Genomic DNA, 72089 nt, shown 5'->3' on the forward strand with positions numbered 1-72089 from the left:
ACACAGTACTTACTGATTAGTATTTGTTCCTTTAGTGTTTCTTAGTGTTTAGTAGACGCGGTGTGCCGGTGTTCCCGGCGGTGTTGCGGTTTAGTGTTACTTTAGTGTTTAATAATAAATAATAATAAACATTTATTTAGCGCTTTTCTCAGTACTCAAAGTGCTAAAATAGTGAGTGATACTTAGCTGATAGCAGTGTAGAAGCAGCACAGCACAACGCAGCCGGTAGGACAGGCGCGTGTGGTAGCGTCGGTAAACGGCGATAGCAAGCAGCAGAAAGCACAGCAGCAGGAGGAGGAAGCAGGATTTGGATGTTCCAATACACAGCCATAAACAGTAAACGCTTGGTAATTTCAGGTGTGATCGCCCTGAAGCCATAAGCCAGGTTAGTATGAACATCAGATCAGTTCCCGGTCGTAGAGTACTGTAAGATGAAACGGGAGCAGATTAGCATAGCGAATACCATCACGGAGACAGATCATCCCGAGGTGCTAGATCGCCAGGTACAAAGAAATGTTCGTAGGTCTCGTCCTGTGATCCACAGACTCAGCTGTTCCCAGTAAAGTGGAGTCCATAAAATCTGTAAATATTAAGCCAAATCCAAGCAATTCGAGTCAGCTGTATCCACGAACTATACGTACAATAAACGAAATAAAACAAGCATAAGAAAGTGCAGAATTAAGGCGAATTTTGCGAAACGTGTTGTTAACAGGGAGGAGCGGCGACAACAAGCGTGCGCCAGCATCCCCTCACCTGCTACAATAAAGCAGTTATAATAAAGAAGTTTAGTAGACTTTTACTTTATCTCATTTAGTGTTCTTCCCGGCGGTGTTGCCGTTTTTTAGTGTTAGTGTCTACTTAGTGTTTGTGTTTAGTGTTATGGAAGGAGTGATCTTACCACTGTCAGATTTTGCAATGAATGAGTTGGTAAATAATGATTATTTATCAACGGATCACATGAGCAAATTCAACGAAATTTTAGCTGCGCATACAATTTCCAACCTCAAAAGGTTTTGCTAATGTGGACTCCTGACATACCTATAATGCCCATTCCACAAAATGCAAAACATATTCAAATATTACCTTCTGCAGCTACTGAACGAGTGACTCACTGGGTGTGTACCTATTATGATGGTGCTGTAATTCATGTCTATGGCAGTTTAAACGCTGATAAAAAATTCAACCTCACCGAAGAGCAGCTTCGTTTCCTTCATGCTTTGTTTCCTTACAAACCTCCCATAGTTTATGAAGACGCACAGCAACAATTAAATCATACAGATTCTGGTGTATTCTCAATTGCATTTGCTGTGTGTATTTCTTTAGGTATTGACCCAAGTGATATATATAAAAAATGTAAATGTTCGTTTGTTCAAAACTTTAAATCTCTGAAAGTTCTTCACCAATTGCTTTGAAATTTTGACACAACGTTGCATTCGAATACACGCGTGTTTTTATATACATATTATATAGATGTCACACGCTTTTTTTGAAAACACAGCGCCATCTGTTGGACGTTAAAGCAACACACGCTATACTAAATATTTTACAATTCTGTTTCAATGTTTCGATCAAATACATTTGTAAGTACGTGAATAAAGGCAGCAACATGGCAGTTTTTGGCGTGCAACCAGAAAAGAAGTGATAGGAATAGGGTCATACATATCGATGAAATCGCACAGTATTAGGCTGGAAGATACATAAGCAGCAATGAAACTGTATGGCGAAGTCTTTCATTTCCCATACATGAACGAAGTCCAGATGCTGTTCACTTAGCAGTACATCTAGAAAATGGACAACGCGTTTATTTCACAGCTGCAAATGCGCAACAAATAGCCCTGAATCCACCGACTACAACGTTAACTGCTTTCTTTACGTTATGTCAAAATGACGTGTTTGCGAAAACACTGCTGTATTCGGAAGTGCCTACGTATTACACATGGAATGCGAGTAGAAAATCATTTGAACAACGCAAGCGAGGAGAGCGAGTCAACGGACAACCTGGCATATTCAAAGAAACTACGATAGGCAGACTGTACACCGTGCATCCCAATCAAGATGAATGCTTCTTTGTTCACATGCTGTTGGTAAATGTGCCCCTGTCCAACGTCTTTCCAGCAATTGAGAATTGTCAACGGCGTTACACATGCCACTTTCCGAAGTACATGCCAAGCTTTGAATTTATTGGAGAACGACCGACACTGGGATGTATACATTAATGACGCGTGCAACACGTCACATCCAAATCAAATTCGTGCATTGTTTGCAATCATATTGACCGCCTGCTCTCCTTCATCTCCAACACAGTTATGGGAGAAATATAAATCACAAAATTCAAATATAAACATGGATTTCACAGCAGAAATCTACAACTAAGCGTTGATAATGATTGAAGATTTGTGCTTAGAAATCGCGAACAAAGTTCTCAATCAATTGGGAATGCCATCACCGACTCGATCTGCTGCTGCTTCGTTCGATGTAGAATTGCGTCGTGAGCAAAATTACAACACGGGTGATCTTTTGTCGTATGTGCAATCAAATATTCCTAAGCTAATGCTTCAGCAAAAAGGCATTTACGATCAAATTATGCAAACTGTCAATAATGGGGTTGGAGAAATCTGGAAATTGGGAACGGAAAGGTGCCGGTTGATCCGACCTCAGGACGAATTTCATTGCCTCATAACTTCTGCAATTTAGTGACATCAAAAGAAGAATTGGTTGAAAAAGTATTTCCCAATATTCAAACCAATTATAAGAATCACGATTGGCTGAGTGAACAAGCTATTCTTGCGGCCAAAAACAAAGACGTCTACGAACTTAACAATATTATTCAGTCTAACATTCTGCACAGACAATGGAACAACAAAAAATATTGTATACCCACAAGCATTGTGAAATTAAGCATATTAGAAACGTGCGCTTTCTCTTTTCTTTCTTTTCCATTTAACCAGACTGAGCCACAGCAAAGCTATCTCTCTCTCTCTCTCTCTCTCTCTATATATATATATATATATATATAGATATATATATATATATATATATACACATTTACAAGCCCTCACTGACTCACTCATCACTAACTCTCCAACTTCCCGTGTAGGTAGAAGGCTGACATTTGGCAGGCTTATTACTTACAGCTTACTTACAAAAGTTAAGCGGGTTGCATTTCGAAATTCTACACATAACGGTCGACAGCGTCCGCCACGTTAAACTTTCTTATTTATGGCCCCATCTTCACGAAATTTGGTAGGCAGCTTCCCTGCGCTAACCAAAACCGATGTACATACTTATTTCGGTGGTATGATACCACTGTCGGCCACCATATTGAACTTTCCAACGGTCTTTGTTACTTAATGGGCCCATCTTCAAGAAATTTGGTACCCGGGTTCCCAACGCTAACTGAATCCTACTTACGTACATATATACGTACATAGCCTGCAGCTCGGTCCACACTCTGAATCTTCCAGGCACTCCTGAGCATAATCTAATTTTCAAGGTTGGGGCTGAGAAACTTACAGCCACCGAAACTTTGTAATGGCATGAGACTTCAGGTCACATGTCTGCAAAAGAACCTAATTGAGGCAACTATTTTTACTGGCGGAGGCTCAGGGGAGAGAGTTTTTATTCCTCGCATCTCCGTTATACCCTCTGATCTTACATTTCAATTCAAACGCCTCCAATTTCTAGTAAGGCTCTGCTTCGCAATGACAATTGATAAGTCTCAGGGACAGACCCTACAAAAGGTTGTCATTGATTTGAGGCAAGATTGCTTTTCACATGGCCAACTATACATTGCATGCTCAACAGTAAGCTCAGCACACAGCTTGGTTATATTACAACCAGAGGGGCGATACAAAAGAGATCCTTAACAAATAATTATTGGTACATTTTCCCTCAGTTTATTACTTCAAATTTTAAAGCAGTACTTCGCCGCGGCGAAGCGCGGGTATTTTGCTAGTTTATATATACCGGTATATATATATATTTTTTTTTTTCTCAAAATCAATAGCCAAAATGTTATGAAGTAAAATGTTTAGTTAATACACGCTTGTCATAGACAACTTTTTGTGTTTTTTTTATTTTTCTGGTTTCTATATACCAGCTGCGTTTCACCCGGACAATACCAAAATCTTCAATTTTAATATTTTTATGTTGTGAACAAACATTTATATTTTCAGCATAGTCAAAGACCATTTCTTTTAGGCTTTTCACAGTTCTTAACATTTAATGCTATACCTTTAACTTTTAGACAGGTTTCACCGTTGGTTAACTTGTAAGCATAACTTTTAGGACCACTGCTTACAAATTCAGTGATATATTCATGTGTTGGAATCTCGCTCGTCAATTCTCCTAAATAGCAACCGGTTTCTGGGTCTTATTCATTTGCTCTGGAAATATAAAGAATTGAATCCGTGTCATAGTATAGTATTTTTTCGTTCAGTTTGTTTAAAAGATTATACAACTCTAATCTTGCATAAACTGTTGTAAAACTCGCAATAAATATGTTTACATTGGACGGTGTGCTGTATCGACCTTTATTGTATGTCCAAGTCACACACACACATTCATCATCAATAAAATCACAAGTAGACACCTCATAGTTTGGGGCAAATAATAATTCAAACAGTTTTTCTGGATCCATAACTAAAGATGTCCATGGCAAATTAGGTATTTGTGCAAAGTTACCCCATAAGGAATTTAAAAAAAGTTTTGCAATTTGTCTTTTGGCCGGATTTTTTTTAATCAAGTCCTTGCTTAATTGTACACCTTCCTTTTCATAAAACATGGATACATACTGTTTACACTGTTCTGTGTTTAGACAGCTCTCAGGATAACCCAAAGATTCTTGCTTAGCTTTTAAATGGGCATTAATATACTCTGAAAACAGTTTGGTAGAGCTTTGTTCAAAATGCCATATCTCATAAATGCTTACAATTTTGTAACCCTGCTGAATGGCTGTAAACAATTCCAGGTGTTGTCCAGCAACCGGTAAGCGCTCTTTCCTCATGAGAGTGTGTGCAGGGGCTCTGCTGCTGTGTTACAGCACAAATGTGACAAAGCGTAAAGTATAATTTGTTGTTTATTTTGCATGGCAAAACAGGGAATAGAAGATTTCTGGGTGGATACACCCTCACCCAGGCTAATCTGAAATACGCTTCTAATGGTCCAAAGTCCTTATAAATAATTTTTGGATGACCGATTGGATATCTTTTGGTTTTATTCACAGAAGGATATAAACTCATAAAATCATAGTAATGGATTTTTTCACCAGCGCACACCTTGTAATATAAACGTGCTGCATTTGTTCGACTGCCAAAGAGAGAATCCCTAAGATTCAATGCCTCACGTATGCAAGCAGTTTTCAGGATGGGACCAAGAAACCGGTTGCTATTTAGGAGAATTGACGAGTGAGATTCCAACACATGAATGCATCACTGAATTTGTAAGCAGTGGTCCTAAAAGATATGCTTACAAGTTAACCAATTGTGAAACCTGTCTAAAAGTTAAAGGTATAACATTAAATGTTAAGAACTGTGAAAAGGTGAATTTTGAAAGCTTAAAAGAACTGGTCTTTGACTATGCTGAAAATATAAATGTTTGTTTACAACATAAAAATAATAAAATTAAAGATTTTGGTATTGTCCGGGTGAAACACAGCTGGCATATAGAAACCAGAAAAATAAAAAAAACACAAAAAGTCTATGACAAGCGTGTATTAACTAAACATTTTACGTCGTTACCTTTTGGCTATTGATTCTGAGAAGAAAAAAAAAAAATATATATATATATAAATAATATATATATATAAATAATAATGGACGTTCGTTTACAACACCCGTTTTCCTGTATCTTAAGCGGGCCGTGCAAGAAACAGGTGAAGAAACAGATATGACAACGCTTGACCATGAAATGAGGAGTATTTTACAAAATAGCACCCTATCACTGCATGAAAAAATGGAGCTGTATTTTCATAGTTTGCAGCGATATATGAGCCTATTGAGACAACGGGAATCACAGAAGTCTACATTGACTCTCAGCCTACCAGAAACTGAAGCGCCATCCCAGACCACATCGTTGCTCCCGACCACTGACCGCAGTGATATTGTCATGAGAGACGTTTTGGAATCCGTCTCTCAGAGACACTGGAAAAATACTGAAATGCTAATTCGGAAAATGACACAAAACCCGTCCACAACGTCCTGGAATGAAAGAGGAGAATTTTTATATAAAGGCACAGCTGTTATATATGGTTGATCTGATCAAGTTCGCTACGCAAACACAAACATTAAACAAGAGTGGAAAACCAAAAGGTTGGGATTTATTCTTTAACGCTATGGCCGAAATTAACCTGCCCGGGTCCATTTTTCTGAACATGGGTGTTCAGGCTTTATTTCAAGAGATTAAAAATGATCCCGTGGGCGGCACGGTGGCGTAGTGGGTAGCACTGCTGCCTCGCAGTTGGGAGACCTGGGGACCCGGATTCGCTTCCCGGGTCCTCCCTGCATGGAGTTTGCATGTTCTCCCCGTGTCTGCGTGGGTTTCCTCCGGGCGCTCCGGTTTCCTCCCACAGTCCAAAGACATGCAGGTTAGGTGGATTGGCGATTCTAAATTGGCCCTAGTGTGTGCTTGGTGTGTGGGTGTGTTTGTGTGTGTCCTGCGGTGGGTTGGCACCCTGCCCGGGATTGTTTCCTGCCTTGTGCCCTGTGTTGGCTGGGATTGGCTTCAGCAGACCCCCGTGACCCTGTGTTCGGATTCAGCGGGTTGGAAAATGGATGGATGGATGGAAAAATGATCCCAATGTGATTCAAACCCACCGTAAACAGTTTCGCCCTCCTGTATCACGTGATTTTCCAACAATGCTCGACCAGGCCTATGGCTCTGTAGCTGAAACGCCCAGGCTAGTTAGACAGATCAGAAAACGCCCAGTCTTTAGAAAAAGTCAACTATTAAAAAAACACACATGGCTCACAGTATGAATAAAAGTGTTTTAAAAATAAATGTAGATAATATAGTGTTTTAATATGGCTGTTTATTAGTATGTATTATTGCTGTTATTGTTATTATCATTTAGATCATTTCATTTGTTTGATTGTATCATGAAGCTGTGAAAATACTTTTACACCCTGTATTAAGGCTTAGAAAAATAAGGAAGAAACTTCTTTCATATGCAGTGTTTTATTAGATAGATAGATAGATAGATAGATAGATAGATAGATAGATAGATAGATAGATAGTGTGTATTATCACTATTATTATTTTCATTTAGATGATTTTGTTTGTTTGATTGTATCATGATTATGTTAACTGTGTGAAAAATGCTTTTACACCATGTGTTATTGCCGTGTGAACATTTAAAAATAAAAAAAATAAAAAATATATATATATACATACAGACCCTATTAATTTTTATCTGTCTGATTATTGGATTATTTACTATAATAACCACAGACACATTTTATGTTGATTAATATCTCATTTATTTATTTTCAAACAAAGGGGCTATGGATAGTTGCAACATCTTTTTTTTTTTTTCTGCATATAACATTCAGCAAAAGCAAACACACGACTGCCTTATTTCTGATTTCTGGGTAAACATATCCAGTTTCATATTTTCAGTTTGTCCCCTTTTTATTTGATGAAAGTATCTAACGACCATCTGGTCATTTAGATGAATATCTCCTGGGTACAAGTCCAATATCTGGTTCATGGTAAGTCCTTTGCTTTTTTGATTCAGGTAGAAAATACAATGGTGACCACAGCTAGTTGATAAAAACTCCTGTAACTGAATACTGTTATAAGTGATGCAGTTAACATTAATCTTAAAAAATTTCATAATAACTTCGGGAAATATTTCAGAATCTGGGGGAATTCCATACGAGTCAAAAAATTCAGCTTTTCCATGATTTGCAAGGTAAATGGCAATCCAGTGCTTTCCGGGTTTATCATGGGAGTCTGTGTTTACGATCATAAACAGAGGTCTGGCAACCAACTTCTCCTTGGGCATTTGATCTGAAGGGAATACATCCAGAAAATGGATGCGTGTCAGTGGCCCAGATGCAAGGGTGGTCCTGAGCTGCACAGTGTCCAGAGGCTGTATGTCTGAACATGTCTATGGCTTAGCTGTAGTCGTAAATAACTTGCCGATGCATGTTAATTTCAATGATGTTGTCAAAAACTGCATACACAATCATATTCACTGTATCTTGCAGCGGTTGAGCCAATCTTATTTCAGCCCTGAGGTTGCCTGTTTTGATGAGTGAATAGTGTTCTGTTGATTCCATGTCAGGGCTTAGGTTGAATGCAAAAAGTGAATAGCCTTTAGCAAACTTTTCACGATCAACTAACAGGGCCTTATCTTTCATCCTCTTGTCTGCGGTCTCCACCAGTTGAAAATATTCTCTGACACAGTGACCATTAGCAAAATCAGGCTGCAGAGGCTTGCTGGGTATCTGCTATCCATCCAGGTAAAGAGCCATGAAGTTAATGTTGTTATGTTTAAAACTAAAGGGCTTGTGTATAAAGTTGCCACTGAAAGCTGCATTGTCAACAAATCACAAAACAACCAATTTTGGCAGCTGTCCCAGAAACAGGTTTTCCTGGTTGCAGACACGACTACCGGTAGGTATGCTGAACACTTTCATTTGAACCCGGTCGATTGGGTATTTTGTGTTGCTGGTCACCAAGGCCTCAGCATGACCCAGTCTGACTGCAGGGTTGACTTGAACTCTTTTCACAAACAATGATGCTGATAATATGTTGATCTTAAATTGATCACCATTGCTCATCAGACAAAAGTCATCTTTATTTCGTACCAATTTTATTTTTACATCAACCCCATTAATAATAATAATAATTCATTACATTTATATAGCGCTTTTCTCCGTACTTAATAATTTCTCTTAAAAGATCAGATATGCATGGATGAGACCCAATAAATCAACCCTGTGGCTTCTGGACGTGTAAGCAGCCCTTTTATTGAAGCCCAAATTTGCTCCATCCAGAGCAGTGGCTTTGTGTTGACCGGGTGTGTCTTTATAGAAAAGGCCAGCTGAAAATTGTGTTTTCAGAGTGTCATCTCCATAATTTAGTATGGTTTCAATAAATGCTCGATATGGGTAACAGTTATTGCTCTGGCTGATCAATCTGTCCCCGACGGTGATATCCACCTGACTGAACAGAGAAGCAATCGGGTAGTTTACAAGGGCGACACGTGAATCTGCGGCCAGATTTGTTCCATCATTTTTATTTATTTTACAGCTTAAGTAGAGGAGTGTGTTGTTGAGGTCCAGGTATCGATCATTTCCGGCAATCGAAAACTCAAGTGGAGCATTTTCTGACAATGCGGTGAGAGGCGGCACTTCGACGTAGTAGCTTTTTTCAATGCTGGTTTGTGTTGGTGACAGTTGAAATACGTCCAGTTCCGATTTTGCACATTCATCTGACGCACAGTGTACAAAAGCCATGCATGTTTAGAATATATCACCAGAATTTTGCTTAGTCCTGGATCTTCTCTTGCTTGACTTTCTTTTTCTTTTAGCAGAGTGTCGAGCTTTTTTCCCTCTTTGCTCTCTTCCTGGGCTGTGCAGGTGACCTGAGCAGTGCTAGATGGGGTGTGCGTCTTTTTCTTTTAACACCCCTCTTTATAACAATCATACCCGAACCTTCTTGTTGGGGTGTTGCAACTTTATTCATCACAGCACCTGCCACGTGACCCATGGCATCATTAGCAATGCTTTTCACTGCAGACTTGACATGAGGTTTAGCAATTTCTAGCCCACGCCTAAACAGAGGTACTGCTTTTCTGAAGAGTGCTTTAAAAATACCACTGATACCACCACCGTACTGGACCGGGAGACCATGAAACACTGATAGTCCATTGCCCGCTTGTGTCTTGTAATAAGATGCGTAGGTGCGTGGATCTCCATAGTTTTTTGTTACAAGCATGTTTAAAAATTGATAGATCTTGCTGGACGAAAAGGCAACTTGATCATTACCTCACTATACTGGAACGGAACTGGTTTATTCTGGTCTGTCTTAATTTCAATCCTTATAGTATTGAAGCTTTGCATGGTGAGAGGTATGTAGTGTGGCTTTTCAAAAAATATGGTGACATTTGCACCGTCTTCACCTTTTATGTTTACACATCTCAGTAGTGGCGCATGCGCATCTCCAAAAAGTTGTGGTTCAATAATATCTGTATACACGTACATGGTGGAAAAACCACCTGTGATATCAGCCGGGTGAAGTGACTTGTTAGATGGCTTCTCTGGCTCAAATCCGAGAATGTAAGCCAGCTCCCCGCTCACTTGGAGCAAAATGTTTTTATCACCCATCAGGCGAACGGATCTACTGGCAGGATTGTATCTAAGCGTTGACTTAGGTGATGTTGGGTTGATATTAATGACATGATTCATTTCAAATAACAATGCTTCTATATTCCTGAAATAGCCTTTGTCTAAAGTGTATGTCCAATTTTTTGATCTTGTTTCCTCATTCATGTAAATTGTGCATCCTGAGTGACGGAATTGAGCGTTTTTGGGTAAGTCAGTTCCACCAATGCCACATCCCAGTCTCTGGACAGTTCTATTGTCTTGGCTAGCTGAACGGTGAATGATGCTATCGTGTTGTTGGGAAAAGTCCTGGCCGATGAATTACTTGGCAGTGTTACATAAAATCCATTTCTGCCTGTAGACATTTTTTATTTATTTATTTTTATTATTTTTTTCCTTGCTTTCTCAGCTCCTTATGTCTTTCACTTCTGAAGCCTTGACCCAACTGTTAAATTTCTTGTCCCAGCCAAGCCATTTTACCAATACATGCTTGTTTCTACCACGCCCACGAGTGGCTAGAATTTTCTGAATGCGGTACACTGGTTAGCATCGGGGTTTATTATTTTGTAACTCTTCTACATAAAACGTCCCTTGAATTTCATCACCTGCATAATCTTTTAGTTTATAGACAGGTTTGACCCGTTTAAAACAGTCTACGATAATAAATATTTCATCTGTATAGACAGCTCATAGCCTTTTTTGAATACACCTTTTAATTTTGATACTCTGACATGATCACCTATTTTCAAAGTGCACAGAGTAGATTTTCTTTGCCCGGCCCTACCATAGACTGTTTTCCAAACACTCAGAGCATTTTCAGGAGTCACAACTACAGGTCTTGTTTTAATCGTGGTGTGAAAACTGTGGTTATAACTCTGCATAAAGTCTGACAGGACATCTATATAACGAAAAGTATTGGCATATGTAAAATATTTCCACATTTTGGACTTTAAGGTTCTATTGAACCGTTCTGCTATGCTGGCCTTTACATCACTGTTCGTGACAAAATGTACAATATTGTTCTGTTTTAGTAGTTTTTGTACCAATGTGTTATGAAATTCTTTGCCTTGGTCTGTCTGTAGCTTCTTAGGAACTCGACCCTGTCTAAAGATCAAACTAAAACCCCGAGAAACTTCTTACCCTGTCTTGGCCTTTAATGGCACAGCCCAAGCATATTTTGACAGCACATCGATACACATGAGGATAAATTTATATCCATCATTGAATTCTGAGTAATAAGACATCTCTACCAAATCTGCTTGCTACTGGTCATCGACCGTTGAAACAATTGTTCTGTTTCTCTTGAACCTCAGCCGTGCTGGTTTGTGCACGCTGTAAGTGTATTGTCCAGTCATCCATTCCAACACATTTTTTCGCTTAATATTTTTCCGACGACTTGATACATTTGTCAAGAAGCTGTTAATACCAGCAAAACTGCCAGGCTCCTTGGGTATGTAATAGAGTCTCTGTAAAGCCTTCTTGTACATCCTCTCTCTGGTCTGTCACTCAAGATCTCTGTGCTCTCTGTACACACTCCCCCAGCGCTGTACGCAGCCAGAAGCAGGATGTCTGCTCCGCCCCAATTGATGACTTACCTTTTTGTCACCTTACAGCTTCCCGAAGGTCTGTCTCGGATCACAAAGATGAACAGACCCCAGTTTTTATGATCAAGGCGAAGATCGGCCGACCATTTTCCTTACGCACGACTGACAAAAGGGCAGATGCCGGTCAAACAACGCACCCGACAACGGGTAGAGACCAGTGCGTTTTGGGGAACGTACCAGTAACCAGGTGGTATACTCTGGGTACCAGAAATGCCAGGGGAGCAGGACATGCACCTGTCAAACTTTCATGATGTATAATAGTGACTCTCCTTTACTACTCATTAGGACTAAAACATAAGTAACATGATAGTTAGAATTTGTTACTAACCCACATCTATTCTGTTTCTATTCTTGGTACTCAAATGTGGCACTTGGTGCCACGGCCCACCTGCCAAGTTGTTTTGCCTGCCTAAGGTAAAAGTCATCCCTGATGGAGGATTGCAGGCATCGTCAGGTAGAGGGGTCCTTTCATCGGATTGGCTGTCCAAGTGCTGTCTCAGCTGTGGAATGGCCATTAGGGTGGAGGCAGCTTGATGGCTGAGGTCTCCAGGACTCTAAACAAATCCAATATGATATGTGATATCATTTACTGTTGAATTCTGCTCTGTACCTGTAATATTTTTTATTTTTATACTGTATTTAGGATTACAGTACTTGTGTTCTCTTCTGTGTATTATGTTGTATTGACCGCCTTCTTTTTGACACTCACTGCACACCCAACCTACCTGGAAAGGGGTCTCTCTTTGAAGATAGATAGATAGATAGATAGATAGATAGATAGATAGATAGATAGATAGATAGATAGATAGATAGATAGATACTTTATTAATCCCAAGGGGAAATTCACATACTCCAGCAGCAGCATACTGATACAAAAAACATTAAATTAAAAGAGTGATAAAAATGTAGGTAAAAACAGACAATAACTTTGAATAATGTTAACGTTTACCCCCCTGGGTGGAATTGAAGAGTTGCATAGTTTGGGGGAGGAACGATCTCCTCAGTCTGTCAGTGGAGCAGGACAGTGACAGCAGTCTGTCGCTGAAGCTGCTCTTCTGTCTGGAGATGATACTGTTTAGTGGATGCAGTGGATTTTTCCAAAATTGATAAGAGCCTGCTGAGCACCCGTCGCTCTGCCATAGATGTCAAGCTGTCCAGCTCCATGCCAACAATAGAGCCTGCCTTCCTCACCAGTTTGTCCAGGCGTAAGGCGTCCTTCTTCTTAATGCTGCCTCCCCAGCACACCACCGCGTAGAAGAGGGTGCTCGCCACAACCGTCTGATAGAACATCTGCAGCATCTTATTGCAGATGTTGAAGGACGCCAGCCTTCTAAGGAAGTATAACCGGCTCTGTCCTTTCTTACACAGAGCATCAGTATTGGCAGTCCAGTCTAATTTATCATCCAGCTGCACTCCCAGGTATTTATAGGTCTGCACCCTCTGCACACAGACACCTCTGATGATCACGGGGTCCATGAGGGGTCTGGGCCTCCTAAAATCCACCACCAGCTCCTTGGTTTTGCTGGTGTTCAGGTGTAGGTGGTTTCAGTTGCACCATTTAACAAAGTCCTTGATGAAGTTTCTATACTCCTCCTCCTGCCCACTCCTGATGCAGCCCACGATAGCAGTGTCATCAGCGAACTTTTGCATGTGGCAGGACTCCGAGTTGTATTGGAAGTCCGATGTATATAGGCTGAACAGGACCGGAGAAAGTACAGTCCCCTGTGGCGCTCCTGTGTTGCTGACCACAATGTCAGACGTGCAGTTCCCGAGACGCACATACTGAGGTCTGTCTTTAAGATAGTCCACGATCCATGCCACCAGGTGTGAATCTAATCCCATCTCTGTCAGCTTGTCCCTAAGGAGCAGAGGTTGGATGGTGTTGAAGGCGCTAGAGAAGTATAGAAACATAATTCTTACAGCACAACTGCCTCTGTCCAAGTGGGAGAGGGATCGGTGTAGCATATAGATGATGGCATCCTCAGCTTCCACCTTCTCCTGATATGCGAACTGAAGAGGGTCGAGGGCGTGTTGAACCTGTGGCCTCAGGTGGTGAAGCAGCAGCCTCTCCATGGTCTTCATCACATGTGACGTCAGAGCAACAGGCCGGAAGTCATTCAGCTCACTACGACGTGATACCTTTGGGACTGGGGTGATGCAAGATGTTTTCCAAAGCCTCGGGACTCTCCCCTGTTCCAGGCTCAGGTTGAAGATGCACTGTAGAAGACCCCCCAGCTCCGATGCACAGACCTTCAGCAGTCATGACGATACTACATCTGGACCCACTCTCTGCTCACCTGCGCTGTTGTAATTGTGGGTGGGGATGTCTCTCCTATGCTGGTATCAGTAGAAGGATGTGTGGAGGGTGCAGTACTCTGAGGTGAGAGTGAGAGTGGGTTAGGGTGGTCAAACCTGTTAAAGAAGTTGTTCATTTGGTTTGCTCTCTTCACGTCTCTCTCGATGGTGGCACCCCGCTTTGAGCTGCAGCCAGTGATGATTTTCATCCCATCCCACACTTCCTTCATGCTGTTATTCTGCAACTTCTGCTCCAGCTTTCTCCTGTACTGCTCCTTCGCTGCCCTGAGCTGGACTCTAAGTTCCTTCTGCACGCGCTTGAGCTCATGCTGATTGCTGCCTTTAAAAGCCCTTTTCTTCTGGTTCAAAAGGCCCTTGATGTCACTTGTAATCCATGGCTTGTTGTTAGCATAGCAGCGTACAGTTCTTACTGTCCATACAGAAGTTGATGTAGTTAGTAGTGCAGTCAACAACCTTCTCAATGTTCTCACTATGTGATCCCTGCAGGATATCCCAGTCTGTAGTTCCAAAGCATTCTCTCAGAGCCTTCTCTGCCTCAAGGGACCACTTCCTAAATGAGTGTGTGGTTGTAGGTAGGACCCTCACTTTTGGTTTGTAGTGAGGCTGAAGCAGAACCAGGTTATGATCTGCTTTCCCAAGCGCAGGCAGCGGGGTGGCGCTGTATGCGTCTTTTAACGTTTGCATACAGTAAGTCAATAGTCTTATTTCCCCAGGTGTTACAGTCCACATACTGGGAGAAGGCAGGTAATGTTTTGTCCAGCGTCACATGGTTAAAGTCTCCAGCGATTAGCACAAGTGCCTCAGGGTGCTGCGTTTGTAACTTAGCAACAGCAGAATGGATGATGTCACTCGTTGTCTCCATGTCCGCCCGAGGAGGGATGTAAACAATAACAACAATGACGTGTCCAAACTCTCTGGGCAAGTAATAGGGATGCAAACTTACGGCCAACAGTTCGATGTTCCTGTAGCAAGTGGAGACTGTGACGTTAACATGTCCAGAGTTACACCACCGTGTATTGACATAGAGAGCTAGACCTCCACCTTTGTGCTTCCCACATGTACTTGCATCTCTGTCCACTCTAACTGTGCTAAACCCGGGTAGCTCCACGTTAACATCTGGGATGGTGGTAGTTAGCCATGTTTCACAAAAGCACAACAAACTGCATTCTCTGTAGGTTCTGACATTTTCACACATTTTTGAACTGCCTTTCCCAAGGTTTCTTCCATTTTTTCCACCGTACAAGTGTTTTTTTGGGAGTTTTTCCTTGTCTTCTTAGAGAGTCAAGGCTGGGGGGCTGTCAAGAGGCAGGGCCTGGTTAAAGGCCATTGCGGCACTTCTTGTGTGATGTTGGGCTATACAAAAATAAATTGTTTTGTATCGGAGGCAAATACTGTATGCAAAATTGTAAAAATAAGTAAACCAGGAATAAAAAAGTAATATCTGATTGGTCCCCAGATAGGGGAAGATGTATTAAATAGATTTTTGGAACAAGGAGCTGGTATTGCAGTACCTTCAGGAAAGGTGCACTTCATTTATCGGATCTGGGGACCCGGGTTCGCTTCCCGGGTCCTCCCTGCGTGGAGTTTGCATGTTCTCCCCGTGTTTGCGTGGGTTTCCTCCGGGCGCTCCGGTTTCCTCCCACAGTCCAAAGACATGCAGGTTAGGTGGATTGGTGATTCTAAATTGCCCCTAGTGTGTGCTTGGTGTGTGGGTGTGTTTGTGTGTGTCCTGCGGTGGGTTGGCACCCTGCCCAGGATTGTTTCCTGCCTTGTGCCCTGTGTTGGCTGGGATTGGCTCCAGCAGACCCCCGTGACCCTGTGTTTGGATTCAGCGGGTTGGAAAATGGATGGATGGATGGATATATATATATATATATATATATATGTATATATAAATTGTCTGGAATTCTTCAAAATGGCTTCTAGCAGCTTGTAGTGTTTCCTGCATTCCAACAGATATCAGGCAAGCCTCAGAATTAAAAAGCTGATGGTATGAAGTGAGTGCAGTAGTGTCGGACGTCCAAGCCTATACCGCTAGCAAGAAGCCTTATTAAGCTCCCAGAAACCACGAAACAGTCCTGCAGGCTGTCTGCTGTTGCTGCAGCACCCCCTGTCTTTGAGGCCTTGTTCACACAGCCAGGCCAGGATGTGCCTTCTCCTTTTCACCTTCCATCTCTAAGAGGTGTGAACGTGGTGTCTCAGGATATCTAGCACTGTCACTGATGTCTCATTCCATTTGGGGACATCTGGGGGCGGGGATGGAGGAATTTACGTGCAGGTGGTGATGGTTGTTTTAAGCCGTCCTCTTTAATGCCTGGCCCCTCCCCCCTGCCCTCCCACCCCGGGACAGCCTGTCTGTTTCCCTCCCCCACGCCTACTCTCATCTGTATTCTCAACCTTGTTTCTGCACAAGTCCAAAAGTTTTTTCACTTTTATGGCAACCCTGGGGCTTTGTATTAGGCCTGCCAAGGCTGGTGCCCAGCTAGGCCCCAGCTGGCCCGCTTTTGTCTTGAGGACGTGGAATGTCACATGGGTTCATGTCTTGGTGCTTGTGATAGGGCATATGATTACTCCTGCCAGGTTGATGCTTACCATACAGACACGTGGGCAAGATAGTGGGGCTGGCTGGTCTGGGCAATATTGTAGCATCGCTTCTTGGCCTTTTTGCTAAAATGAACTCTGTAAAAATACTCCAGATATTTTTTTTTTTGAACTCGTTGACTCTGCAACTAAACCTTGCGTGTGTGTGAGTTGCGAAATGTAAACAAAGGCAAGATGGCATCGACATGTGAAAAGGCAGCGAAGCAAGTGCAGAAAAGAAAACACTCGGCAGACGATGTTTTGCGCATTATCGCAGAGTCGGACTCTTGATTTTTCAGAATCAGATTTTATTGGCAGTGATCAGGAGATCGAGCAAGAGAGTGAGAAGCAGGCATCAGCTGATCAGACACCAGCCGATGCCGCGCCAGCGGATCTGCTGCCAGTTGAGTGCCTTCGCGCAGCCGATGCATCTACGGCAAGGGTCGCATGGGATAAATACACAGACATTGATCCGTTGAGAGCCGATCTGGCTACCGGAGTTTACAAGACGGTATGGCTTGCTGCTGTTGGACACGACAGATCACCAGCTGCTGTACTTCAGGCTGCTCTCTCCTGATGCTGCTTTTCAGCTACTGTCAGACGAGACAAACAGGTAGGCAGAGATTTTTTTTGAATCGCGGGCTGCGTTTGCATCGCATTCTCGTTTTTCAAAGTGGAAACCCACAACGAAAGACGAGATGAAGCGCGCTGTGGCATTACAAATAGAGATGGGACAGAACTGGTGATATAACTTCAGGGAGCATTGGTCCAAACGTGTTTTGTCCCCTGGTGGCTTAGGTACGTGCTGCTGCAAAGTTTTATTCACTTCTGTAATAAACAGAAGCAAATCCCATGGGGTGAGCCAGGCTATAATGCCACACATAAAGTTCATAAAGTTTCAGAAGATGAAAAGAGGTGACAATACGGTTTTCATGCAGGCAGAAAACTTGGCAGTGGCATGGCACGATGGCAAATGGGTGACTTGTCTCTCTACAGTACACACTAACAATATATGTGAGAAAGTGCAGCAACAGACAATTAAAAAATAGGCACCAAAGCAACACATATTGTAAGGAGTGCAATGTGGCAATGACTGAAATTGGCTGCTTTGAGCGAAATCAGACTTTGCTGTGTAAAATGTATGTGATATGTATGTGAAATCATAGAGTATGCAGGCTCATACAACATGCAAGACAGTAACATTTGTCAAAAGTAAATATTTTTTGTTGATTTGATATGTTAAACAATTGCTTTGTGTTCTTTTTTAAAAAATGTTAGTTTTTGGAAAAATATTCAGCCCTGGGAGAAAAGAAACAAAAAAAAATTAGCCCTAAAAGAGTTAAAAAATAAAGGAAAGGAGGAAAAAATCAAGAATGGAAGAAATGATGGATAAAAATCAAGACATCAAAAAAAGAGATAAGGAAATAATGGAAATAGTTGTAACTCATTATAGAGAAGTGTATGGAAAAAAGAGATCGATAATGAGTATATCGACAAAATAGAAAAGACAATAGATCGATTCTATACAGAAGAACAAAGAAAAAAGTTTGTGTCAGGAAATTAAAATGGAAGAAGTTGAAGCAGAGGTTAAAATGTTCAACAGAGGAAAAACACCAGGGATAGATGGATTACCAATTGAATTTTATTTGACCTTTTCGGAAATTTTAAAAAATGATGTACGTGTCTTGTTTTTGGAAATTCTAAAATATGGAGAAATGACAAGCACAATGAAAAGTGGAATAATAACACTTATTCCCAAAGCAGGATGGCAAGAATGATGTAAAAAATTGGAGGCCAATTACACTGCTTTGCCAGGATTATAAAATATTGACAAGAGTCTTGGCAAACCGACTAAAAGAACATATTGGTGACATAATAAAAGAAGAGCAGGCATGTGTGGTCCAGGAGAGAAGCGCAGCAGATAATTTATGTGTGATAAGAGATTGTATTAATGTAATGAAAGAAAAAAATTTGGATGTGGGGCTAATCAACTTAGATCTGGTGGCACATAATTATATGTGGAGGGTAATAAAAAAATGGGAGTTCCAGAAGAATTTGTGGGATGGCTAAAGGTGGTATATAATGGAATAGGAAGTAAAATAAAAGTAAACAATAGGTTGACAGAGGAAATAAAAGTAGAATGTGGAGTATGGCAAGGGTGTCCATTGTCAACAGTGCTGTTCGTGTTGAGTATTGAGCCTTTTTTGAATATGATCAGAAACAACAAAAACATAAGAGGAATTGAACTTCTGGGAAGTGGAGGGCAACAGATTAAAGTGTTTGCGTATATGGATAACGTCACTGTGATAATAAGGGATGCGTGGAGCGTAAAACAAGTAATTGAGCACACTGAAAGTTTTTGTAGATAGATAGATAGATAGATACTTTATTGTAGGGCCTCAGGTCAAATTTAAACTTAAAAAAATGTGAATGTAGGCTATGGGGAAAATGGAAGGAAAAACCGAAAGAAAAGATAAGACTTACGGAAAAAGTAAAAGTACTCGGAATTACCTTTGGAGACGTCAATACAGAAAAGAAGGAATGGAAAGGAATGCTAAAGCAGATCATTAAAAAAACAGGGTTCTGGAGCTTGAGAAAGCTGACAATAGAAGGGAAAATATTGCTTGTTAAGGCAATCATCCTTCCAAAATTGTCATATTTAGCAAATGTTGTTTACCCCTCAAATAAAATACTAAAAAAGATTATAAGAACTTGTTTTGTATTTCTATGGGGCTCAAAGTGTGAAAAAATGACTAGGAAAAAGGTCATGAAGAGCAAAGAAAATGGAGGCAAAGGCTTTCCAAATATTCAAAAGGAACTGGATCTAAAACATACAGCAACAGTTGTGAATATGGCAATAAATAAAAGAGGAAAACTAGCAGATATGATGAGATATCTGCTAGGGACGGAACTAAGAGAAGGTGAAACTGCAAAAAACAACTAATAACAAACATATCGTATGCAATACACCAAAACACTATAAGATAATAGTAAAATGTTTACAAAGGTATGCATGGGAGGAAGGAAATCCTAAATGTGGGGAAAGAAAAAGGAATTAAAGAAATACATAGGAAAGGAGGAAACAATTATAAAAATGCAATCACTCATGGATGAGCAAGGTAAAAAAAATGTGGCAACAAATATCAGACAAAGAATTGACAAACAGACAAAAAGATCTGGGGTGGATGTATAAAGTCATGTATAAAAGGAGAGTGGTAACAAGTCCAACGTGTCCAAGAGAGAAGGGTCTGGCTGCAGACCGTGCACTCTCAGCCAGATGCACGCTCAGCCACAACAGGAAGTGCAACTGAGGCTCAAGCAGCAACTTAGTTTTTGAGGCCAACGCAAACAGTAAGTTATGTTTTATTATTTCTTTTACCGAATTATATAGTTACATGTTTTATTTTATTTCATGCCATACACACATTATTGCAGTATAAATGTTTTGGTCAAGTGCGTTAAGTAACTTCTTTCTTTGATGACTGGAGTGAGTTTGTTTTCAGTTGTGGCGACTACTAGCCAGTTAGCTCACGTTATCTTACCGTTAAATAGACACATGTCTACGATCTTAAGATATCAGAAGCATATTTAAAATCATGTGAATTAAAGTGATGTAAAAATGATTATTAAGCTTATTAATAAAACAAAGATGTGTTGTTTCTTTGTCCTTTTACAGATGCACCCCTCCATAAGACGTGAGGCTATTGTGCCACAGCAGTGCACGAATTGTTGCACTTTGTATCATTGTCCACTATGCCCTGCCCTACAGTCTATGAGGTTGGCAAGAATCCAACAGCATTTAGATGGACATTTAAAAAATGCAATTATTTTTGAAGGTAATGCAAGGTGGATTATTACAATATAACTAGAGTGAATGAATAATTAATGTGCAAAAATGCACTGAACTCTTGCATGTTAAAGCACAAAAAACCTGAAAACTTTAGCCAGACATGAGAAAAATATTCTTTTAAAAATTTGGTAAGAGTCCCCCATTTAACAGAGTCTGTTTTCAGTCTACTTTAAGGCATTGTACAGACAGGGAAAAAAATCACTTAAGGTGCTTGTAAATTTACTGGACACAGACCATGATATAGCCCACATAACAGCCACAATAGTCCCATTGTTTAGCATCTGAATGCTTTGTTTCAAGATTAATTTATTTACTGACTTGTTACCTTTAACTGGTTCTTATTTCTAACAGATAAGAGAATATGTCGTTGCCATCTGCCATGCAGGTCTGAGGGTCTTAGAAGAAACAGTATGGAGTGTCATCTAAAAATATGCTCAAAATCTGCATCTGAGCCTTCCCACAGCCTACTTTTTCCAGCACAAGAATCTTCCTTCGACCTACCTGTTATGGCACAAGAACCTTCCCATACCATACCACTACCAGTACAAGAGCTAATGAGCTGGGTCCAGAAAACAGTTCTAAAAAAAAGAATGGACACGCACATCTTAAGAAAACATACAGACATATCCCAGGATGTAACACTCATGTCTCATCTTTCCAGCATTTGTGTTGATGTATCTAATGGAGTGTCAGTAGTTCAACGAGCTGGCCATGGTTTTTCTGTTCCGGTCCATGTACAAAGGAAGACAACAGGCAACATTCATCATATTAAATGTGAACTGGAGGAATGCTGCCAATTCCACCTTTTGGCTCAGAGAATTGCCTTTTAGTCAGTGTGAACATCTCCGCTCACTTGATTATTGCCATGACACTGCTATTGAAGATATCTTAAATCCCATTGTTCTAGATGAAATGGTGGCCCTTAAGTTTTTTGGGAATGAAAAGAAAGCAGTTTGCCTAAAACGGCAAAAAGCAGCACGGGCAGCTTGTGTCCCATTTTCTGTTTTGGTGGAATTTGGTGGCTCCAATAAGCAGATTATGCTATCCATACATGAGCCTACAATACATTATTATAGCCGTCTCGGTAGAGTCATGGTCTGCTATAATTCGAGTGATGGCATTTGGTAATTCGAGTGATGGCAAAAACATTGGTAAATGGCACTTGTTTCAAATTAATAGAGACTTGTTCAAGACTGGACCATCTAAATCAGCAGATGCACAAACATTGCAAGGGGGTATTTATGTGCCCAACATTGATTTGCAAAGTAGTGTGCAATATGTCTTTGATGAAAAAAAAAATACCAGCTTTCCTCCCAGATGCAATAAGCAAACCCAAGTCATTACTTGAGTATCCTACACAGTTGTGTCCTGTGGAAACAACATGTACATTTTGTTCTGAACAAACTGTACTTGAAATGCCTCTGTTGGTTTCAGAAAAGGCCAAAATTGCAACAATGGCAGGTGTAATGCATGGTAAGTTGAATATTCACTTAAATGTGTGGCCTTGCATGTTTCTCCCAACACACAGACAATACTGGAAAACTGGAAAAACACTTTTTGTTTTCCTTTTGTTTTTTAGATGTTTGGGTCTACACAAGAAGATGCCCAGTATGTCATGTGCTTTACAGGTACCAGGAATGGCAGGACGGACTACACATTTTTGACAATCACTTGTTTCTAAGTCTTGAACTTTGTCTGTACCTTAGACAAGGGTTGCAGGTTTGTATGAATGTGCATAAGACAGAGCTTGATTGATTAATTTCATTTAGTTTGATTTTTATAATCTAAATTTTTCTGTTCACCCTGCTTTTTTTTCCTTCAGAATCATATTTCAACTTCTAGGGCCATCAACACTTTGGAAGGCCTCAGGGGAGTCCAATACCCAAACAGAGACAGCCTTCTCCATGGTTACTTGCATTTTGAAGCATTAACAGATAATGACTACAGTTATTCATGTGTAAACTGTGGATACCATCCCCCAGTTGTTATCATGGACCTTCATAAAAAAGGTGTTTTCGGCTTAGCAGGTAAAAAACATTTAAATTATGTCTCTTCATTAATGCTACATTTTATACCAGGAAAAAATCTTCCCTTATTTCCCTTTACATCAAAGTGAGTGACCTCAAAGAGCCACCTGGCGAATTCAAAGGCGAAGTGGACATTGAACAGTTCTGGCGATCTGTTTGTCTTGAGATGGTTCCACGTGGATTCTTTCCAAGTAATTACCCACTTAAATTTGATAACTGGTTCCTAAAATGTTTTATTATATCATCTAATTTGTTATTTTATGTTTAAAATGAAATTTAAATAACTCGTGTTTCCCTTCAGGTCGTGCGCAGAACCCTTTTTCAGTGGAACCCACCTATGAGAACTGGGCTCCATGGATTGGTAAACATACAAGGAAAACCCAAATAGTACTCAATACTGAATATGAGAAAGTAACAACTTCAAAGAGTGCTCCAGAAGAAGCACAGATCATTAATTTATCTGAAGATCGTCTTGTGGATGAGTTAATGAAGCAGAAGGTAGATGGATTTAAGTATTTCTTACTAAATCAGTTAAGATGAAGTGTAGGGGAACTATGGTCTTTGTTATTACAGTTTTACTTGTGCTGATCGCCAAGGAAAGAGAGGTGGAGGGCTAGCAAACATTTACTCAAGCAGGTTAAAATGTAAAAATATCAGTTTTGGTAAATTCAAGTCTTTTGAGTATCTCGCCATTGTTATTCAGGGAGATTCTCACGTTCTAGTATTATCCGTGTATAGACCTCCAAAATTCAACGCGTCCTTCTTTGAGGAATTCTCTGACTTGATGTCAATCTTAATTACGAACTATGACACACTCTTAATAGTCGGCGACTTTAATTTTCATATAGATAATCAATGTGACCAGAAAGTAAAAGAATTTATGAACCTCCTGGACTCTTTTGATTTGAGACAGCTCGTTAATCAGCCTACACATAAAGCAGGTCATACATTAGACTTAGTAATTACTAAAGGACTAAAAGTTGATATAAAGCAGGTCATTGACATTGGTCTATCAGACCATTTTCTTCTACTCTTTAATATAGAAATAATGATAGAAAACACTCATGAGAAGCATATTGTTAAAAAACGGTTCTTTGATCATCAGCAGCTTTAAAACTTTCAAACATTCTAACCAATCAGTCCGTTTATAGTGCCAACTATAATAGCGAGGAGAATGTAAATAGTAAGGTGGAAAGATTTAATACTAAAGTGAGGGCTGCTGTTGACTTAGTTGCACCTGAAAAGACAGTTAAAAAATCTTCTAGCATTGTTATACCATGGAAGACCCAAAGAGTGTCTGATTTAAAGAGAACATGCCGTAGAGCTGAGCGTAAATGGAGGAAAAGTAAACTAACTATTGACTATGAAATATTAAAAGTTAAAATAACAGAATACAATAACACAGTCCGTCTTGAGAGGCGCTGCTATTTCTCTAAGATTATAAATAACAATGCTAGTAATCCCAGAGTCTTATTTTCGACAATTGATCATCTGTTAAACCCAGGTAACTCAAAGGAATGCCTCCTAAGTACTTCCAGTAAAACCTGTGAGGCTATCGCTGTATTTTTCAATCAAAAAATTAATGATATTAGAAATAACATAGTATATCTCCCCAACACTAAGGATCCTCCTAAACCCCAGTACCCCATAATAAACAAATTAAAGTCTTTCACTAGGATAGATTTACCTGATTTACATAAAATAATTTCTCAAATGAAACCCTCCACTTGTGCCCTTGACCCAATACCAACAAATTTTTTCAAAGAAGTATCGGGTGTGCTTAGTGATAATGTTCTTGACATAGTAAATTCGTCATTAGATACGGGGGTCTTCCCAGACTGTCTTAAGACTGCGGTAGTTAAACCCCTACTTAAGAAAAATAATCTCGATCCCTCTGCTCTTGAAAATTATAGACCCATCTCTAACCTGCCTTTCTTAAGTAAAATTTTAGAGAAGGCAGTCATTATACAGTTAAATGAGCACCTCAATAAACATGCTATTCTTGATAAATTTCAGTCAGGTTTTAGAACAAATCACAGCACAGAAACTGCACTCGTTAAAGTAGTAAATGACTTGCGGGTAAATGCAGACAGAGGCCATTTATCTGTTCTCATCCTCTTAGATCTGAGTGCCGCATTTGACACCATTGATCATAATATTCTTAAGAATTGCCTTAGTCAATGCCACCCATTGCCTCTCTGGCAGTGTCTTAAATTGATTTGAATCCTACCTGGCAGGGAGAAAATTCTTTGTTAGTTGTGGTAATTATAACTCAAAGACACATGATATTCTATATGGTGTTCCACAAGGCTCTATCCTGGGTCCACTGCTCTTCTCAATCTACATGCTTCCATTAGGTCAGATTATCTCAGGGCACAACGTGAGCTACCACAGCTATGCTGATGACACACAGCTGTATTTATCAATAGCACCTGATGACCCCAAATCTCTTGATTCGCTAACACAATGTCTAACTTGTATCTCAGAATGGATGAATAGAAACTTTCTCAAATTAAATAAAGAAAAAACCGAAACCTTAGTGATTGGCAATAATGGATACAATGAGGCTATTAGAAATAAACTGGATGCATTAGGATTAAAAGTCAAATCGGAGGTAAAAAGCTTAGGGGTAACCGTTGATTGTAATCTGAATTTTAAATCGCATATTAATCAGATCACTAGGACAGCATTTTTTCACCTAAGAAACATAGCAAAAGTTAGACCTCTTATATCATCGAAAGATGCAGAGAAATTAGTTCATGCGTTTGTTTTCAGTCGGCTAGATTACTGTAACGCACTCCTCTCAGGACTACCCAAAAAAGACATCAATCGTTTGCAACTAGTGCAGAATGCAGCTGCTAGAATCCTTACCAGGAAAAGAAAATCCGAACACATTTCTCCAGTTTTGATGTCACTACACTGGTTACCTGTGTCATTCAGAATTGACTTTAAAATTCTGCTTATGGTTTATAAAGCTTTAAATAATCTCGCCCCGGCTTATATATCGGAATGTCTGACACCTTATATTCCAAATCGTAACCTCAGATCCTCAACTGAGTGTCTCCTTAGAATTCCAAGAGCAAAACTTAAAAGAAGTGGTGAGGCGGCCTTCTGCTGTTATGCACCTAAAATCTGGAATAGGCTGCCAGTAGGAATTCGCCAGGCTAATACAGTGGAGCACTTTAAAAAACTACTGAAAACACATTATTTTAACATGGCCTTCTCATAACTTCACTGTAATTTAATCCTGATACTCCTGTATATCTAATTCATTATAATAACTATTCATTCAAAATCTGTACTAACCCCTACTCTCTCTTCTGTTTCCTTTTCCGGTGTCCTGTTGGTGGTGGCGTGCACCACCACCATCTACCCAAAGCACCATGATGTTCCAACAATGATGGATGGATTAAAAGCCAGAAGTCTGTATGACCATCAGCATCAAGTGACTCCGTGAAAAACCCGAACTACAAAGAGGACTATTTCATTTATGTTAGGTAGAATGCCCAAAGGGGACTGGGCGGTCTCATGGCCTGGAACCCCTACAGATTTTATTTTTTTCTCCAGCCTTCTGGAGTTTTTTTTTGTTTTTTCTGTCCACCCTGGCCATCGGACCTTACTCCTTTCTATGTTAATTAATGTTGTCTTATTTTAATTTCTTATTTTGTCTTTTATTTTTCTTCTCTTCATTATGTAAAGCAGTTTGAGCTACTTTTTGTATGAAAATGTGCTATATAAATAAATGTTGTTGTTGTTGTTATGGCATGTTTAATGACGTTTTATTATTACCAGTATTAAGTTGGAGTTGTCAGAAAACTCTGCAGGGCCTGCAATATTGATTCCAGGGGTTCACACATGAACATGTTATCAAGGTTACGAGCAGAGATGTGAACACGTCAATGTTATGACAAGATTTACCAAAAAATCTGGGGGGCATCAGGTAAGAGCATTACTATATAATTGTAAAAAGGATAATAATATTTATTATTCTTTATACTATTATTTTGTAATCAAATTATTGTTATAGGTGGATGGTCAATCATATTATGTCCACATGGTGTTGTGTATAGCCTGAAGTTTAATTTGAGAGCTAAGAGTCCTAGGGACTATGCCGACCTCCTTTTCTCTTGGAGACACCTGCCCAACGTTTCTGTGTACAACTTTGCACGAGGGCTTGCAACACATGGAAATTTACGCATGCCATCTTCTATCTATCTATCTATCTTCAATCCCATTCCAACCACATGAAGGAAGACCTGCCGAATCAACGCAGGAAAACACTGACTCAGCAAAGCAGGGTAGACTGAAGATATCTCTTCCTTGATTGACTGAGAAGTCAGAAAATCCAAGTCCACAAAGCCACCCCGTCACTGGATCAGCTGATCACTATGTTCTTTACGACAGACTTCACGGGTCCAACACAAAAGACCCTCAGGATGTATTGAGACGAATTAACTTGGTTCCAGAGCTACAAGGATGGCTAAACAGTCAAGTTGTGGAGCAGTTCTTTGCAAACTTACAGAAAAGCAACTACTTTCTCAACAATATGGCAGCCTCAACACACATCTTCATGATGTGCAACATAGTCTATTACAAAAACACAACAAACAAGAAGATTTTCAGCAGACCTCTATCATGTGTTATGTATCTTATAATTGTTCATGACTTATTTTAAATTATGTCCTAATTTCTCTAGCAACACAGGCAAGTCAAAAGGCACCAAGTCTGTCAAGATGTACTACCTCTGTACACAAACATGTAGAGGAGTTGCTGGAGTCGAGTGGTGAAGGTGTGTTTCCTTTTTACTTCAGCTAATAAAAAAATGGTCAACTTTTGTGTCACTGCTCTCATGCTTTTGTATCAGCAGGCAAAACATCATGTGGACTTTGGTGTGAAGCAATAACAAATTGTCAAAATATTTCTGCATGTCATGCAAGCTGGACCTTACAGTATCACCCGACTCAAAAAGAACTGGTTAGTTTTATTAAATGTAAATTATACAGCATTTCAGTAAATATATATATTTTTAATCTAATTTCTGATATTGGACTTTTATTAGCTAGACTATGTACTTGACACTGAGAGACCAGGAACAGAACTTATTGTTCGAACCACAAAAGCATGTCTTACTCGTGCTGACTTTAGGAGCCTGGGCTTGAATGAGGATATGGAATCTACAGTGAGTTTTGATTTCTGCACATTTCCTGACAGATAATTCTTAATATATTGTAATCTGTAATGAAAGTTTCTAGTATATACAGTATTTTTACTCTGTTGAACATTTTTCTATGAGCTATACATTTGTTTTACAGATTGGAAACAGCTGTTTGGAGTTGATTGAAAGAATTGCTCATGCAAAGGTACAGTTTACGTAGGTGCAATATATATTTTTTTATGTTTTAGTTGTATGACAACATAATGTCTCCAAACACTTCACAGGGAAGAAGGGTTTTCATTGCTGATCTGTATGTTGTCCCAACTTGGCTACCCCCCAGCAACTGTGATCCAATGTTAAGTCTTCCTGTGAGTATACCCTAATTTATTCATGTGTTAATTGGTTTGATATCTTTATACTGTATATTTGACTTTTCTTGCCTATTTCCTTACTGCATTAGAATGATGTTTACACCATTGACTCACTCATGATTCCTCTGTGGACGCCAGGGCACTTCCAGTTGTGTGTAAGTAGGGTTCACTTTACATTAATATTTCACCTAACTTCAACATAATGTTTTTCTTCAGTTTTCTACAAATCATGCTATTTGAGGATCCATTTTTTGATATATTTTTTTTGAGTATTTCAAATTAATTAGTATAGTTTACCTTTGTTCTTAAAGTTATTTCAGTGTTCATTCAGCATTGAAGGAAAGTCTCCTTTAGGTTCTGAAGCCAATGCAGAGAGAGATACTCTTTCTAGATTCTAAATGTGTCCAGGCACCCGGTGGATTTGGTGCTCAAAGATACACAGCTCTGTTAAGGTTACAGTAATGAAATAATTAATTTCGGTTCTGAGACGGTCATGTTCTTATGACCAATCTCACAGAAGTTCCAGAGTTTTGCATGCATTTGCGTAATGCATGCATAAGGTCATGTTCTGCAGACCTTGTTCTGGGATGGTCTTGTTCTTATGACCAGCCTTCAGAAAGCTTTAAAATAGGATTTTCTGTTTTGTTTAGATTTGTATGGCTTTGTCTACAATTGACAGGGATCTTGCAAAAAGGATCAATCCAGGGCAGTGGAGTGAAAAGACTGGACTTGAGTTAGAAGTAATTATTACATATTTATATTTTATAAATACATTTTTAGTTATTATTTACAGCATGAAGTAAAATATATGTTTTAAACTAGGTAAAGAAAAGGTTAGTGCATGGAATATATATATATATATATATATATATATATATATATAAAACGCATTAGGTCAATAGAAATACATGATAACAAAGTGGTGGTGTACAAAGGTTAAAAAGTTGATACAAAACAATTGACACTCACAAATGGTTTCTTTTTTTCCCCTAAAAGAGGTTTCCCCAACAAACGTATGGAAATGACTGTGGAATCTTCATGCTGATGGTGAGATGTATGTTAGTTATTTTGTCCTTTTTGCTTTTTTCCTGCCTTCATACTAATTATTATTTTTTATTATTTTTTTTTTTTAGAGTTAGCCCTTTACGTAGCACTTGATGCCCCCTTTGATTACACAATAGTCAGAATTTTATTTGTTTAAATTAAATTTTCAGAAATAACAAATGAATAATGAAAATCAACGATGCCATTAATATACTTATTTTGTGTTCAGCTGGATATGTCTGCCCTTCGGAAGTGGTGGTGTTTGCTATTGATGGAGAACTTTGAACTGGACAAGTATTTAAATGTGATTGCTGTGAAGTAATCATTTTATCGTGCCATTTGTTCCTTATTCTTTCAACTTTGAAGTGTAATTTTTCCACAGTAGAAAATACATTCATGGCTTATAATGCATAGTTATATGGGAGATTTAAAATTTGTACTTCTTAATCTGAGAGCAAAAAGCAAAAACCTCTTTTTTAACTGTTCTAATCAAGGAGCAGAGCTTTAACTAATAACCAAATCAGCTTTAAAATTTTATAAGTACACTTTAATTATACAGTTTGTTTAAAAGTAAGTATCTTTAATTGCATGTGTCTTATAGTAGTTGCATTTGAATTTTATTCATTTCATTTATCATTTTTCAGCCATGGCAAGCTTTTTGCCCACTGGACAGAGGAGTTCAAGACTTTCTTGAGTGGTAAACGACAGCCTGTATTCTGCCTATGCAAAAGAAAGCATGAAGAGACGGTGCAGGTGAACATTTTTTAATTTATAGAATGCATTTCACTCGAACAGTAAACTTCAGAAAAGCTCTTCAGAAACTCTCCCAACTGATTAAACATTAGTGCTCTGCTATAAATCTCATAGAAAGTAAAAACAGTATTAATAAGACATTGGTGGTATGGGTAACATAGCATGTCAACTTATCTGCCTAATATCTTTTTGAAAGCTGGCAAAAATGCAGATATCCAACCCAGCAAAACTCAATTCAGGGAGATAACCACTATGGTACTTGTTAGCACATTAGAAAATTGAAAACTCCTTTGTGATAAAAAGATCATAATGGATGGTAGCATAAATAAAAGTTATGAGATGTAGCCACAAATTATATGAATCTAAATTGGACCCTAAGGTGTGTTTACCCCATGTACAGAAAAATCATGTAGGTTTACTTAGCACAAAGAGAGGCCAATCAGAATGCCCCCTCAGTCTCATACAGACTCTTGCCCACAAAAACCACCTATTTGCGATATTCTGTGTTGTCTGAGGGAGTCATGACGCTTATATCAGAATGCAGTAGACTTCTGGAACTACAGAAAACATGGGATGTCTGCACGTAATCCAAGGTGGTCCAGTTATTTTTTCCCCAGAGAGGTAGTACTGTCCTGAAACCACCACATAGCCAGATAACTGTAACTAAGTGGTATGTTTTGCAGGCACAGGATGAATGTGAGGATGCGTCAATACCGCCAGAAATACAAGTAAATTTTTTTTTTATCAGTTTTTTATATATCAATAATAATTGCATAAAACACATAAATACACCAAATTTTTATTCCTGTCTAAGGTATCTGTCCTTGCACACGCAAAAACAGCCAGTCAGTGGTGCAGTGACAGCCAAAACCAATTCATTGGTCTGGTCCAGTTGCCCCAGATACTGACTATGAAAGAGGAAGATGCTGGGAAGGCTCTGGAGGAGTACGAAGCAATGAATGCAGAGGAAGATTCACTAGTTAATAGAGATGATGTTCTGGCTCCATTTTGTTTTGGGTTTAGCCATGTGCAAGACATGCACAGAGTTTTAGAAGAAATGGTGAATTGCAGGAAGTTCACTATGTACTGCTGCCTCCTTAACTAAGTTAATGTTTTTTATTGGTTTGTGTTTTGTTGTTGTTGGGTTTTTTTTTGGGGGGGGGGGTTCTTATGTATAAATAAATATATAGACATTTGATTACTGATGTGTCCAATGTCCTTTTCCCTCCACCATTTATTAATCACAGTTTGGTACCTCATGACATGTAAAGTATAGTACGTATTACAGTTCTGATATATAAGATTGTTAACGACACAGAGTTGTTCTATTTGTTTTATTTTCATTTTACTCTTTATTCACACGTAAATACTGTATACATTAAATTTAAATAATGTTAGCAAGTTATGATGGTTGCATAATTGTTTTTTCCTTGGGATAACAGCGGGAACACTAAACTAGCACGCTCTAAACATCAGCGCTCTTGCTACGCTACCACGGCCATGATGCTAGTAATTATAATAACAGGCAAGCATTTACCTTGGTTAACTTGATCTGTTAAAATGGTAAACATGTTAATAAACCAACACACGCCAGCCAAACAACGTGAATATGCACAAGTTAACATGATTAAGAATATTCCATATCGTTCATAAACATTAAAACTATAACTAGCAAACGTACCAACATACCAATCAGGAAACGACTCCCCGGTTGCACTTCCTGTTGTGGCTGAGAGTGCACAGTCTGCAGCCAGACCCTTTTGGTCCAAGAGGCAATTGTTTAGAAATAGATACAGCAGAGCATGTATTCTGGAACTGCAGATATGCACAAGATGTGTGGAAATATGTGGGAAGGGAATGGAAAGGGAACTTAGGTATTGAAGAAATTACAAAAGAAGGTGTATTATATCGTTTGGTGGGAAAGGAGCTAAATGAAAAAATGACAAAAAGGCAATGGAAAATGGTTAGCATCATAAAAGAAAATATGTAGTGGTGGAGGAATGAATTGGTGATACATAATAAGGAAATAACGATAAACGGACTGTTACAGAGATGTGAAAAAGAAGTACTGGAGGAATGGAAGATAAAAGAAAAAGAAGAAAGGAACAAATGTACATAAGAAAAAGGTAAAGGCCTTTAATATAAAGTTTAAAGGAAAAAAAAAATTGTCATGGTGGTGAAATGGTGATGGGTCACAGTGAATTAGCAAATGGGCCAGATTTTGTGTGTGTGCTTAAAGCTAAAACACTGAAAATAAAAAGTAAATGTAAGTGAAAAGGGACAAGCAAAACAGTGTTTGTTCTAAGTAATGGATTTTACACAAGTAATTAAAAAAAAAAATCTTGGCCTTTAGAGTCATGTGACCCTACTCCTGTAGATGGCTCAGCCTGCTCATAGGCAGAAGGCTTCTCTTCCAGCAATGGGATGATGAAATAAAGTTTGTTTTGTATGGAAGAGGGAGGAGAGATGCTAAGTTTCTGGATGTTACCTTTGCATTGGGGAAGATTTTTTGGGCACTGCTTCAACCCCTTCCCAATATTCGATAAATGCTCCACGTTATTGAGGCGAATCATGCAGGACCACCAATTAAAAGATAGTTTTAAGGAAAGAGGCGGGAAAGGTGCACGATATACGTGGAAAGGAGGGGGGGGGGGGGGGAGGAATCCCGTATAGTCTACATTCTGTTTTCAAGAGAGTATTGTATAAAGCAGTTGACACTAATTGCAACCTTTTTTTCTTACCATCGCTGTATAATAGCAGAGCTGGAAAGGGGGGAAAAGAGAGAGACAGGGAAATTAAATACAGAGTTGTTAAAAGACCTCAAAATACAAGAAGAGTATAAGGTGGCCTACCAAGAATGGGCTTAAAGATTGTTTTAAAACAAATAGCAAATGGTGGGACTTAATGAAGGAAAAAACAAAAAACTTTTTCCAGAGGAAAGGGAGACAAAGAATGGAAAAGCAACATGAAAAAGTAGTACATCTGCAGGAAGAATTAGAAAAAAGGTATAAGCAAAGGGGTGAGGAGGAATAAGTAAAAAAAGATAATACAGCAAATAGAGGAGCTTTACAAGCAAAAAGAAAAAAACAGAAAGTTTCAAAGTACAATGCAGGCGAAAGAAGTAAATGAAAAGTGTACACAATTCTTCTTTTAGAAATTAAAAGACCAAAAAGGTGAAGGGCTACATTGAAGTATTAAAGGATAAGAAAGGTAAAGAATACATAAAAAGGAGAAAATAGAGCAATTATTGAGACCTTTTATGGAGAAAGAATACAAAAAGGAAGGAAGTGTTTGAAGGGTATGAAGGAGAAGGTGAAGGAAAAATAAGGATGAATAAAAGAGGAAACAATGCTGAAAGAAGTATAGGAGGCTTTAAAAGATAGCCCCAAAAATGAAACACCTGGGATAGATGGTCTACCTGTAGAATTTTATGTACAGTTTTGGGAACAAATTAAACTAGACCTATTAGAGGTCATCAAGGAAGTAAGCAAAGAAGGAAAAGGCCTAGAATCCTTGAAGAAAAAATTGATAACTCTGCTCCCTAAAAAGTGAGACCAAAAACAGGTCAAAAACTGGAGACCAATCACCCTACTATATGTTGATTATAAGATCTGGAGTAGAATATTGGCAAAAAGGTTGAGAAACTTGCTGGGAGATATACTACATGAAGACCAAGTCTGTGCAATGGCAGGGAGGCAGATGTCAGACAATATCCTGCTGGTGAGAGAAGTGCAGAGGATAGAGGTATCCCAATGGTGGTTTTAAATATAGTTTAGAAAAAGCATATGACGTTCTGGACCACCAATATATCTGGGAGGTCATGGAAAAAATGAAAGTACCAGAGCAGTTAAGAAAGTGGATCAAGACCTGTTACGAAAAAGTTACAAGTCAGATAATAATAAGTGGGAATCTCTCCAAGGAAATAGAAATTAAAAGAGGAGTTAGACAAGGTTGTCCGATGTCTGCCAGTCTGTTTGTCTTGTCTATAGAACCACTGTTGGAAAGCATTAGGTTGGAAACTGCAATAGAAGGTTTTAAAATACCTGGAAGTCAAGGAAAGGAGGCAAAGGTTATCAGATATATGGACGATGTTACAATCGTGTAGAAATACCACCTCAGTCCTAAAAGTGATTCAATGTGTAAATGATTTCTGCAGGGCATCAGGTTCAAACATGAATTTTAATAAAACGGATTGTTTGATAAAAGGTAACTGGAGAGACATTGAGGGAATAGAAAAAGTAGGAATAAATATTAAAAGGATTGAAGTAAAAGTAATGGAAATGTCTTTTGGAAGTAAAAGAGGAGAAAGGAAGGATTGGAAAGAAGTAATAAAGAAAATCAAACAACTAATCGGATTATGGAGGGGGAGAAACTTGATTTATGAGGGAAAGATATTACTAATTAAAGCTCTAATAAAAAAGAGCCAAACGAAAGTAGCAGATATGATGAGATACAAGTTAGGGCAAGCGTGTAGGAAATTTGGAATCTATGAACCAATCAAGACCAAGCCCACTGCATTCAAGACACCCAGACATCTAAGAACAGTGGTTGCTTGCCTAACAGAATACAACTTTGCAAGAGATGAAAACGAAATTTGGCTGAATTGGAAGCATTTAAAAAAGAATATTGAGGAAAATCAAAAATGTATCAGGATAAAAGGAATATCCAAAATAGAATCAGAGAAAGCATGGGATATGGTAGCAAAAAAAGAACTGCCAAATCATTTATCAGATTTAGCAGTACATAACATAATAAACACTAATGGGAATCTGAAAAAATGTAAGATAACACAAAGTGGAAAGTGCCCAAGAGAGAAGTGGCAGATGACAGAAAATGCAAAGCATGCCCTATAGGGGAGGCACCTTTGCAGGACAGGTGTGGAAAAGGACAAAGGAAGTTTTCTTTCCAGGAATAAAATTGGATAAATATGTTATATTAAAGGTAAAGAGCATGAAAACATTTCCAATATCTCTGTCAAGGTTTTAATGTGTAAATATTCAAGTTATTTTATTTTGTGACATGCAATCGGTTAAACCTATTTCCTTGGGTTATAAGTACACTTGTGAAAAAGGGAAAACACAGAGAGAAAAATTAGCAACTTTTAAGAACTATATTTTAATTTGGGTGAAATATAGAATAAACAGTAGTTAATACAATAAAAGAAAAAAATCTGTTCTTATAAGTTTAATACCTGATATGTCCCCATCTGGGGACCATATATTAAATTGACTTTTAGAACAGGAAGATGGAATAGGGGCTTGCTCCGTCCACTCCACGCATTGAGCTGGTATTGAAACTTCCGTGAGCGGTGCACTTTCTCCTTTATTGGTATAAAAACAGAGCAGCAGCCTCAGCTGGGGTTTGGTTACTATCAGGGAATGGAAAGAAGCTTCATCCACAGCAGGATTGATGCAATCAATCGATAAATAAATGTCCCTTCAAACCTGTGTGCCTATACGCCACTATTGCTTGTAGTACTTCCTGCATTCCAACAGATGTCAGGCGAGACTAAAAATTAGAAAGCTACTGTTGTGGGCACGTGAGTGCAGTAGTGTCAGACGACCAAGCCTACACCGCTAGCAAGAAGCCTTATGAAGCTCCCAGAAACCACGAAGCAGTCCTGCAGGCTGTCTGCAGTCGCTGCAGCGCCCCCTGCATTCGAGGCCTTGTTCACACAGCCAGGCCAGGATATACCTTCTCCTTTTCATCTTCCATCTCAAAGAGGTGTGAACGTGGTGTCTTGATGGATATCTAGCTTGTCACCGGTCTTCACTGATGTCTTCTTTGTTCTGTGTGCATCTAGGGGCGGGGATGGCGGAATTTATGTGCAGGTGGTGATAGTTGTTTTAAGCCATCCTCTTCCTGACCCCACCTCCACGCCTACTCCCATCTGTATTGACTACCTTGTTTCTGCACAAGTCCAAAAGTTTTTTTGCTTTTGTGGCAACCCTTGGGCTTTGTATTAGGCCTGCCAAGTCTGGTGCCCAGCTTGGCTCCAGGTGTGTAGCTTTTGTCACGAGGATGTGGAACGTCACATGGGTTCATGTCTTGGTGCTTTTGTTAGGGCATCCGATTACTCCTGCCAAGTTGATGCTTACCATGCAGTTAACGCATGGGCAAGATGGTGGGGCTGGCTGGCCTGTGCAATTTGTAGCATCACTTATTGGCCTTTTTGCTAAGATCAACTCTGAAAAAGTACTCCAGATTTATTAAAAAAATAAAAAATAAAGGAAAGGAGGAGAAAATGAAGAATGGAAGAAATGATGGATAAAAATCAAGACATCAAAAAAGGAAATAAGGAAATAATGGAAATAGTTGTAACTCATTAAAGAGAAGTGTATGGAAAAAAGAGATCAATAATGAGTATATCGACAAAATAGAAAAGACAATAGATTGATTCTATACAGAAGAACAAAGAAGAAGTTTGTGTCAGGAAATTAAAATGGAAGAAGTTGAAGCAGAGGTTAAAATGTGCAGCAGAGGAAAAACACCAGGGATAGATGGATTACCAATTGAATTTTATTTGACCTTTTGGGAAATTTTTAAAAATGATGTATGTGTTTTGTTTTTGGAAATTCTAAAATATGGAGAAATGACAAGCACAATGAAAAGTGGAATAATAACACTTATTCCCAAAGCAGGATGTAAAAAATTGGAGGCTAATTACACTGCTTTGCCAGGATTATAAAATATTGACAAGAGTCTTGGCAAACCGATTAAAAGAACATATTGGTGACATAATAAAAGAAGAGCAGGCATGTGTGGTCCAGGAGAGAAGCGCAGCAGATAATTTGTGTGTGATAAGAGATTGTATTAATGTAATGAAAGAAAAAAATTTGGATGTGGGGCTAATCAACTTAGATCTGGTGGCACATAATTATATGTGGAGGGTAATAAAAAAATGGGAGTTCCAGAAGAATTTGTGGGATGGCTAAAGGTGGTATATAATGGAATAGGAAGTAAAATAAAAGTAAACAATAGGTTGACAGAGGAAATAAAAGTAGAATGTGGAGTATGGCAAGGGTGTCCATTGTCAACAGTGCTGTTCGTGTTGAGAATTGAGCCTTTTTTGAATATGATCAGAAACAACAAAAACATAAGAGGAACTGAACTTTCGGGAAGTGGAGGGCAACAGATTACAGTGTTTGCCTATATGGATGACGTCACTGTGATAATAAGGGATGCGTGGAGCGTAAAACAAGTAATTGAGCACACTGAAAGTTTTTGTAGGGCCTCAGGGTCAAATTTAAACTTAAAAAAATGTGAATGTAGGTTATGGGGAAAATGGAAGGAAAAACTGAAAGAAAAGATAAGACTTACGGATAAAGTAAAAGTACTCGGAATTACCTTTGGAGACGTCAATACAGAAAAGAAGGAATGGAAAGGAATGCTAAAGCAGATCAATAGAAAAACAGGGTTCTGGAGCTTGAGAAAGCTGACAATAGAAGGGAAAATATTGCTTGTTAAGGCAATCATCTTTCCAAAATTGTGATATTTAGCAAATGTTGTTTACCCCCAAAGAAAATACTAAAAAAGATTATAAGAACTTGTTTTGTATTTCTATGGGGTTCAAAGTGTGAAAAATGGCTAGAAAAAAAGGTCATGAAGAGCAAAGAAAATGGAGGCAAAGGCTTTCCAAATATTGAAAAGGAACTGGATCTAAAACATACAGCAACAGTTGTGAATATGGCAATAAATAAAAGAGGAAAACTATCAGATATGATGAGATATCTGCTAGGAATGGAACTAAGAAAAGTGAAACTGCAAAAAACAACTAATAACAAACATATTGTATGCAATACACCAAAACACTATAAGATAATAGTAAAATGTTTACAAAGGTATGCATGGGAGGAAGGAAATCCTAAAATGTGGGGAAAGAAAAAGGAATTAAAGAAATACATAGGAAAGGAGGAAACAATTATAAAAATGCAATCACTCACGGATGAGCAAGGTAAAAAAAATGTGGCAACAAATATCAGACAAAGAATTGACAAATAGACAAAAAGATTTGGGGTGGATGTATAAAGTCATGTATAAAAGGAGAGTGGTAACAAGTCCAACATGTCCAAGAGGCAATTGTTTAGTAGTAGAGACAGGAGAGCATGTATTCTGGAACTGCAGATATGCACAAGATGTGTGGAAATATGTGGGAAGGGAATGTAAAGGGAACTTAGGTATTGAATAAATTACAAAAGAAGGTGTATTATATGGTTTAGTGAGAAAAGAGCTAAATGAAAAAATGACAATAAGGCAATGGAAAATGGTTAGCATCATAAAAGAAAATATGTAGTGGTGGAGGAATGAATTGGTGATACATAATAAGGAAATAATGATACACAGACTGTTACAGAGATGTGAAAAAGAAGTACTGGAGGAATGGAAGATAAAAGAAGAACAAGAAAGGAACAAATGTACATAAGAAAAAGGTAAAGACCTTTAATATAAAGTTTAAAGGAAAAAAAAATGGTGTCATGGTGGTGGGTCACAGTGAATTAGCAAATGGGCCAGACTTTGTGTGTGTGCTTAAAGCTAAAACACTGAAAAGAAAAAGTAAATGTAAGTGAAAGGGGACAAGCAAAATAGTGTTTGTTCTAAGTAATGGATTTTAGACAAGTAATTTAAAAAAAAAAATCTTAGCCTTTCGAGTCGTGTGACCCTACTCCTGTAGATGGCTCAGCCTGCTCATAGGCAATAGGCTTCTCTTCCAGCAATGGGATGGTGAAATACAGTTTGTTTTGTATGGAAGTGGGAAGAGAGATGCTAAAGAAGTGTAAGGAGTTCACAGGTATGGTACTCTTTGAATAGCTCAAGGAAAATTCATAGGACATTTTCTCTTCACAGCTCAATTCCTTGTTTAAGTTTCTGGATGTCACCTTTACATCGGGGGAGATTTTTCGGGCACTGCTTCAACCCCTTCCCAATATTTTTCTCACCAACAGACATCTTAAAATAGGAGGAGATTTTAATTTCGACCTTGGGAAGCAAAGTACCGACTACACCCGACAATTACTCCTGAACATACTGAGCAACCATGAGCTAAAGTGATGTTTCAGTCACAACGGGTGGACAGGAACCCCTCACCTACGTGGCGAAATTCTCGGGGTCATGCCAGTCATCTAGATCAGGGGTGGGCAAATTGCGGCCCGCGGGCCACATGCGGCCCGCTAAGAGTTTTTTGTGGCCCGCCAAGACAGTCAGAAAAATCCGCCTTGAACCGAGATTTCCTTCCCGTGCGTGACCGAAGATTTGTCTCGTATTTTCCACTAGGACAGCCACGTCAATACGCATGTGCAGTGTAGGAACGATGCGCAGTGCTTTCCCGGTTGATCTGTTTAATTTCAATTTTGTCTTTGCAACAGTAAATATATAAATTTCCAACTTTAGTGAAACCATGAACCCTCCGAAAAAACGTAAAATCGGTGATGAATGTCATGTGTTTAATGAAGAATGGACAAACAAATATTTCTTTGGTAATACAGGGAATAAAGCAGTGTGTTTATTGTGTCATGAAACGATAGCCGTATTTAAGGAGTACAATCTGAAACGACACCACGAAACAAAACATAGCGAATTTGGCTGCAAACTTTCCAAGGAAGAACGCAAAATAAAAGCTGCGGAGTGTGTGAAAAGGCTGAAGAAGCAACAAGAATTATTTACAAAGCAATCAACACTTCAAAATAGCGCTACAGAAGCAAGTTTAATGGTAGCCTACAACCTTGCTAAACGCAACAAGCCTTTTTCGGATGGCGAGTTTATTAAGCAGTGTATGGTAGAGTGTGCAAGCGTATTGTGTCCTGATGTGAGAAGCAAATTTGAAAGCATTTCATTGTCAAGAAGGACTATAGTGAGGCGCATTGACTCAATTAGTGACGAACTCACAGAACAGCTGAAGACTGCGAGCAAAGATTTTGTTTGGTTTTCTTTGGCACTGGATGAGAGCACAGATAATGAAGACACTGCACAATTACTCATCTTTATCCGTGGAATTAGTGAAAATTTCATCATCACAGAGGAATTACTTGGCCTAGAATCAATGAAAGATAGAACCACTGGTCAGGACTTGCTTGAGTGTGCTGTGAATTGCGTGGAGAAAAGTGGCTTGTCCTGGAACAAAATGGCAAGCATTACAACAGATGGGGCCAGCGCTTTCATTGGAAAAAATGTAGGTATGGTTAAGCTTTTAAAAAACAAGTTACAAGCACAAGACACAGACAGTGATATCTTGTCTTTTCATTGTATTTTGCATCAGGAGAGCCTTTGTAAAGCTGCACTGGACTTAAAGTATGTGGTAGATCCTATTGTTAGTGTGGTGAACACAATCAGAGCAAGGGCACTCCACCATCGACAGTTCAAATCTTTTCTTGAGGATGTGGAGGCAGAGTATGAAGACGTAATTTACCACAACAGGGTGAGGTGGTTGAGCCTGGGCAAAGTGATAAAAAGAGTCTGGGCATTGCAGAATGAAATCCTCTTATTTCTGGACACGAAGAAGATATCTCATGATTTTGTTACAAAAATAGGATGTGAGGAGTGGAGATACAAGATGATGTTTGCAGCTGATGTATTTGAGAAATTGAATGAATTGAATGTGACATTGCAGGGAAAGGGGTTGTTTGCACATGAAATGTGGAAGCATGTAAAATCATTCAAAGCAAAACTAAGTCTATTTGCAAGGCAAGCAGGTGAAGGCAATTTTTGTCATTTCCCTTTATTAGGAAAACAGAAAGTGCCTGAAAGTGTTTCTGCTAAGATTAGGGATCATCTGCAGAGTTTGGAGGATGAGGTCACAAGAAGATTTCAGGACTTTAAGAAAATTGAGCCTAAATTCAATTTGCTCTCTTATCCCTTCACTGCTGATATTGACACAGCACCTGAGGAGCTGCAGCTTGAACTTATTGACATGCAGTCAGATCACACTGTGAAAGAAATGTTTAATGCTGTGACATTAGTTGACTTTTACAAATCTTTGTCTGCTGAAAAATTTCCATGTATGAAGAAATTTGCTGGGAAAATGTTCTCTATATTTGGGTCTACATATATTTGTGAGCAAAGTTTTTCTTGCTTGAAGATTAACAAGAGTAAATATAGATGCTCTTTGACAGACATTAACTTGCAGGCTGTGATGAGAATCTCAACAAGCAATCTCACTCCTGATTTCAAAAAAATTGTAGAAAAGTGTGATAGGGTACATTTGTCTCATCACTGATTCTAAAATTAAATGTGCTTGCAGCTATAGATATGAAATTAGCACAATAAATAAATTGAATATAAAACTGCTACTATTTTATTTAATTTATATTTATTGATTTTTATAGTACAATTTATACCTTTTCTGAAATGCAAAGTTAACTAATGAATGCAATCATTTTAAAAGGTGCGGCCCTCCGCTAACATCCGCTTCCACAAAGTGGCCCCCGAGCCAAAACAATTGCCCACCCCTGATCTAGATTACTTCTTTGTACACAAAGCTGTTATTGTTTTGAGTAGTACGCTCCAGCCGCTCTGCCGAGCTTACAAATCCTTCGAGAAACTATATGCAAAGGCCAAAAGAGGTGGCATTTTTGATTTTGAAAAGGCATCACGTATAAGTAGCCTCTTGAGGGAAATTTTTGAACAGAAGGCAGAAAAACTCTATTTTAGTTTTAGGCAGCGCTTTCGAGAGACACATGAACGTATGTCCTCAGCTTTTTCTAAAGCGGCAAAGGCGGATCGTAAACACAAAACGCTTCATGCCTTCAAAGACAAACATGGCAAAGTGCAGGTCTCTCCTGCAGAGATGCTCCACGTAGCCTCTTATTATAGAGACACCTTTGCCCAACAACAAGTGGTTCATCAGAAGTGTAGCCACTTTTTGACTGGCCTAACCAGGACAATCACACAGAGCACTATAGCATGGTTGGAAAGACTTATTACACAAGAAGAACTCTATGAAAATCTTAAACTGATGAAAAGAGCAAAAGTGTCAGGCATTGATGGTTTTCCGATAGGAATTTTATATTACCTTTTGGCAAGAACTGTGTCTGATTCTACAAGAGTTGGTCACTACGGTTCTCGACACTGGATTGAATCTGAATTCAATGCGTACAGGAATTCTCTCTCTTATACATAAAAAAGAGGATGACTTAGACCTGAAAAACTGGTGTCCTATAACTATATTATACATGGATTACAAATTAATTGCTAAGACTGTGACTTCCCGCTTAAAGCGGGTTTTACATGAAATCATTCACCCAGACCAAACCTGTGGTATCCCTGGGAGACGCATAAACTGGAATCTGTCACTGGTAAGGGATACCATTGCTTGGGCCGAGGATCGTCAAATCCCACTCATCTTAGTGGCCCTTGACCAGGAAAAAGGCTTTGACAAAGTTCACCACAAATTTTTATTTAATACTCTGCCAGCTTTCGGTTTTGGCCATAATTTTATCCAATGCATTAAAGCACTATAGCATCAGGTAGGAAGCCGATTGAATATTAAAGGCTTTCTCAGCAATACTATAATCCAACAAGCAGGCGTAATGCAGGGATGGCCTCTCTCCCCACTTTTGTATATCATATACATAGAGCCAGTGGCGGACCTGATTAGATGAGATAACCGTGTTTGTGGTTTCCATTTACCAGGAAGTGGAGGACAGCATGTCAAGCACTCCCAATACGCGGACGACCTAACCCTTTTTCTGTCGGATGAATTAGAACTCCCATATGTTCTAGAAACCTTTCAATCTTTTGACATGGAAACAGGCTGTACTGTCAATAAGAAAAAATCTTCAGCTATGGCCTTTGGCAAATACACTACGAGGGCAGGCAACCTGTATGGGATTCATTTAATTACAACCGGCATACATATTTTAGGAGTTGATTTTTTATAGATCACTGAGTGGTCAACAAAACTGGACTTTTCCTTTGGAAAAAATTGAATCTAAACTAAACCTGTGGAATGGACGGAATTTGTCCATGATCGGCAAAAGTCTTGTTCTTAAAATAGAGATTTTATCAGTACTTTTATACCTAGCTCCAGTATTTCCTTTTCCCAAAGCGTTAGGTAGACGACTGGAGAGTATGATTTACCATTTTGTATGGAGAGGATCCTATCAGAGCATCTCGAGGCAGGCCATGGAACAAGACTGCAATGTCGGTGGAAGGAATTTTATTAATATCCAACTGAAGATGGACTGTATATATTTTGCCTCGTTATATGTCGGTCTTTCTGGCCCCAATGTGCACCCCTTTCAGTTTTTTATTCTTTTATGGTTTTCGTTCTCAATGAGACATCTGATTCAGTGGACAAATCTAACTCCAAAGGCAGAAAATAGGCCAGACCATTACCAATATGCGGTCGCTCTGAAAAGGAGATATGGGTCTTTCCAGCAACTTGATATATGTAAAAATCACAAAGCCTTATAACAAGCAGTGAAGCAATACAATGCAGTGCAGTGTGGACCACCAGGACTACACAGTCATGTCTAGAAAACGATTCAACCGAAACCCCTAGATAACCATCTTAAGGACTTGAATTGGTTTTTAGTATGGGGATGCATTTCAGTCAGGGACAGACTGTACAGACATGGGCTGTCCAGAATGGATACCTGTCCTCGTCAGAACTGTGTGACCATGGAAACTATAAAACATGCATTCTGGGAATGTTCCTTCTCACGTGAAGTGTGGACTAAGGTGTCATCCCAATGGCCTGACTTATTTCTTCTTCAGCTATTTACTTATGAATTCATCATGTTCGGAGCGGGCCTTCAAATATTAAGAAATGTTCTATGTTTGTGTTCTGGTTAGTTATTAGTCTCAATAAATGGGGCATCTGGGAGTCACAAAAACTTCTAGTTAAATACAATAAAGATTACAACCTCAAATGGGTTGCAGGATGGGTTAGGAAGGAAATTCGAGACCGCATAGAGTGGATGTGCAAAAATTGGCCAAAGAACGTTGGAAAGAATGTATTATATAATTTTTCGTTTCATGTCTCTTATGTAACTTGTTGGAAATTTGTATACACAGTTTTCTTTTTGATTAGTTGATTGTATGTTATGTTTACCTGTTTGCTGTTCATGTTTTGTACAACCTTTTAATAAAAAACCTTGTCTGTTAAAAAAAAAAAAAAAAATCTGTTCTCATCAATTTAATATCTGGTATGTCCCCTATCTGGGGACCATATATTAAATTGATTTTCGGTACAGGGAGACGAAATAGGGGCTTTCTTCATTCACTCCACGCATCAACCTGGTATTGCAGTACTTCCAGGAGCGGTGCACTTTCTCCTTTTTTGGCATTAAAAACAAAGCAGCAGCCTTGGCTGGGGTTTGGTTACTATGAGGGAAGGGAAAGAAACTTCAACCAGAGCAAGATTGGTTCAATTAATAAATAAATAAATAAATAAATAGCAAGAAGCCTTATTAAACTCCCAGAAACCATGAAGCAGTTCTGCAGGCTGTCTGCTGTTGCTGCAGCGCCACTTGTGTTCGAGGCCTTGTTCACACAGCCAGACCAGGATGTGCCTTCTCTTTATCATCTTCCATCTCGTACAGGTGTGAACGTGGTGTCTCGAGGGATATCTAGCTTGTTATCGGGCTTCAATGATGTATCCTTTGTTTTGTGTGCATCTAGCGGCGGGGATGGAGGAATTTACATGCAAGTAGTGATCGTTGTTTTAAGCCATCCACTTCCTTGCCTGGCCCCTCCCCGGGACAGCCTTTCTGTTCCCCTCTCCCACGCCTACTCCCATCTGTATTGGCTACCTTATTTAAGCACAAGTCCAAAGGTTTTTTCGCTGTTGGTGGCAACATTTGGGCTTTGTATTAGGCCTGCCAAGTCTGGTGCCCAGGTTGGCTCCAGATGGGCTGATTTTGTCATGGGGACGTGGAATGTGACATGGGTTCATGTCTTGGTGCTTGTGTTAGTGCATCTGATTACTCCTGTCAAAATGATGCTTACCATGCAGTTGACACATGGGCAAGATGGTGGGGCTGGCCGGCCTGGGCAGTTTGTAGCATCGCTTCTCAGCCTTTTGGCTAAGATCAAGTGTGTGTGTGTGTGTGTGTGTTTGTGTTTGTGTTTGTGCGCTCAAGTTCTGGAGGGCAAGAGAAACAAAGACCCTCAAAAAGGGGTTTTGAAGATGGGAGAAAAGGTAAATGATTTGTCGCACATGGGGGTGAGAAATACTTTGTTTTATTCGGAAGATTACTGAAGATTTGAGCCTGCTAACTTTTCGGGAGTTTAAAGATAAAGTTTAAGGCAAGTTTTGGGAGTGGACATGCAAGTGGTGCTTTGCATACAGGATGGGGATTATGGGTCCTATTTTGATGTTAGTTTAGAATCAGCGGCATCTTTAGACTTTCTATGGGAAATGCTTCAGGCGCGTCACCAGATGGCACCCTTGTCTCATTTCAAAGTACAGCCATTGTGGAAAAGAGAAAGTTGTTACAGTCCATATGTTTAATCCCTGGGTGGAGGACAATGAAGTCATGGCTTTTTTGAGGAGATATGTTACTGCGGTTTACTTTATTAGGTGTGTGACAGATGACAAAGGGCTTTGGAATGGACGCAGGCAATACAGAGTTCAACTGAAGAAGGATTTGTCTTCCTCAGATGGACTGACTCACCCTCCATCCTCCTTTTTCCTAGGACTGAACAAGGGTTATCTTTTCTATGGTGGTATGCTCACGAGATGCGGCAAATGCAGACAAGATGATCATGTAACTAGATATTGTACAATCATGATTTGCCAGAATTGCAATACTGCTGGCCACAAAGCTAGTGACTGCCCAAATCCGAGATGTTGTCACATTTGTGGACAGACGGATCATTTGTACCAAAGCTTGTCCAGAAAAGCAAAAACCCCAGGAAGATGAAGAAGCGGTTCTCTTCACCGAGGATGCGGAACAGACCAGGACAGGAAACAATGTGGCAGAGAAGGAGGCAGAGGAAAATGTTAAGTTATCCTGTAGTGTACCTAGAGAATAGACTGCTAAAGAGCCTGTACATGAGAGAGGGAAGCAGAGTCAGCTGGAGGCAGTGGAGGTTTTGAAAATGACACAGTCTGCACAGATTTTTGAGGAGCTTGAAAAGAGAGTTGACGGTCTTATTGAAAGAGAGACTGACAGTGTTACTGGAAAAACAACAATGACGGTTTTGGCAAGGATGACCTCATTGGATGAATTGTGGGAGTGTGCCCCACTGGGCAGACGGAAGAAAAAGGCATGCTCCAGGGAAGTGTCGGAGCCTGCACAGGAACCGAGTGAGAAACGTCAACTTACTAATAATCGGTTTGATCCATTACAAGGTTTGGAGGAGATGGACCTGGGTGAAGATTTGGACACAACAAGTGGTGAATCTGTGGCAACTACTATCATTGAGGTGCCGGAGACTGCAGTGACAACTCCTACGGATACACTGTTTGACCCGTCACCTGCTTCGCGTGATAGCTACGGAGACGATCTGGTAGGGATTCATTTCAATGAACCAAATGATGAACAGTTTTTGGACAGTGCCTCCATGGTCGTCTTCTCGGACATAATGGCCGGGATAGAGGATGGGGAAGGCCTAAGATGACTTGCTATGGGAATGCCATGTTTTTTGACTTGTGCGACTGTAAATGCAAGAGGTTTGAGGGGGAAGCCAAAGAGGGAGGGGGTTTTTCTTTGGCTAAGCAATCTTACCTTCCAAATATGCTTTTTGCAAGAGGTCCATCTTAAATCAGAGATTGATGTGCATAGCTTCTCCAGGGATTGGGAGTGGACGATCTATCTAGAGCGAGCCGCTCTATTGGAGGTTTTAGAACCCTGTTTGGTAATGGACAGACTGGTAGTATTGGGCAGGGATTTCAATGTAGACAAAGAAAAATGTGACGGACAAGATTATACAGGCCCAAAGTTACAGCGATTGGTGGGCAATTACCTTTTGAAAAATGGCTTTAGGAGTTGCTCACCTTTAGCAAAGGGATACACCGGGAACGACTCAAGAGGGGTGCAGAGTTGGCTGGATCTCATTTTTGTCTCACGAACAGTCCAGGTAGTGAGAAGTGAAGTGGTACCCGTTTGGTTTTCTGATCACTCTCTGCTCACTTGCACACTGAGTGTACCGGGAGGGCAGTGGGGAAGGGGTTTCTGGAAGCTGAATGTGTCTTTGTTGCTGGATGAGGAGTATAAGACCGTAGAACAATTAATACAACAGCAGCTCACTCACAGAATGAGGTTACCCACTTCTTTGGAGTGGTGGGAACACCTGAAGCATAGAATTCAGTTATTTTCCATTTATTATGGGAGACAGAAAGCATGCAGAGAACAAAGAGTTGTAAGTCGGGTACAAGAGCAGCTTGCATATAAATATAGTCTGTTTAACGACGGTTAGTATTACGATGTGCAGGTGATTAAAGCCCTGAAGAAAAAACTTTCCAAAAAAATAGTGGAAAAGGCAAATCGATATTTTGTGAAAGCCAGGATAACATTTAAAGAAAACGATGAAGTTATGTCTTTGGCTTTCTTTCAATCAGTCAAAACAAGGCAAAAGAGGAAGATGATTCAAAAGCTTAAAAATGCAAAAAGTTTTGATGTCACGGACATGGAAGACATGTCACACATAGCCCACAGCTTTTATCAGCATTTATTTGAAGGGAAGGTGGTGAACGAGGATACAGCAGAATGGTTCTTACAAGTAGTAGATGTAAAGGTCACCGAAGCAGAATCAAACAAACTAAATGCAACACTAACTTTGCAGGAGCTGTCAATGGCTTTGGATACAACGGCTGATGGGAAAGTGCTCAGAGTTGATGGTCTACCCAAGGAATTTTATAAAGCACACTGGAAAACTGTCAGTCCACTGTTGCTGCAAGTCTATGACGCAGTATTAGCCATGGGCAGACTCACCCCTACAATGCACAAAGGAGTTATCACTTTGATATATAAGAAAGGTGACACAGTGGACATGACAAATTGGCATCCTATTACTTTGCTGACCTTTGATTATAAGTTGTTAGCAAAGGTTTTGGCACTATGTATTCACAAGGTATTGCCAGGTTAGTTTCATCCTGATCAGACACGTGGGGTACCCGGGCAGACGATACACTGGAGTCTTTCATTGATACAAGATATTTTTGCCTGGGCATTGAAAAGGACAGTGCCAATGATACTAGCTGCTCTGGATCAGTAAAAAGCTTTTGATAAGGTCAATCATCAGTTCCTGTTTAGGGTTCTATATAAAATGGGTTTTGCTGGGCAAATGTTACTCTGGCCCTGCACTTTGTACGCCGAGCTCAGTAGTGTGGTCAGTGTTAATGGCCATATGAGTGTTTTTGTACCACGGTGCTCCAGGTTACGACAGGGTTGCCCACTGTCACCTCTGCTCTACGTTTTATAAATTGAGGTGGTGGCTGCGCAGGTGCGGAATGATTTAACCATCCGAGGCCTACCCCCAGGTGGAGAAGGGGAGACAGTCAAAACAATACAATATGCAGATAACTTCACACTTGTCGCCACCGAGGAGGACGATGTCCACAACTGTTTACTCATTTTTGACAAATTTGAAAAAGCTGTGGGATCCAAGCTCAATAGACGGAAGTCCTCAATGTTGTGGTTAGGAAATGGAGAGAGAGAGAGAACAGACTCCTTAGATGGACTCACAGTTCAACCTGATGACATTAAAATCTTAGGAGTTAACTTTTATAGAGAAGACAGTGTGCACAGAAATTGGGAGGGAAGACTCGCAAAAATTAAGCAACGCTTAGGTCAGCGGACTACACGCCACCGGTCCTTTGTGGGCAAGAGTTTGGTTATTAATGTAGAAGTTTTGCTACTTTGCACTTATTTGGGGATAATCTACCCACTGCCAAGATTTTTCGGTAGACAAGTACAGAAGATACTCTTTAATTTTATTTGGTTTGTAATTAGGGCACAAGTGTAGAAAGTAGGTCACCAAGTGTTGAAAATTAGGTTCAGTGATCCTTATCTAGTTTAGACCAGGACAATCAAGTTCCAAGTTGTCAACCATTTATTTATTTTTCAATTTTGAATAAGAGGCATTATATTTACAAAAGAAAAATTTGATATTAAAAAATACTTTATTAATCTAAATCAAATAAAAATTAGAAAATCTTTATTTCACATATTTTCCAAAAAAAGATTCCATTAACACTGAAAAAAGCGATTAAATTAAATATATTAGTTAGTCTAATAATTTATAAACCCCACAAAATTCTAATGATGAAAATAGCTATAGTAGTATTGTTACTTTGTTCCCTATTAGGCTTCATTTAATTATTTAAATATAAAGTCATCCATCATTAAAAAGTCAGATTCATTAAGATAATTTAACCAATTAAAGGGATGGGCACTGGGTGGGTTAGGTAAGGAAAAATTAGACTTTGGCCACACATTGGCACTCTAGTCCTTCATTTAAAAAATAATTCTAAATTGATTACAAATTAATCATAAGTATCATAAATATAATGACATCTTAATAGATAAATAAGGTAAAAGTAATTTTTTTAAACAACATTCAATAAATTCATTGAAATAACCTAAAAACTGTCATTTAGGCCCCTGGGATAAAATGTATCTAGTGCCTCGATCCAGTGTTTTTCTCACTTCAACTTTTGTTTTTTAGTCCAATAATCCTGTGTTCTTAAACCAAACATTACTGGTTTATTACTGCCTTGTGAAAGTGTTGTGTTCGTATTTTCTTGTTCTTGTAATAATTCTTGCAGCCGCATTTTGTATTAACTGGAAGCTGTATAAAGAACAGTTTGAACATCCAGTGAACACCGCATTGCAGTAGTTGTGTGATTTTGGCCTATACAAAAATAAACTGTATTGTATTGTATTGTATTGTATAAAGAATAGTTTGTTTGACTTGTTTTTCAATGTGCCAGAGATAATGTATAACCCTAGACTTAAGGGAATTTTTTGTTTTTCCAATGCAGTGTAATCTGCAGTCTAAATATTTATATACAATTACACAATTTATTTTTGTATAGCCCAAAATCACACAGGAAGTGCTGCAATGGGCTTTAACAGGCCCTGCCTCTTGATAGCCCCCCAGCCTTGACTCTCTTTGAAGACAAGGAAAAACTCCCAAAAAAAAATCTTGTAGGGAAAAAATGGAAGAAACCTTGGGAAAGGCAGTTCAAAGAGAGACCCCTTTCCAGGTAGGTTGGGCATGCAGTGGGTGTTAAAAGAAGGGGGTCAACAGAATAAAATACAATACAATACACAGAACAGAACAAATCCTCAATACCATATAAAAATAAAAATTTTAGAAGTACGGAACAAAATTTAACAGTAGATGATATCACATAATAAGATTTGGATATATTTAGAGTCCTGCAGACCTCATCCATCAAGCTGCCTCCCCCATTTGGCCATTCCATGGCTGAAACAGTGCTGGGCCAGCCAGTCCGATGAAAGGACCACTCTTTCCCACCATTCCTGCGATCCTCCATCAGGGATGACTTTCCCTTAGGCAGGCAAAACAACTTGGCAGATGGGCCTTGGCACCAAGTGTCACTTTTGAGTACCAAGAAGAGAAACAGAATAGGTGAAGGTTAGAATCCAATTATAATTATTATGTTACTTATGTTTTAGTGCTAATGACTAACAACGGAGATGCAGTATGTACAGTTAATCAGCAGCTCTAGTCAGGATATGCTAAACTAAAGTAGTGAGTCTTCAGCCGGGATTTAAAGGCTGAGACCGAAGGAGCATCTCTTATAGAAGCAGGCAGACCATTCCACAGTTTAGGGGCTCTGTAACTAAAAGCTCAACCTCCCACTGTTATTTTATTAATCCTTGGAATCATAAGCAGACCAGCATCTTCAGATCTTAATGTGCGCTCAGGTTTGTAAGTCATGATAAGTTCAGACAAGTAAGCCGGACCTTGGCCATTTAATGCTTTATATTTTAAAAGGAGAATTTTGAAATCTGCCCTGAACTTAACCGGGAGCTAGTGTAAGGATTTAGGAACTGGAGTTATGTGTTCGTATTTTCTTGTTTTAGTAATAATTTTTGCAGCCGCATTTTGGATTAACTAGAGGCTGTATAGAGAACAGTTTGAACATCCAGTCAACACCGCAATGCAGTAGTCAATCCTACTAGAGATAAATCCATTAATTAATTTCTCAGAATCCTGTTTATTTAGAAAGCGCTTTAATTTCCTTTTGCTCTAAGATGGAAGAAACATGTTTTGGACAACTTTGTAATATGCACTTTAAATGACATGCTAGAGTCAAAGATAACTCCTAGATTGTGGGCTGATTCAGTAAAATTAATTGGGATTCCAACTGAGCTAAATGATGACAAAATATTGTTGTGATCAGCGTCATTCCCTCCAACAATTAACATTTCTGTTTTATCTGTATTTAAAGACAAGTAGTTCTCATTCATCCACTCCTTTAATTCGCTAACACAACTAATTAAAGACAACATCGGAGAAACTTCATTTGATTTAAATGAAAAGTATAACTGGGTGTCATCTGCATACGAGTGAAAATTAACATTATGTTTCCTAATGATAGATCCCAGTGGAAGCATGTAAAGTGAAAACAGTAAAGGTCCCAGTACTGAGCCCTGCGGGACACCATATTGAACAACCCACGTTAGTGCAGTTTCTGTACTATGACCAGTGCGGAAACCAGACTGGAATTTCTCAAATAACTTGTAATGCGTAAGGTGTGTCTGAAGCTGACTGGCGACTACTTTTTCTAGTATTTTAGAGAGAAACGGTAGATTTGAAATAGGCCAATAATTGTTTAGTATGTGTGGGACTAGGTCTGACTTTTTAAGTAACGGTTTAATGACTGAAACTTTTAGTGTATCAGCTACTGTGCCATGCAATAATGAACTATTGATAATATTTAGAATATTCGCTGCAAGAACATCCATTGCCTTTTTACTAGTTTTGTTGGCACTGGATCTAGGGAGCAAGTAGTGGGCATCATTTTAGAAATTAAAGTTAAGACTTCCTGCTGAGTTACAGGATTAAAATTACTAAAGTGCTGAATGCAATGTGAGACAGGGTCGGCTAAGCTAGTGTTTGGTTTGTACTGTGATGCAGAGATCTGGGTTCTTATATTTTTAATTTTCTCATTGAAGAAGTTCATAAATCTGTTGGTATGTTCATCTGTTGGTATGTTGCACTGTTGATCTGAATTTCTAAACAGTATCCGAGGATTTTTATTATTGCTATCTATTAATGTAGAATGGTATTCTGGGCAAGCTTTAAAGAGGGCTTTTTTATATTTATTAACACTCTCTGTCCATGCAATTTGAAAGACATGTAGCTTTGTTGTTCTCCATCTGCGTTCCAGTTTTCGACACTCTAATTTAAGAGCTCGAGTGTTTTCATTAAACCAGGGAGAGTTTCTATGTGCTTTGATCACTTTTGTTTTAAAGGGAGCCACTGCGTCCAGAGCATCTCTCAAGGTCACATTATAACGTGATGTTAGCTGATCTAAATTGTTTTCCACATTTACATTTGATGTTAACTGATCTAAATGGTTTTCCACAATTACACTCAACTTACTCAAAGTATCTATAAATTTTGAATCAGAATTACAATCTAGATGTTGCACTGTCTTTGTTTTAATCTGGGAGTGTGTTGTCAAGGGCAGGACTAAATCAAATGTAATTAAGTAGTGATCGGAAATAACTTCATTTAATGGAGTAATATTTAAATTTTGAATTTCAACTTTGTAAGTTATAATTAGATCTAATGTGTGGTTATGATTATGAGTTGGACCTTTGACAATCTGACAAAATCCTACTGAATTTACTAAATAAGTAAAACATTTGCTAAAAGTGTCAAGTTTCCACATCAATGTGTACATTAAAAATCCTCAGTCAGTACTACGTGATCATAATTTATAGCCAAATCAGATAGAAGGTTGCTAAATTCAGTCATGAACAATGAATATGGCCCTGGTGGTCTGTAGACTAGCGCTATAATTGTGTTGGAATCTGTTTTAATATTTAAAATGAATGCCTCAAAGGAGGTAAAGTTGACAAAATTTTTAGAAGTGATTTGCATTTTGTTACAGTGAATTATTCTAAGTCCTCCTCCTCGACCAGAATCTCTAGACTTATGAAGGAACGAGTATCCATCTGGTGACGCCTCAGCTAGGGGGACAGTGTCACAATTACTAAGCCAGGTTTCAGTGAGAAGACACAGATCAGATTTTGTACTTAATATAATATCATTTACCAAAACAGCTTTAGTGCCAAGAGAGCGAATGTTTAATAAGCAGCATTTAAAACTGCATGGTTCTTTCTGAACTGGTGATATATTTTTTTGTTTTAATTTGAAGTAAATTTCTATTACAGATGCCCCAGGTGGAGGGTCTGGTTTTATCTCTTGGTCTAATTATACACCTTATTTTTTTCAATTACTGTAATTTAAGGTTTGTATTAAGACCACATTTAATGAATGCCCCACGACAGGGATTTTGGGTAACAGCTTCAGGAAAGTAACAGGTGGGATAAACAACAGCCTGTGATTTAAGATCACATGACTGCGGCCTGGATGGTGCTCTAATCAGTCAACCAGGCAGTTTTGCTGCCATATTTTGGGATAATACATAAGATCCCCTCCAGTTAGGATGAAGACCATCTCTTCTGAAAAATCCATGCCTTTCCCAAAAATCATCCCAATTGTTCACAAATGCTATGCTTTTATTTGCACATCAGGTTTCTAGCCAGCAGTGAAGGGAATGCAATCTGCTATAAATCACATCCCCTCTATGTAATCTTGGTAAGGGGCCAGATACAACTAAATTCTGACATTTTCTTTTAGCTTTGATGCATAGAGAGATGAAGTTATTCTTTAATATCTCAGATTGCTGTAAATAAATATCATTAGTGCCGACATGTAGCAATAAGGTAGATACTTCATCGTCAGTGACACGGCCCCTGCAAGGCACTTAACATGAACTGCTGGTTTAACACAGTTTGGAATTCTAACATTCCGCACTATGGAATCGCCAATTATGAGCACTTTCTTATTCTCAGTTTCCACAGGCGCGCTGCGGAGTGCTGAGAATCTGTTCTGAGTCTGAATTGGTGACCTGGGTGCAGGGGAACTACATTTTGGATTCTTAGACCCCCGTCTTACATTTACCCACTCGCCCTGTGACTGAATTGGTGCTGCTGACTTCGGCTGCACACTGACTACAGTGGGGCCTGGAGAGAATGAAGCCGAATCAGAAGTAGCCGAATTGTCTAAACAAACCGAGTCGATCCAATTTTCGGTTTGCCTAATCGCTATCAGATTCCTAACGCGGTCCTCCAATTCGTGTATTTTCCCGACCAACTCTAAATTAACTAAACACTTTTGGCAGGTGAAGCTGTCTACACTGTCGGCCGGAAAACCTGAACTGTACATGCTGCAGGACACACAACATATAAACGTGCCCTCAACGGGCAGAGAGCAGATAGAACTTACATTTAGTGTTGATGTCATCTTCTCCGTTTTTTGTAGTAACTTAGGTGCTTTCTGCGTTCAGCTGAATCACTAAGAGACCGTCGGCTTTAAGTTTCCACCACCCGCTGAGCGATCGACTTTAATTTCTCACTGCCGGTTATTTCTACTGGTCAGCTGCCGGCTTTACTTCAGTTGAACTTGCTCGGGTGTTTGCAAAGGGCTACGTGCCTGTGGGAGACGCCGCTGCTCTGTGCTTAAGCATAAATACATAAATAGCATAAATACAATTAAGTTTGTAGTTGGAAGTTTTGAAAAATGTGAAATTCAATTTGTAAAAATTGGCTATAGCAGTGCTTCCCAACCTGTGTGCCGCGGCACCCTGGTATGTCGTGAGCATGGACTAAGGGTGCCGTTGCCAGGTGTCAGAACATAAAAATAAAAAAAAATCCCAGTTGCTGGCCTTTGTAAGGTTTTCGAACGGCACAGAAATGTTGGAACAGTTTCTGTTTTGCAAGGAACTTATTGAAATGAAGGGAGAAGATGTATTTAAACATGTTTGCACGTTTTTCAGTGAGAATGATTTGTTGTGGGAATGGTGTGTTGCTGTTTGCACAGATGGTGCTCCTTCTATGACCGGCAAAATGTGTGGTTTCACGGCATTTGCTAAGCGTGAAAATCCGAACATAATCACCACCCATTGTTTCATACATAGAGAAGCACTTGTGAGCAAGACGCTGGGAACTGAACTGCAGTCAGTTTTAGATCAGGTCGTTAAAATTGTTAACTTCATCAAAGTCCGTCCAGTCAAGTGCGACTGTTTGAGAAACTGTGCAAAGACATGGGATCAGAACATTACACTCTGCTAATGCATACAGAAGTCAGATGGCTGTCAAGAGGTAAAGTTCTGTCACGGGTGTATGAACTGAGAGATGAACTCCGCCAGTTCTTTCTTAATGAACAAGCAAACAATGAGTTCGTAACACTGTTGGCTGATCCAACATGGTGCAGTAAACTTGCATATCTCGTTGACATTTTTGAAGTATTGAATGCATTGAATTCGGGCATGCAGGGCAATGATTCGAACATACTGTCCGTTACTGACAAGCTGCAAGCTTTCCGTCGTAAACTTCTGATGTGGACAAGTGAAATAGAAACAACCCATTTAATTTGCATGTTTCCTCGTGCAGTACAGGCTGATTCTGGCGGCGTCGTGTTGCATGATATCATTGTTAAGCATTTGTCACAGCTGGGAGACAATTTGCAACATTACTTTCCAAGTTTAGACATCCCTGGCAGTGACTGGATAAGGAACCCATTCCATCAGCAGTTGGATTTGTCTAACTTACAGATGACAGAGACAATTGACCGAACATTACAGCTGAAGTTTAAGGACATAGATTTAGCAGAGTTTTGGATTATGGTTGAAAAGGAACGTCCTGTGTTAGGTGCTAAGGCTGTCGGCATACTTATTCCATTCTGCACCACTTATCTGTGTGAAAAGGCATTCTCGCATTGACATTACTGAAGACAAAACACAGAGGATGTTTATTGTCAGTTGAAAATGACTTACGAGTATGTTTGTCAACTGCAGTTCAAGCTCGTATTGACAAACTTTCAGATTCTCTTCGAAGCCAGCCTTCGCATTAATTATGACGTTATAGTCTGCTTTGTGCCTTGTGACTTATTGCACTTTTCATGTTTGTGTTGTGTTCATGTTTTTCATTTGAGACTGGTTTACTGGCAATTTATTTTTGTTACCTTTGTAAATGCAAAAATGTGTAGTTGGTACGCCTTATAAAAATAGGAATCTCATTCTACTCAACTGATGAGTTAAGATTAAATTGTTAATTTGTGTAGTTACATATCAGAGTGAAGGGGTGCCGTTAGCTGAAAAGATTTCACTAAAGGTGCCATGGTTTGGGAGAGGTTGGGAAGCACTGGGTTATAGGTTATTTTTTTAGGTTTAAATGGAACTTTCCAGGCAAATTTATTTTTGCTTCTAATTGTACAAGATGCACAAACCAAGATTTTATTTTTACGATATGCTGTGATTAAAGACAAAGATTGCAATGGCGGAAAACTGTCTTGAAATCTGTGAAAAGTGATTACATCGAATTCTGTTTGCCAAGCCTGGAAAGAATAAGTACAAATAATTGGAAGTTTAGTGTGTTGATTACTATTAAAGATTGCATTGTTTTTTGAAGATATCTGAACTGAACACTGTAGAGCAATCACATCATAGTGAAATAATTTTAGTGGATTTCTGACATTATGGTTGATAAAAGTACATTTATTTAGATAAATCTAAAATATTGATGGGGCATGTTTTTCAAATTAGGGTTCATTTTACAGAATTGGTTAAGGTTAAGGGATGTGATGGATTAGTCTGTAAACCCAGGAGCAATTGATGTGTTTTGTTAAAGGTAGTCAACCTTTGACCCCATAACAGACGACGTGAAAAGTATAAGTTATAAATAATCAAAGAAAAATAAGAGTAAAATTGTTAAGTAAAAGTCTGAAAAGAAATTGCAAAAGAGATGTTAAACCTGAGTGAAAAGAATTCAAACCAGGAAAATCTGTTGAAAATTTTTAGGGAAAGGAGTGTAAGAATACTGGAAAAGAAATACCATGTAAATGAAAACAAAGCTGGGAGACTGAAAATCACCATTACCATAGCTGAAGCCTGATGCAAGATCTGCTTAAAAAAAATAAAGATGAAGAACAATCCAAAAAAGAAAAGAGTTATCATGAAGAGTAAGAAATGAAAGACATACATTAAATGTATGGACAAGAACTTGTGGGATTCAAACCTTAATATTGTTTAAGGAATTGAGTTTATTTAGATACCAAAAATAATTATTTTCAACCTCTAATTGTATGTCCGTACGAAATCTAGGGATGTAGCCTCTTTTCCCAAGGGCCCGAAAAAAGGGATGGGTAGCCTCCTTGGTTTCTGTGAGATCAGAGTTAATTCTGATTTGATTACCTCTCATAAAGTACGTTTGGGATGGAAACAGGATTTGTACAGAAGGGCAAGCGTGTCTGTGGGCTTGAATTCAATTTTGGAGTGTAAAATCTTCTTGGTAGGTCAGTTGGAATGAAAAGAAAGGTAATTGACTGGAAATTTATTGTACCTTGAAGCTTGACAATGGGATGATGGGCATTGAGAATATTTTAAAAATGACCAAATTCTGCTTTTATGTTTGTCCAAATACCAAATACTGTATGTCATCTAAATACCTGAAGTAAATAATTGGGAGTCTGAGGCATTTTTGAAAAGCCCCCTGCTCCCACTCTGCCATATAAGTGTTTGCATATTAGGGAGAAGGTTTATGGATTTTAGGAAGTAAGTGTAATTTACGTACTGATTATAATAGTGAGACCACACAAATATCTTTTTTGTAATCAATGTACCCATCCTCAAAAAGATTGGATACAACATCTGAAATTAAATAATATGACCTATTATTAGGTTGACACTGAAATCTCAGCAGCTTATTGCGTGCCTTAAACTTCCTTAAAAATGAGAAGCTCTATTGTCTAATTCGACAGAGTATGGGTTAAACAAAACTTGATGTTGATTCTTAGACAGAAAGAGGTGATTATATTTGAAAATAACCGCATTTGCATTTTCCCAGATTTCTTCCCTTCAACAGCTGCCACATGATCTGCATTCTGCATTATTAAACAGTGCTTATGTAAAGCTGGAATTAGATATAGCCTCTTGTTTTTAGCTAAATTGGAAGTGACTACTGATGGCCACATCTATATGTTTAGTTCTCCTGAAGAATCAGAAAAAGAGCTAAAAAGACTGATTCCAATATCATCCAAAATATGAACATCAGTTATACTGTGCCCTGGTAAAGCAAACAAGATTCTGCCTGCAACTTGGTCTATTGGTAATATAATATTTGCCGTAAATATACATTCTATTTCCTTTTTGGCCATTTTTTTCATATAACTATACTATTATATTGGAATTACTATATTGGAATTTATTCAATTAAATATATGCATACTTTGGTAACTATTAAGTAATTTTTTAAAATTTATTTCCTAAGGCAGTGGTTTAAATGCCAAGCTAGTATTTTTACAGGAGACTTACCCTAAGTTCTTGTCTATAAGCCGCGGCTTATCTAAGGAAAAAAGTTGTGAAAATGAAAAAATAGAATATCGGCTTATACATAAATCCGGCTTATACATCCATCGCAGGGGTTGCGTTCCAGAGCCACCCGCGAAATAAGAAAATCCGCAAAGTAGAAACCATATGTTTATATGGTTATTTTTATATTGTCATGCTTGGGTCACAGATTTGCGTAGAGAGACAGGAGGTTGTAGAGAGACAGGAACGTTATTCAAACACTGCAAACAAACATTTGTCTCTTTTTCAAAAGTTTAAACTGTGCTCCATGACAAGACAGAGATGACAGTTTTGTCTCACAATTAAAAGAGTGCAAACATATCTTCCTCTTCAAAGGTGTGTGTGTCACATAGATAGAGAAAACAATCTCTAGCAAACAAATCAATGGTGCTGTTTGGCTTTTAGGTATGCGAAGCACCGCGGCACAAAGCTGTTGAAGGCGGCAGCTCACACCCCCTCCGTCAGGAGCAGGAAGAGAGAGAGTGAGTTTGTTTTTCAGTCAAAAATCAATACGTGCCCTTCGAGCTTTTAAGTATGCGAAGCACTGTGCAGCATGTCTTTTCAAGAATCAGCTTTACAAAAGATAGCAACGTGAAGATAATCTTTCAGCATTTTTAGACTAGCGTCCGTATCGTCTAGGTGTGCGAACAGCCCCCCTGCTCAATCCCCATATGTCAGGATCACAGATAGTCAGCGCAAGAGTGAGATAAAAGTAAGCAATCTAGCTTCTCAGCCATCTGCCAATAGCGTCCCTTGTATGAAATCAACTGGTCAAACCAACTGAGGAAGCATGTACCAGAAATTAAAAGACCCATTGTCCGCAGAAATCCGCGAACCAGCAAAAAATTCGCAATATATATTTAAATATGCTTACATATAAAATCACAATTTAAATGACCGCTACGTGCGCGTGTTGACTCGGCGACACCCAGAGCAGAAAGAATGCGCTGCGGCCGCTCCAACCGCGCCATGTGGGGAGTGAGAGAGACGCCAATATCTCACACTCTCTCCCCCCTTAAAGAAATTAAATGGGTGCGAGTGAGACCACTGACCTCCCTCCCTTCTATTAGTTATAGATTATAGTACGTTCGGCTTATCCATGAGTCCGGCTTATCTATGATATGATTTTATTTTAAAAATTTGTATGATTTTTGGTCTCCGGCTTATACATGAGTCCAGCTTATAGACAAGAACCTAGGGTAATTAATATGTTTGGACTAGTTTGGGTTGCAAAGAGATTGGATTTGCCAAATCTTTTACTCCAGTTGTACAAATCTTAATACATAAAGTAATCTCATTTGTATTATCAGACGTAGTATTTGATCCTGAAGGGTGATATATTATGGTGATGGGTGATTTATTTAAAGGTTAAGTAATTTTGATAAATATCAACACACCTAATGTGAATGGTAGCGATTTCACCCAAAATTTATTTGCATCTATTCCTAATATAAACGCTACTAAAATTATAATGGCCAGAGATGTTAATTGTGTTTTAAATTTAGATCTTATAGTGGCAATAACATCTAATACTGCCCAAATTATCACATAGTTGGTAATGGATCATAACATAATACTTGTGGAGGTTTTTAAATCCAAACTTAAGAGCACACTTCTCATCAGTATACTATAGTTACTTAAAATTTGATTATTTCTTTATACATTGTTTATTGCCTATTATTAAATCTTGAAAGTATGACGCTATTATCTCCAATCATGTATTTTTGATCATGGAGCTTCATTATGTTCTACTTATTTTGTAGCTGGCATCTTAATTGTATGTTATTACCTGATGACAATTGTACAGAATTCAACTTTCCAGCAAATTGATTATTGTTTTAGAGTCAAAGGCATCCTCAGAGGTCTCTGCAGGAGTACTTTGGGAAAATCTGAATGCATTTTTAAGAAGTTTAGATTATTTCATATGTTTCTCACAAAAATAAATCGAAACCCAGAAGGCATCAGACTTAATCAGCGAAATTACCAGAACAGAACAACAATACGCCAGGTGTCCAATTGAGGCATGTTATAGGAAAAGTAGGTTCTGTAATCAGAATACAAGAAAAGAAATCGAACAGATCATTTTACAATTGCGATTATATTACTATGAGCACAGAGAGAAGGCTAATAAGATCTTGGCTTAATAAATTTACAAGCAGGAAGTGTACAATGTAATAACAGAAATTACCAACACAGATAGAGATAAAATCATTGTCCATAAAAATATAATCCACACATTTAGAGAGCACTTATAAGTATTGTATTGTATTCTGCCTAGTTTAAAGAAGATAAGATATAATTTAATGAGTTTCTTAATGTATTACAAATATTGTTATCTGCAGAGGAAATGGATAAACCTCTGACACTCATAGAATTCTTGGATGCTATAAACTCAGTTTAAAGTGGAAAAGTAGCAGCCCTTGATGGCTACCCAGTGGAATTTTATAGAAACTTTTTCAATAAGTTAGTTTTTCTAATTTCAGCAATGTTTATAGAAGATAGGGACAAGAAAATTATATCTTAAACTATTGGAAATGTAGTAATTACTGTTTTAAAGAAACGCATATTATACAGACAAATTTTACTTCTGAATAATATCAAGATACGCTCCAAAGTTCTAGCTAGAAGGATTCAGAAAGTGTTTCCTTTTTTTATTTTATTGATTTTATTAAAATCACACATCATTCCATACAAATAAATCAATTTTTACAAACATAAGATCGAAAACAAATCCCCACCCCCCAAATAAGAGAGCTAAGCCAGCAGAGTAAAACTTAAACCTAGAAAAAATAAGTAAGTAGATGAATTAATAAATGAATAATGATAAATGAAAGTTGTTCACTTTCATCTCTCTGTATTTTCTCTTTTTCACAAGTGTATTTGTAGCCCAGAGAAAAAGGTTTAACCGATTGCACATCAGAAAATAAAATTGCTTAAAAACGTACACATTAAAAACTGATAACAGGAGGTTGTAAGGGTTGTCATGCTCTTTTCTTACCTTTCTTCTTCATTTTCCTTTCTGTTCTTCTGGGCCACCTGAAAGACACTTAAAACTTACGTTTTCTCTTTGTTACTAGTAAATTTCTTGCATTCCATATTGCATTCTTTACCATGTTAATTCTTACCCGGATTCTTACTTTTTCTTGGAACTTACCATATAATATGATGTATTTGTCTATTTTTTTCCTGGAAAGAATCCTTTTTTAGTCTTTTTGCCACACCTTTCCTGCAAAGCTGCATCCTCTGCATGGCATGCTCTGCCGTTTCTGTCATCTGGCACCTTTCTCTTGGACACTTTACACTTTGCCTTACCTTCCTTTTCATCAGATTTTTATTGGTGTTCATTATATCATGAGCTGACTCCCAGGCTAAATCTACTAAGTAGTTTGGCAGTTCTTTTTTTGCCACCATGCCCAATGCTTTCTCTGATTCTGTTTTTGATATTCCTTTTATCTTGAAGCACTTTTGTTTTTCTTCAGTTTTTTTTTTTTCAAAAGTTTCTAGTACAACCATATTTAATTTTCATCTTTTGAAAAATTCCATTCTATAAAGCAGGAAACCACGGCTCTTAAATGCCTGGGTGTCTTGAACGCAGTAGGCTTATTCTTGGGTGGTTCATACATTCCAAATTTCCAGCACTCTTGCCCTAACTTATATCTCAGCTTGTGTTTGGTTGGCCCTTTTTTTACTAGCGCTGCTATCCTTAACGTAGATTTTAAAGCTATTATATTTGGTAGTCCTTTGCCCCCTTTTCTTTTTGCTTTCTTTACCTTTTCTCTCATCAGATTTTCATTCAATGAACCTCAAAAGAAATAAAAGATCCATCTTTCAATTTGTATTAGCATTTTTTTCTCTGGTGGATAGATAATCGCCAGATACAACAGTTTCGGTATTATAATTGCTTTGATTAATAAAACCTTTCCTTCATAAGTTAATTTTCTCAACCTCCATAATCCAGTGAGTTGTTTCATTTTCTTTATTACTTCTTTCCAATTTTCCCTTTCCCCTTTTTTACTTCCAAAAAACATTCCCAATACTTTTATTACTGTCCTTTTAATACTTACTCCTACTTATTTTATTTCCTCAGTGTCTCTCCAGTTGCCCTTGATCAAGCATTCTGTTTTATTAAAATTCATTTTCGATCCTGAAGCCTCACAAAAATTATTTACACACTCTATAGTTTTTAGAACTGAGGTGGTGTTTCTCTACATAATTGTGACTTCATCCATGTATCCAATGACTTTTGCTTCTTTTCCCCTGGCTTTCATGTATCTTAAAGCCTTCTATTTCAGTTTCCAGTCTAATTTTTTCCAAAAGTGGTTCTATGCACAGGACAAAAAGGCTAGCAGACATCAGAAAACCCTGTCTGACTCCTCTTTTGATTTCTATTTTCCTGGAGAGGTTCCCATTTATTATTATCTGGCTTGTCACTTTTTTATAACAATTCTGTATCCACCTTCTTAACTGCTCTGGTACCTTCATCTTTTCCATGACCTCCCAGATATATCGATGCTCCAGAACGTCATACGCCTTCTCCAAGTCCAGATTTAAATACCGCCATAGGGATACCTTTATTCTCTGCATACTCCATCACCTCTCTCAGGAGATTATCCGTTATTTGTCTCCCTGTCAATGCACAGACTTGGTCTTCCTCTATTATGTCTCCCAGCAGATTTCTTAATCTTTTTGCCAGTATTCTACTCCACAGCTTATAATTGATGCACAGGAGAGTAATTGGCCTCGAGTTTTTGGCTTCTCTTAAGTCTCCCTTTTTGGGGAGTAGCGTTATCAACCCTTTCTTCCATGTCCCTGTGCCTTTTCCTTCCTTACTCACTTCCTTAATGACCTCTAACAGATCTAATTTGTTTACAAAAAGTTATGTAAAATTCTACAGGAAGACCACCTATCCCCAGTGTTTTATTTTTGGGGCTTTCTTTTAACGCTTCCTCTACTTCTTTAAGACTTACTTCCTCTTTTGTTTCTTCCTTACATACCATCTTCACTTTCCTCTCCATATTTTTCCAAAACTTCTTCCCTCGTTCTTGTATTTGTTTCCTTTTCACATAAAATTTGCTATAAAAGGTCTCAAATAATTCCTCTCTCCCATTAGGGGTTGCCACAGTGGATCATCTTCTTCCATGTCTTTCTGTCCTCTGCATCTTGCTCTGTTACACCCATCACCTGCATGTCCTCTTTTCCTTTTTCCTGGCATCTCTGTCCTTAGCATCCTTCTCCCAATATACCCAGCATCTCTCTTCTGCACATGTCCAAACCAGCACAATGTTGCCTCTTTGACTTTGTCTCACAACCATCCTACTTGAGCTGACCCTCTAATGTACTCATTTCTAATCCTGTCCATCCTCGTCACACCCAATGCAAATCTTAGCATCTTTAACTCTGACACCTCCAGCTCTGTCTCCTGCTTTCTGGTCAGTGCCACAGTCTCCAACCCATATAACATTGCTGGTCTCACTACCGTCCTGTAGACCTTCCCTTTCACTCTTGCTGATACCTGTCTGTCACAAATTACTCCTGACACTCTTTTCCACCCATTCCACCCTACCTGCACTCTCTTTTTCACCTCTCTTCCACAATCCCCATTACTCTGTACTGTTGATCCCAAGTATTTAAACTCATCCACCTTTGCCAACTCTACTCTCTGCATCCTCTCCATTCCACTGACCTCCCTTTCATTTACACACATGTATTGTGTCTTAGAACATTATAACACTCTAGACGAGAACAGGCCATTCAGCCCAACAAAGCACGCCAGTCCTATCCACTTATGTCTTGTTTCTACTGACATTCAGTCCTCTCCTCTCTAGAGCATATCTTCACCTCTCCAGGGTCTCCTCAACCTGCTCCCTACTATTGCTACAGATCACAATGTCATCAGCAAACATCATAGTCCACGGGGACTCCTGTCCAATCTCGTCTGTCAACCTGTCCATCGCCATTGCAAATAAGAAAAGGCTCAGAGCCGATCCCTGATATAATCCCACCTCCAACTTGAATGCATCCATCACTTCTACCACAGACCTCACCACTGTCACACTTCCCTTGTACATATCCTCTACAACTCTTATGTACTTCTCTGCCACTCACGACTTCCTCATACAATACCACAGCTTCTCTCGAGGCACCCTGTCATATGCTTTCTCCAGGTCCACAAAGATGCAATACAACTCCTTCTGGCCTTCTCTAAACTTCTCCATCAACATCCTCAGAGCAAACATTGCATCTGTGGTGCTATTTCTTGGCATGAAACCATACTGCTACTCACTAATCATCATCTCACTTCTTAACATAGCTTCCACTACTCTTTCATATAACTTCATGCTGTGGCTCATCAATTGTATTCCCCTATAGTTACTGCAGTCCTGCACATCCCTCTTATTCTTAAATATCGGCACAAGTACACTTTTTCTCCACTCCTCAGGCATCCTCTCACTTTCCAAGATTCCATTAAACAATCTGGTTAAAAACTCCACTGCCATCTCTCCTAAACACCTCCATGCTTCCACAGGTATGTCATTTGGACCAATGGCCTTTCCATTTTTCCTCCTCTTCATAGCTGTCCTTACTTCTTCCTTATTAATCCGTTGCATTTCCTGATTCACTATCTCCACATCATCCAACCTCTTCTCTCTCTCGTTCTCTTCATCCATCAGCCTCTCAAAGTACTCTTTCCATCTGTTCAACACACTCTCCTCGCTTGTGAGTACATTTCCATCTTTATCCTTTATCACCAGAATCTCCTGCACATCTTTTCCCAGCTCGGTCCCTCTGTCTAGCCCACCGGTCCTTTTCTCCCTCCATAGTGTCCAACCTCTCATACATCTCATCCTATACCTTTTCTTTAGCCTTCGCCACCTCTCTCTTCACCTTGTGCCTTATCTTCTTGTACTCTTGTCTACTTTCTGCATGTCTCTGACTATCCCACTTCTTCTTTGCCATCCTCTTCCTCTGTATACTCTCCTGTATTTCCTCATTCCACCAATAGGTTTCCTTTTCCTCCTTCCTCTTTCCAGATGTCATGCCAAGCACCCTTCTTGCTGTCACCCATACTACATCTGCTGTAGTTTCCCAACTGTCTGGTAACTCTTCACTGCCACCCAGTGCCTGTCTAACCTCCTCCCTAAACTCAACCTTGCAGTCTTCCTTTTTCAACTTCCACCATTTGATCCTTGGATCTGCACTCACTCTCTTTCTCTTCTATATCTCCAATGTCATCCTACAGACCACCATCCTGCTGCTTAACTACACTTTCCCCTGCCACCACTTTGCAGTCTTCAATCTCCTTCAGATTGACTCTTCTGCATAGGATGTAATCTACCTGTGTGCATATTCCTCCACTCTTGTACGTCACTCTATGTATATCCCTCTTCTTAAAATACGTACTCACCACAGCCATGTCCATCCTTTTCACAAAATCCACTATGCTCTGACCTTCTTCATTCCTCTCCTTGAAACCATACCTACCCATCACCTCCTCGTCTCCACTGTTCCCTTCACCAACATGCCCATTGAAATCTGCTCCAATCACAACTTTCTGTCCCATTGGTACACTGTTCATCACTTCATCCAACTCACTCCAAAAATCTTCTTTCTCACCCATTGCACATCCAACTTGCAGTGCACATGCACTAACAACATTCATCATCACACCTCCAATTTCCAGCTTCATAATCATTACTCTGCCTGACACTCTTTTCACCTCCAAAACACTCTTGACATACTGTTCCTTCAGAATAACCCCTACCCCATTTCTCCTCCCATCCACACCATGATAGAACAATTTGAATCCACCTCAAATCCACCTGGCCTTACTCCCCTTCCATTTAGTCTCTTGCACGCACAATATATCAACCTTCCTTCTCTCCATCATATCGGCTAACTCTCTCCCCTTACCAGTCATACTGCCAATATTTAAAGTTCCTACCCTCAGTTCCACTCTCTTTATCTTCCTCCTCTCCTCCTGTCTCCGGACACGTCTCCCTCCTCTTTTTCTCCTTCTTCTTCGGCCAACAGTAGCCCAATTTCTGCCTGCACCCTGTTAACTAACCGTACTGGTGGTAGTCGTTGTTAACCCGGAGCTCGACTGATCCGGTATGGAAATTTGTATTGTTATCCGCATATTGATTTGGCAAAATTTTACACCGGATGCCCTTCCTGACGTAACCTTCCCCATTTATCCGGGCTTGGGACCAGCACGAAGAAACACTGGTTTGTGGATCCCCTGTGGCTGGGTTGCTGTATTCAGTAGAAATAACTTAATTAAAAAATTTTCCATAAAATTCCACTGGGAAACCATCAGGGCCTGCAATTTAACAACTTTACAGTGAGTTTATAGCATCCAATGATTCTGTGAGCATACATTTGTAATACTTTAAAAAAATCAATAAATTATATCTTATTTTCTTTAAACTAAGTAGAATACAAGGATTTATAGTGGTCTCTAAATGTATGGGTTATATTTTTATGGTCAATGATTTCCTCTCTGTATGTGTTTGTAATTTCTGTTATTATGTTGCAAACTTCCTGCTGGTAAATTTATTAAGCCAAGATCTTACTAGCCTTCTCTCCATGTTTGTAGTAATAATATTGCAATTTAAAAAATGAAATTTTACGTTTCTTTTGTTGTGAAGAGGTTAAAGTTCAAGATGCCTTCTTGGTTGCCAGTTTATTTTGTGGGAAATATATTAAATAATCCATCCTATTAAAAAAGCCTTCAAAGTCTCACAAATTATTCCTGCAAAAAAATCTGAGGAGGCATTTCTCTCTAAAAATAATCAATTTACTTGGAGATGAATTCTGTAGGGTTCTTATCAGCTAATAGCATAAAATTAAGACTTCAAAGGAAAATAAGTAGCTAGAACATAATATATTAAGTTCCATTACCAAAAAAAACATGATTGGAGATAATAGCATTGTACTTGTGAGATTTAATAATAGGCAATAAACTATGCTTAAAGAAATAGTCAATTTTTAAGAAACTATAATATACTGATGAGAAATGTGCTCTTAAGTTTGGATTTAAAAATCTCCATGAGTCTGATAGTTATGATCCATTACAAACTGTGATTATTTTTACAATATTAGATTTTATCACTATAATAAGGTTTGATTCAAAACACAATTAAAGTCTGCAACCATTATTATTTTAGAAGTGTTCATAATAGAAATAGATGCAAATACATTTTGGAGGAATTCTCTATCATCCATATTATGTGCATAGATACTAATCAAAATTACTTAAGATTTAAATAAATTATTGCTATGACATATTACCCTTAAGGATCAGATACTATGTCTAATTCTACAAATGAGATTGTTTTATTTATGTATGTATACACCTCTGGTTTTCTTTGTACGAATGGAGTGAAAGATTTATCCAATCCAATCTCTTTGCAACTAAAACTAGTCCTTACTTATTAAGTAAGTCTCCTGTCATAATCCTATCATGGCATTTAAACTTCTTTAGATCATAATTAAGACCTTTAACATTCCAGCTCACAAATTTCCCTATTTGGTCAGTGAGAGACTGCTTCTGAACCTTTAAGAACATGTTAAAATCTTAAATAAAGATGGTACTTCATACAATAGCTTTAACCTTGGTACCTTACCAGAAGTATAACTAGGAAGCCTATTATGTTGCCGCTTCCAATTGTTGGGATAAAAAAAAGAATGTGAACTCCTTCTTTCCCTGCATCTGCCTCCCCAGATCAGGCTAGACAGTCCCTGTCTTCTGACATGCCTAGAGACAGGGCAAGGTCAAAACAAAACAAACCCCCAACAGCAGTGTAGAAAGGATTAATATTGAGAATTTTGCGATGTTACAGTCCAAATACAATACACCTAGGGTATGATATTAAATAGTCCCCTTAAGGAAAAAAAAACTAAAAAATTAAGATATTTTATAAATAGTACAGTCCAGATGCATTAAACCTACAGTATAATATTAAACAGCCCCCTTAGTAAAAAAAAATGCTTATAGTTACTGAAATATACAGTATATTTATTGAATAGAATATATTCCAATGTGGGAATTGAGAAAAAGTGGCCAAAACAGAAACAGAATGTATAGTTACGGCAAATTTTACATTACATGTAGAACAAGTTGGGTGCAGAATCTTATTTGCTTTACAATGACACAATATGACTGATCTTCATATTTTGGATGACATCGGAGTCATTCTTTTTAGTTCTTTTTCTGCTTCTTCAGGAGAACTAAACATGTAGAATTGGCTACCAGTAATCACTTTCAATTTAGTTAAAAACCAGAGGCTACATCTAATTTCAGCTTTACATAAGGACTGTGTCTATAGAATGCAGCTCGTCAAATGGGAGACATCTGGGAAAATGCAAATGTGGTTATTTTCAAATATAATCTCCTCCTTCTGTCTGAGGATCGACATCAAGTTTTCTTTAACCCATAGTTTGTCGAATCAGACAATTAGGGTTCCTGGTTTTAAGGCATTCAAGCCACATATGCAATAAGCTGCTGAGATCTCAAGTGTCATCTTAATAATAGGTCACATCACTCACTCACTCTCTCACTCTTAACAAACAAAAACTAAACAACAAATTTCAACAATTGTGTCTAATCTTTTCGGGGATGGATAAGTGGATTACAAAAAAAAATACCCATTTGGCCCCACTATTCCATCAATTAATTTTTTCCATAAATTCTACTTACTTCCCAACATCCATAAACCTCTGGGGTCATGAACCGTCCCTTTTGAACTATCTTTCAGTAGGCCAATAGTTTCAGATTGCTCATCAGAACCGTAAACACAAAAACACAATAGCTTTGTTAAGGACACATATCATTTTCTGGACATTCTCAAAAAAACTTAAATTAATTTGTTCTTTCTTCTTGTTCACATTGGATGTGGAATCTTCACATACTAACATTAACATTCAATTAAGTTTACACTCTGTCAAGATATATACAGTATTTAAGAAATTTCCAGATCCAGAAAGCCCTGATAAAATAATTTTTATGTACTAGAAGTCAGTTTAATTCGCATTTTCATACATATTCATGGTACAGCTATGGGTAAAAAATTTGCAGTACCGAATGACCACCATGGACACGCTCTGGAAATAATAAATATAAAAATAGCAACATTCATCACTTATTACAATAAATATTAAGGAAGAAAACAACCATAGTAATACATGCATTAAAAATAATAAGTATAAACATAAACACACACGCATAAATACTCAATAAAAAATGACCACAGTGAACATAGCAAAAATAATATTAAATATAAAAATATCCACCTAGTGGTCATGTATCAAAGTAAATATTCAATAAAAAATTACCAAGGTAGACAAATGATAATAAACACAAGTATAAGCATACAAGTCACAAATCAACATACATATTCAATGAAAGAATGACCACAAGTGGACAAATATTAAAAATAATAAATATAAAAATGGTCACACTTGTCAACATAAATATTCAATAATAAATGACCATGGTGGAGACATATTAGAAATAATAATAAATATAAAATGACTACAAAGTACTCAATAAAATAAGACCATTGTAATATACTTTGAAAGTAATAAATAGTAAAATAAGCACACATGTTAAGCATAAATATTCAATAAAAAAATGACCCTAGAAAGCACATATTAAAATATTAATAAATATAAAAATGACCACATTGGTCACTCTTTAAAGCAATTTTTTTAATTATACATTCCACACAATCAAGTCAAACTTAACAAAGTAAAATTCAACCCCCACACAAGAGAAAGAGCGGAGAGCAAACAACCAGAGCAAATCTTTGAAAGCAACAAAGAAGGGAGAATATCCTTTTTTGTTATAAATACTTATTCTGAAATTTTATTAATTAGATCGTTCCATATTTAAAGAAAACTTTTGAACAGATCCTCTAAGTAAGGATTTGATTTTTTTCCAATTCCAAGCAGTACAGAATATCAGTTACCCACTGACTTAAAGAAGGTGGAATGGGATTCTTGCAGTTGAGCAAGACAAGTCTACGTTCTAGTTGTGAGGTAAACACAATTACAATTTGGTTGTCCTTTTCCCCTTTAAGCCTATCTGGGAGTCCAACGAACACAGCTGTTAGTGGATTAGGAGAGATTTTGACACTGAGGCTGTCTCAGAGGCATTCAAAGATTTTTGTCCAAAAGTATGTTAATTTGGTGTATGTCCAAAACATTGTGGCCCAGTGAGGCTGAAGCTAGATGGGAATGTTCACAGGTTGAATCTTGCTCTGGATATGTTTTTGGCAATATTCAATGAGATAAATACCCTCGACTAAAGATTTAAATTGAAAGACTTAATGCTTTGCACATATGGATCTAGAGTGCATTCTGTGCATGGCTGCCTTCCATTACTTTCTGAAATATTAATTGAAAGGTCTTTTCCCATTCATACCCTGGGATCTTTGAAAGGAAGGAACTTTAAAATGTTTTAATAAATTACAGAGATGCTGTCTGAGTCTTCAAGACTGATCAGTGTTTCTTCTAGAATAGCCATGGGTAGGAGGAACTTCATATCAACATATCTCAACTTTTCAAAAATATGGACTCTGAACTTCAAACAACTAGCTCAACAACAACACTGAAAATGTTGAGTGGCAACAGGTTAAAAGGTCTAAAAAGAAAGAGGTGAGTCAAATTTTAGATCCCACATACACTCAAATTAAGTCATTGATTACTTGCCAACAAAATTCTCTCTCGTCTCCTTTTCTAATATTTCTAAATCTTCCAAAATAAACTTTCACTTTCAATTGCTTCTTCGCGTTCTCATTCTCAACATTCTCCTTTTCCAATTTTAAAACATTTACCAGATACTTTAAAATCAAAAGTAAATAAAATAAATATTAACAATTCTCAATGTTCATTCACTTCTTTTACTTCTCAGTATCTGGTACTTGATTCAAATAAAAAACTTTCTCTTTCTTCTTTGTCTTCGTTATTTTGTTCTTCAGGTACCTTTTCTAAAAATAGATAATTTCCCAACAAAATAAAAATTTAATTTCTTCCAAAATTTCTTCATAATCTTTAATTTCGCCTAAATTAGTTAATTTTCCTAAATTATCTACTTCGAACTCTCCTTTTTTACAACAAATTTACACTCTTATTTTTTCCCATCCATAACTAAAATCCAAATTGTGAATTATATACCTTTTCCTCCTTTTTGGCTTTTTTGGCTTCTTTTTCTTCCAATTTACCAAACACAAAACAATTTATGCAGCTTTTGCCAAAACTTCCCCTTCTCTTTCTAAAATACTTTGTCATCTTAACAAATTGATTCTCTTAACACTAGAATTACCAGAGCCTACGAAAAAACTCGTAGATCCAGCCCACCTTAAATCTCTTCTTAAATCCATTCGCACCTCTCCGCCAGTGTCTTTTGTCATCTAAATGTGCTGATATACACAAGCTGCAAGCAGCCGGCTATTCCATTCCCCCACCGACTTAGAACGTTCACGAACTTCTCCCAGCTCATGCCTT

The 72089-nt window shown here is 38.5% G+C and overlaps 1 non-coding gene and 2 pseudogenes across 1 annotated transcript; all 3 read left to right on the forward strand.

Moving 5' to 3' along the window:
* The first annotated feature begins 22093 nt into the window (after positions 1-22093).
* LOC114664834 (HMG domain-containing protein 3-like) lies at positions 22094-46000 on the forward strand (annotated as a pseudogene).
* LOC114641104 (uncharacterized) lies at positions 35139-35347 on the forward strand (annotated as a pseudogene).
* LOC114669696 (U2 spliceosomal RNA) lies at positions 44114-44297 on the forward strand. Its single transcript, XR_003719108.1, has one exon. It is a non-coding gene; the product is annotated as a U2 spliceosomal RNA (small nuclear RNA).
* Positions 46001-72089: the final 26089 nt, after the last annotated feature.

Source organism: Erpetoichthys calabaricus, chromosome 1, assembly GCF_900747795.2.
Source record: "Erpetoichthys calabaricus chromosome 1, fErpCal1.3, whole genome shotgun sequence".
Lineage (NCBI taxonomy): Eukaryota > Metazoa > Chordata > Cladistia > Polypteriformes > Polypteridae > Erpetoichthys > Erpetoichthys calabaricus.